The sequence below is a fragment of the Mustela lutreola genome, chromosome 4, assembly GCF_030435805.1.
Source record: "Mustela lutreola isolate mMusLut2 chromosome 4, mMusLut2.pri, whole genome shotgun sequence".
In the NCBI taxonomy this organism is placed as follows: Eukaryota; Metazoa; Chordata; class Mammalia; order Carnivora; family Mustelidae; genus Mustela; species Mustela lutreola.
In genome coordinates, this window is record NC_081293.1 from 76,216,259 (window position 1) to 76,288,347 (window position 72,089).

General features: G+C 46.0%; 1 long non-coding RNA gene across 1 annotated transcript; it reads right to left on the bottom strand.

Annotated features, from left to right (window-relative positions):
* Positions 1-42,390: 42,390 nt before the first annotated feature.
* Positions 42,391-47,747, bottom strand: LOC131828998 (uncharacterized). Its single transcript, XR_009352658.1, has 3 exons — positions 47,318-47,747; positions 46,760-46,820; positions 42,391-46,526 (listed from the first exon to the last, which is right to left on the bottom strand). It is a non-coding gene; the product is annotated as an uncharacterized LOC131828998 (long non-coding RNA).
* Positions 47,748-72,089: the final 24,342 nt, after the last annotated feature.

The window sequence follows — 72,089 nt, forward strand, 5'->3', positions numbered from 1 at the left end:
AGCTGCAGAGTCTTTAGGGACACACACAAACATACTAAGAGGAGTGTTTTGTGCAGAAGGGAACAGAAACATGAGGATAAGGGTGGGGAACACTGTGAGGACGGTGTTTGCGGATCCCTGGTTCTATTAACCTCTGTGCAGAGGAAGGTGACTAATTTACTCCAAGTAATGGAATTTTTTTTAATTAGGAAGCAATAATTTGGACATGTCCTACGGCCCAGAAGAGACTGGTGCATAAGTGGAATGAGGTAAAAATACGAGCTCCCGTTCAGGATACAGATAAACAAAAATGTGGTCTATCCACACAACAGACTACTATTTGGCTGTAAAAAAAAAAAAAAAAAAAAAAAGTAAAATAAGTGCTCCGGTGTGGATGGCTCTCAAACATGTGATCAGCACAAGAAGGCAGACACAAAGGGTCACATATTATTTCATTCTATTTATAAGAAATAGTTAAAACTGTGAATCCACAGAGACATGAAGCAGGTCCATGCTTTCCAGGGGAGATGGGGGTGAGGGAAAAGGGAGTAACTGCCTAAGGGTTTGGGATCTCCTTTGGGGGCAACAAAATTATTTTGGCTCCACACAAAGATAACTGTTGCACAAGATTGTGGCTAAACTAAATCCCAGTAAATTGTAGACTTTAAAATAGTAAGTTCTATGTTATCTGAACTCTACTTCAATGGAAGTGTGATCTCCATGGTTACCATGGAGAAGAGCAGATGAATTCTCTCTGAAGGGACACAGTCTTGTCATAAATCCCAGTTTACTAAATAATTTGTCTCAATCCCAAAAACTGAGGGAAGCACACCTCTCAGACCAATCATTTGGAGCAGAAGCAGAGTATATCTCAAGTCTTTATAATCCATAGTTTGGCCAGGAACCAAATAATGTATTTTAATAATGCCTTAGACATGCATTACTACATTAATAATTAACAATGTTTAATATTTCTTTGTGGTATAGGTATATGTGGTTATTATGCATTATATATATGTATATTTGCATTAAACATATATTATACATATAATCATTAAATTATAATATCATATATTTATGTAATCATATATTACCCATGTGAGTGTATATAAGCTTACATGATGTAGATAATTATATGCATTATACATCCTGTATCAAGTGTATTCTAGTTCTGTGTTTGTGGGGTGTGTGTGTGTGTAGAGAGAGAGATGTGCACACACTTGTGCATGTTAGGGAATGTTGCCAGAAGTGAAGTTCGGTATCTTATCCTCAAGACTTTCTAAGGTTTCATTAAGGGTCTTTCTCCTTAGCACAGGAATTTTAATGGATAGCCATTAAAATGTATTAAGAAGGGCACTGGGATGGCTCATTGGTTAAGTATCTGCCTTCTGTTCAGGTCATGATCCTGGAGTCCTGGGATCCAGCCATGAGTTGGGCTCCCTGCTCAGTGGGGAGTTTGCTTCTCCTTCTGACCCCCCCCCTTTCATGCTATCTCTCTCTCATACACACAAATAAATAAATAAAATCTTTTAAAAATGTATTAAGACAAGAATAGATAACTTTGATAAACATTTTGAAAAGACTATTCTCACTCCATGTGGAGAATAGATAGCATTAGTCTAACGTGGGTGTAGATGGGTCAGGGAGGGGTCTCCTGAGGGTTCATGGAGAATGGGCAATTTGGATCTGGCCGATATCCAGGGAGAAAGACTTTTATGGCTTGATTTGAACCACCCTCAGGATAAGACCAGAATGACTGGTATCAGGAAACAAAGATGTCAGGGATTCTGCTGGGCTTCCGGCTGGCTTCACAATCAGACAGGAATGCCAGGAGTGAGACCCTGGCTGTGTTTCGAACGGGATGGGATTGAGGTGTGTCTGATGGCTCCTGGCAGGGCTGCCACGTAATCCATGCTCCCAAACAGAGGCCGCTTATGGGAGAGGTGTTCCCCTCCTAGGGGATAAGCAAAGCCAGAGGCGTGGAGCAGATGGTTTATTGGATTTAAAGTGAAACCAGCATCCATTTCTGGTTACCGATTTAGGGGGATTGGTATTTAGGGGAATTCAAAGGGGAATTTAAAGCCTGACACCAATATTTGAGTTAAAGGGCAATTAGTATTAACATTTCATCCAAACTCAAAGCTGTATTTGAACATAACCCAACCTACTCAAGGCATTTGGCATATGCTAATTAGCGATGTACTAATCTCACTGAGTACTGATCTCACTAGCAAACAGCCAGACTCCTCTGAACCCAGCTGAATCCACAGATCACCTCCTATGTTAAGTCCCATTAAAAAGTAACATGACAGAAAGCCAACTTTCCTCCAAAAGTTCGAGCCTGAAGGAGGCAATCCCAAATGCCTTGGGGCTGGATGTTGAGGATAGAAGGAACAGAAAGGCAGATCAGACACATTTGCCAAGATGGACCCACTAAGCAGAGAGTCTGCATCTAATGTGGCGGCTTTGGGTCAGTTTGTCCAATCGGTTGCTTGGCAGAAACATAACCCAAAAGGTGGCTTTTGCTCAGTAAAGCTAAAGCATCAGGCCAGCCTTCGTGTACTACAAAGGTGGAGATTCAAAGCTCAGGAGATTTGGTAGGCAGTTTGGGCTGGTGGACAAAGCAGCATGGTTGGGGACCATAATCACAGCAGGCTTATTTATTTCTCACAGTCACTGGGTCTGGAGGCCTGAGGTCAGGACACCAGCGTGGTCAGCTTCTGGCGAGAGCCCAGGTTGCAGACTGCCAGTTTTCTCCCAAGGTTTCTGGAATGTTTTTCCAAAGGGCCTTAATCCCATCCATGATGGTTGCCCCCTCCTGATTTAATCATCTCACCAAGGACCTCCTACCAAGACCATCACACCAGGGGACTGGAATTATGGCATAGGGATTTTGGCAGAGAGAAAGACTTCATCTGTTGCTGCAGGCTGGGGAAGTGAGAGTGTAGTTGTCATGAAGACATTCTGACCCACCCTGGGAAGGACCTGGGAAGGACCAGACCCCAGATCTTCCACCAGGACTGTGAGAAATCACCAGTGAGTGGAGGCTGCACCTTTGAGGGTTTGTTCTTCACCATGAGCCAGACCCTCCAGCGGGAATTGTGGCTATAACAGGGAAACTGGCATGCATTAGAATTGGTTGGATCAGGGGTGGCATGGTCCAGGGGTAGCACCCCACAACCAAAGCCACATGGACCTGCAGCCATCGTGGACAGCAGAGCCAACACAGTAATTGGCACTTTATCCCTGCATTCTAGAAAGGAAAGAATGGTATGTCCAATACTCGACCTGTGTGAGCAATGTCAGTCGAGTGAACAGACCTTAACTTGAGGCCTGGAAACAGAGAGCTATGGCTCCTCAGTCTTGAGCCAGTTTGCAGACCCAAAACACCTTGAGTGGATGGAAGGCCAAGAGGGGTGACTCTGCTACAATTCCAAAAATTTTTACTATTAATGCTTTACCCAGACTTCCCCAAAGGAACCTCTGGCCCTCTGCAGGGTTACTGTGCATTGCAAAAAAGAAAATAATCAGGCTTTTCAGAGACTATGAACACAGGCTCCAAATTGACAGAATTTCAGGAGACCTGAAACGTCCCTGTTGTCCACCACTCATAGTAGGAGCTTATGGAAATCAGACAGTCGAAGGCTGATCTCATATTTGACCCAGTGGATCCCTAAGTTTATCCTGTGGTTATTTTGCAGGTCTGGACTGCATAGTTGGGAAGACCTTCCCGGCAGCCAGCAGCATCCCTGTGTTGATTCTATGGCCTATTAATAAGTGCTATTATGGTGAGAAAGCCAAGTGGAAGCCACTAGAACTGTCTCTAGTGGAAAACTGTAAGTTATGGCACATTTCTAGAGGGACTGCAGAGATGAACACCACCACCAAGGACTTGAGGGGTGCAGAGTGGTGACGGCCAACCCCTCCCCATCTGGCTTGCCTATTAAGTCTGTGCAGAAAACAGATGGATCCTGAATAATGACTATGGGTTCTCATAAATTTACCCAGATGGTGACTGCGCTCCTGCACCAGATGTAGCCTCATTGCTTGGATAAATTAACACATCTCCCACAATCGAGTCTACAGCTATCAACCTAAAAAACGCTCTCTCTTCCAACCTGTTGGTAAAAACCACCGGAAGCAGTTTCCTTTCAGCTGGCCAGGCCAAAAATACCTTGTCCTGTCCTATTGGGGTGTATCAACTCTCCAGCCCTGTGCCATGGTTTAGTTCACAGTGATCTTGACTGTTTTTCCCTTCCACACAAGAGACCATGCTTAAACGAGCCCATGGCATTGATGAATGGACCTCATGAACAAGAAGCTGCAACCACTGTAGAGTTATTGGGAAGATGTTAGTACAACAGAGGATGGGAAGTACATCAGACAAATTCAGAGGCCTTGACCTCGGTGAAATTTCTAGGGTCCCACCCTGTGGAGCACAATGAGATGTCCCTTCTAATTTGTCACTTGTTGTATCTGACCTCTCCAACAGCCACAAATGAGGCATGATGCCCACGACCTCCTTGATTTTTGGAGACAAAACAGTCCTCATTTAGATGTTGGACTCCAGTTCACTTATTGAGTGACCCAAAAAACTGCTGATTTTGAGTGAAACCCAGAATGACAGAAGGCTCTGCAGCAGGTCCAGGCTGCTGTGCAAGCTGCTCGGCCACTCGGTCCGAGTGCAGATAGGATTGCTATTTGAAGCTTTGGCCGATTCTCATAGGTGACCTGCAGTGCAGGACCTTAAAGTTTGGGGACCAAGCCCCACCATCCTCTTTGGATAATTGTTTCTTTTGAGAAACAGCTCAAGACCCATTAGAGGGCCTTAGGAGAATTACTTAATCTTGGGCTACTGACTTAACAGGTGACCTGAACATGACACACGGTGACATTCAACCATCAGGTGGGTGTCATCTGACCCACCACGCCACAAAGTAAAACATTTCAAGCAGCGTTCCATTGTGCAGCAGGACTGCTATACACATGGCTGGGCCCAGGCAGTCCTGGGCATGTAATTTACACAAATAAGCTGTCCAAGGGTGCGTGGTTCCCCACTCCTGACCCGCTGCCTTCCTTCCCATTATGTGCCTATGGCCTCCTCATGGGGAGTTACCTGTGGTCAGGTGGCATAAGAAGATAAAAATCGTACCTGGTTCAGAGATGCTCCTGGCAGGTACTCAGGCACCACCTGGAAGTGGATGGTCGCCTCCCTGCAGCCCCTGTCCAGGACTTCCATGAAGGAAAATACTCCCAGGGCACAGAACGTCAAGCAGCATGCCTAGGAATTCCCTTTCCTGAAAGGGAAAGCATCAAGACAGGGAATTCTATACCAGTTCAGGGGCTGCTGTCCACGTTTTGGCTGGATGGTCAAGGACTTGAGCACAATTGGAAAAATTGGTGGCAAGGGAAACTGGGGAAAGTTCTATGAATGGAATTCTCTGGATGGTTAAAAATTGTGGAGACATTTATGTCCATGAGAATGCTCAGCACAGGAGCCATTAAATCAGCGAGTACATAGGATGACTTGTTCTGTGGACCCCAGCCACCACTGCCATTGCTCAAAGGGTTCATGAGGAAAGGGCTGTGGTGGGAGAGAGTATATGTATGGGCTCAGCAACACATCTTCCCACTTAGTACTGCTGATCACCTGATCTGCCAGCAGCAGAGTCTGACATGGCACCAACTCTGTATTTTTAAAAGGACATGGATGGCCATGTGTCGCTCCAGGGGAAAAGAAACAGGAGAGAGTGAAGTCTGAAATCCATGTCCTCAGGAGTAGAGGAGGCAACTAAGGTGATCAAGGGGAGGGATGAAACCTGTGTGTCTTATGGGAAATAAACAAACGTTACTCAGAGACTCCGGTCCAGAACAGAGAGAGCCGGGGCTCACAAAGAGTGGGGTTTACCTCTTTAATGCTCCCATGAGTCCCTTTCTGCAGGTCGGGGCAGCTACTGGGGAGGACACTGGCTACAGACTCCTCTAATGCAGGAAAAGGTATATGGGGATACAGGAGGAGAGAAGGAGCATGGCTTGAGGCAACTTTAGCCAAAGGTCATGTGACAACCAAATTTTATAGACCAGGTACCAGAAGCCCGGGGAACAAATGAACCACACAGCTGATGGGTGCCTGGACTTCTCTGACATCCCCCAAACCCATGACAGGGCTCTGTGTCTGTGAGAGCCAGTGTGCCCAAGCATCACCAACCTCATCCCAAGAGCCTTGATTTCCAGACGCAACTTTGTCTTCTCTCAAATGGGTGGCTTTTAGGAAGCATTTTTGTTGCCATTCCATAAATGTCTCTGCTGACAAACGGCGTCATTCCTCGTTCTGTGTGACAGCTCCATGCTTTTAAGTTTGCGAGCTCTGGCAAATCCCGTAATCCCAGAAGTCTCATCCGTTCACACTAACTGAAACTCCTCTATAAGATTTACCATTTTCTGGGGGGTTTCCCATGAAATACCCTGTTCCCTGGACTTGAGGCACTTGTCTCCATTCTGAACTCTTTGTTCACACTGAAAAGTAGATTTCCTGTTTTCAGCTGTGGAGGCCATCTCCAAAAGAACTCTTTTTCCAAACTGATTTTCTCCAGAAGATAGTAATCCCTCCAACAACCCATGTGAGTGGCCAGAACAGGACATGAGCACAGTGGAGATTCGGGTCTTCTCATACAAGGAAGAAAATGTGCCTAAAAGCGGAAGTACACTTTATCATAAAATCCTGCATCCTTAATCCTCCTTAACAGTGTAAAGTATACATAGAAAAAAGTTAGAAGTAATTTTCATAGAAATGAAAAACCACAAAAAAATAACTGAGATAAGGGCTTTCTTTGTCTTACATTTGAAGGGAAGGATCTGTATAGAATGCAACAGTAGAAAATGAGAGAATAACGGACAATGACTTGAAGAGTGAATTCCTGAAAATCATGGAAACATTCTTACAGGATGTGCTTCTTACTGTCTCCTTGACATTTATGCATTTTTCTTTACCCGAGGGTGATTAGTCATTTGCACTTACCTGTCCACCCGGGAGGAGGAACTTAAGGTACGCTCTTTAAGGTAGGATGGGCAGGACCAGTGCCCATGTGGTCTACTTCTAGTTGTTTCTGAGCCTTTCTGGAAGGAGAATTCCTTAGATGCTTAATTAAGGAAGGTTCAAATGAAAAAAGCAGGTCTTCACGCCCCCCATCTGGGTCCTGAGGCAGGAAGACCCTCAGCCTCACCCCAGATCTCGGAGTGGGTTACCAGGTAGACAGCCACAGCTCTGCAATATGGCTCCTGGTATCTGGAAAGAGGGGATGGGACCATTTGGAAGCTCCCCAAATACATTTTAATAAGGACAAATCCAAATTCTCAAGATGGCATCATTTGGGCCTTGATCTATAATTTTTTGGTTTTTTTTTTTTTTTTCTTTAATCACTCGCCAATGATTTAAGATCTCAGGTAGGGTGAGCTCAACTTGTCACCGTTATAATGTGCAGCACGAGGACACCCCCCCCCCCGCTTTCTGGCATCTCTTATTATGGTGTCTTTACCTGGATGTGTGGGGATATTTAGCTGCTATGTATCCCTCTCCCCATGCTGTAATGTGTCAGCTTCTGATAGGTGTCCAGATCTGAATCTAGACAAGGGTTATCATAAGTGAAAAGGGGAGGAGGGATGGCCAGATATCAGAGTCAGAGAGACGCTATCAGAAAACACTTGACACAGATTTCTCAATGTAGTTTTATTTTGAATTTCCCTGATGGCTAGTGATGATAAACATATTTTCACGTGTCTGATAGCCATCTGTATGTCTTCATTGGAGAAGATTTCTCTTAATGAGTAAATGAACATGGGAGGAAATGAGTGCTTTCCAAGCCACTCACTTATTACCCAAACTCGCTTGGCCAGAACATACTTCTCTTAAAAACACAGGAATTTAAAAGGAATAAAACCATAGGTAAAGATTCCCAGAAGAAAGAAATTAAGTATAATTTTCTAGTATGATCTTCAGCAAACACTCTACAGTTCTGCTCAAAGATGAGCAAAATCATGACAGAACCATCAACAGATCTGTGCCTTTGTTTGAATATGGTAATGAAGAGAAAGGAATGTGTCCTCACCGCCAAGGGTCCTTACAAGCCGATGCTTCGAACATCTAGTGATGAGTCCCTCCAGTTTCACATCTCTGTTAGGAGGGATTATACTTAACCTCTATCAGAGCCAAGAGACGGGCAGATGATTCCACAGCAAAATGCTAAAATCACAAAAGAGGAGCCAGGATAGTGCAAGGAGAAACTGTCTTCCTCAAGCACCTTCCAGAACAATTTTCACTGGTCAAAACAACCCTCCCTTCCATTAACCATTTAAATGCTCTGTCCATGTAAATCACACACACCAGATTTTTATTTTTATTTTTATTTTTTTTTTAGAGAGGACAAACGGGCAAAGTGTAAGGTAGAGGCAGAGAGAGAAGCAGGCTCCCCCCTGAGCGAGGACCCCAATGCAGGACTCAATCCCAGGACCCTGGCATCATGACCTGAGCTGAGGGCAGCAGTTTAACTGACTGAGCCACCCAGGTGTCCCACACACCAGATTTTAAAGATTAAAATTTTTTAATCTTTAAAAGTTTTGACCACAAAGAAAAGGTAAAATATCTCCTTTACATTCAACACACGTCATTGACATATTTGGGTATATGGGATTAAATAAAACATATTGTTAAAATTAATTTCACCCATTTCCTTTTTTTTTTTTTTTTTGATTCAACTACTAGGAAGTCCTTAAACTATGTAAGTGCCCACCTCTGAGGCCAGTGCTTGTGCTCTTCTTGCATAGTTCTGGTCTAAACAGAGCTTGAGTTCCCTCTAAGCTCTGTAGCCTGGTTCCACCACCCAGTCATAATAGGAACGGCCTGGGTCTGCTCCAGTCGGCCATGACAACAAAGCAACACCAACTGGGAGGTTTCAGTAGAAGCCAGAAGTCTAAAATCCAGGTGAGACAGATTTGATTCCTTCCAGGGGCCATGACGGAAGGATCTGTTCCAGTCTTGTCTCTGGCCTGTAGATGGCTGTCTTTTCTCTGTGTGTCTTTATGTGTCTTCCCTCCTTGGGTCTGTGTCCAAATCTCATCCTCTCTAAGGACACCAGTCCTACTGGATTACAGCCCAGCTCAATGCCCTCAAAACAACTGGTTCCCTGTGTCAAGACCCTCTCTCTCTAAATTAGGCCACCCTCTGAGTTACAGGGAGTTAGGACTCCAGCACATGAATTTGATGGCAGGCACATGATGCAGCCTGAAACAGGACGTGAGTCTGGAGAAATCCCCCCCGGATGAACAGGGCAATTTGTCAAATCAAAGGAAACCATCTCTGCATGGAGGGCTCTCTTGTTTCCTTTTCCATTTGGTGGCAAGTTCTGACCATGCTACTGGCCCATTCCATGCTGTTTTGTTTTACAGTGAGAAACATCCACTCAGAGCAATTTAATTCTAATCCGGACAGATTATTCTAATGGTGTGGAAGCTTCTGGAAGAGCTCCAGATCAGATTCAGTCCCTCCTTTTCTGGGGGACAGGGAGGAGTCTGCAGCAACACCAACTGAACAATATGGGGAGTTCTTACCTCTCGGACAGAAGGAAGGAAAATTCACCATCACGTCACATCTGTGGGGCTCAGAGCCCTTCCCGTGTTACCTAGAAAGATCATCCTTTTTATGAACTTGATAATTTAAATAAACAAACAAAAGTGTCTTGGGTTGCGGTACAAACCACAGGTGATGCAAGGACCAGATCAGGGGGTGGGGCATGGCTGGGCCAGGATGGCCCCTCTCCCTTCACAGTGCACTCAGCTGGCCAAGCCCCCTGGTTTTTTGAAGGTAAAACTTCACCATTCTCTTTTCCACATTGGTCTTCTCTTTGACCTAATTCAGTGAAGATTTTGCCCAGATAGGTTTCCAAAAATTAGTGAAAAAAGAAAAAAGAATAAAATTTAAAGCCCAGATAGAAACTTCATCTTTTGAAATTCAGCACCAGATCCAAATTTACAACCTACATCCATCAGATGATTTATGCGTGGACAGTGAGCCATAAGATTGTTATTCTCATAAGGGAAAGGTAGCATCATTTTAAGGGAAGTTAAATAAATGAATGTGGGCTGCTCTGAAAGATAAAGGAGAGGCCTCCTCATATGGTAGCTCCCCAGAGGCTTTCTGCTCTCTTCCTGAACCCTGTGGGGTTTGGAATCTCAGAGCTAACGATGGAAAATATAATAAACCAGGAATACAGAGTTGACGTCAGATACAAAGTCCTTAGAAGATCTGACATTTCGTGTCCACAGAGACAAGGGAAGACAGTTCTCAGACCACTTTCCTCATTCGGAACAGCCCTACAACATTATCTGAGGCATAAAAAAATGGAAATGGAAGAAAGGCAGCTTTTGCATGCAAAGTGTTAAGAGCCATACAGGCAAAGTGCAACAATACAGACTGAAACAGGAAACCGTTTATTAATGGGTGAAGTTTTAAGGAAAAGTGAAACAGAGGATAATTAATTAATCCAGATGACATGAGCAGACTTACAGTGGATTTCTTTGGAGAGGATTATGAGTACCTACAGGTCATCATTGATGCTAAGAACTTATTAAATGGCCCATAAAGCAAAGACTGAAGACTCTGACACTGTCATATACTTAATTTACTCTTTTGCCTAGTTGTCTCATTTCTTTGTGTTGCAAAGAATTTCCAGGAGAAATAATGGCATCATAGTAATGTTTGTTTTTCCTGCAATTGATATATGCTTACCCTAAAAATGTCCCCGAATTTTCCAAGAATAGATACATTAGTGAACACAGTCAAGGCCCTCTTGTATGTGGATGATGGGTACAATTCAGACATGCTATAGCAAGAGAGGCATCTTGGCTTGTGTAATCCAAATGTTCAAGATGAGGCTTCAGGTACAGCTGTATCCAGTACACCCACAATCGTTTGGATCAGGTCTGACTATCTCCACCCTTGCCTTCTTCGGATTAGCATCATTTTCTTCTGTTTTCTGCAGTGACTCCTCTCTGGCTTTCTTCATGTGTTGATATCTCTTAGTTACCTGCTCATGTTTGTGGAGTGGAACCATGACTGCTGGAGAGCTGGTGTCTATCGCCTGAGCCCAGATGAAAACCCTCTTCTCTGGATATGGATGTGATTTGGATAAGAGGAGGCTAGCTCTGGGTGATATATGGAGGGTGCAGGCTTTCCTCCAGAGTGTGGGCATCTCTGATTCAGGTACTTTCCTGCTCTAACCCGCATTACCCTCCTGTGGCATTGCCCATCTCTCTCCCACACTCAAAGGCAAAGGGGCATGGATTCTTCATTTCCCCATCTTCCACTCACCCTATTGGACTTCTGGGCCCCTCATGCCACCAAACAGCCCTCCTGATGACGCCCCCCATCTTGTCATTGTCTTTTCCAGTAGATCTCAGGAACCACTGTACCAACTCTCAGCACCAGGGGACAATTGTGACAGCTCACATCTTAAAGCTCTCTCTGTGCCACAAACCCTCCTGGTTTACTTCTTGCCTCCCAGAATGTCACAACTCCCTCCAACTCCTGAGCATGGGCTTCCTACCACACTCAGGACTGGGCATTCTCCTTTCCTTGTTCTCTGTCCACACCCTTGCCTGCTCCCCTCATCTATGTACGGAAGACACGATACACACAGGCACTCCTGTGCTGATGAATGAATGAATGAATGAGCTGCCAGGTTGGACTGAGCACTCCAGAACTCTAAATAACTCCTTCCAAGTGTGGGGGGCATTGACATCTGCAGGACCACTCAGAACACCCCCACTAGGAGATCCCCAGGGCATGACTCTTCCCCGCATGAGTTGAAATGGCCCCAGACACGTGTCAAAGCAATGATGCTAGTGGTCCCCACAGTTCATTCCCTGTTCAGAGAAGGAGCACCTGAGAACCTGATGCTAGTTGACAACTTCAATATATGATAAGTAAAACAATGACATTGAATTCCCACAGGTGTATCACAGACGACAATGCTTTCTTTAAAAATAAACACACCAAAAAATGTGTTTGATTTTCTGCAGTTGTCTTAAAACAGAAGTAACGAGTAAATGGTGACAAGTCAAATCCATTCAGAGCAAAGGCTTTTCGAATTCTGTATCACAGCAAAGCAATATAAACACATCAGAACCTTCAAAAGCCATTCTGACATGCAATGTTATATTTTCTGACAGTCTACATTATCAATTTTGTTAGCAGCCATTATCTAAACATAAAAAAAGAAATTTAAACTATGTGGATACTTTTCTAGTTGCTAAGAAAAAGAGAAATATATGTGGAAAGATCAAAGGTTCTTTCATGACAAAAGAGGTCATTGTCTTCCCCCTTGTAAATACTACAGTAAGAACTATGTATTTATGTGTCTAGGTGTATGCATGTGTGCTCTTTTAGATAGTGATGCATTTTCCTTTTATATACTATACATGGAATTTGAAACTGAAAATATGTGAAAGAAAAATGAATAACCCTCAAAAAAGAGGAAAATGAAGAATAACATTACCAGGATAATTTATCTTCACAATTTTTGTCCTGAATATTTTTATCGTATCCAGTGCTTTTGAAACCTTAATATGGTTATATATTCAAAAATGTCCACTTCCACAGAACTTTTCCATTTGATTTTTTGTATTAAGCAGTAAAAGTCTCTGGGTGCCTGGCTGGCTGAGTCAGATGAGTGTGCGACTCTTGATCTTAGGGCTATGAGTTCAAGCTCCACATTGTGTGTAGAGTTTACTTAAAAAAAAAAAAAAAAAAAAAAAAAAAATCTTTTAAAATAATGAAGTCTCTGCAGAAGGGCAGTGTGTTCTGCGCTGTACAACATCTCCACCTAGTGGCCATGTGGCTTCATTACATAGCAGCCCAAAATGAACTTCACCACCTTAAAGAGAAGAGGTTATTTTTTAAAAAATCATTCACAACCTTCATTGCTTGGGTGGCTCAGTAGCTTAAGTGTCTGACTTGATCTCGGCTCAGGTCTTGATCCCAGAGTTAGGAGTTTGAGCTCTGTGGAGCCTACTTAAAAAAAAAAATGTTATAAATTGTAACAACCATTAAAGCAAACATGTAATTCATAAGCAAAGACTCAGAACCAGGATATTTACATGTGTAGCACACATCAAATACATTTTAACATTTTGTGATGTAAGAATCTTTACATTCCTGAACAGGCTAAAATGTTCCTTTTCCTAAGGTTAAATTCTGACAGGTTTTTAAAAGAGTATTAACTAGATTACACAGAAAAGTATGAAATAGCTCTTAACCACTAACATATAACAAAGCAAAAAGGAAAAGAAATGTAAACTGATTTATCTGTGCAAAGTAATTTCACCCATTAATTTACGATCTTCTACCATTTGGGTGTCTCACCTGCCATGAAGCATGGCAGATGCTGTGCACATCTCTGGCCGTTCCAAATGTGACTTTGCTGAACACACAGTGAATTGCTGCCTGCTCAGGCTGCCCTGTTTCATATTCCTGTGGTGTGGCTGTGTCCCGCCAATTTCAAGAGAGCCGAAGCAGCCACCGCCGCTATTCCTTCAAGTATAGGAAATAAAAACACATTTGGGTGACAGTCAAGAAAACATAGCTAAAAGGAGATCTTAAAAAACTAAAATATTAGGTCCAACATGATGTTATTAGACCTACAATCCTCACTGCCTCCTGTGTCTTCACAGGCAGGGGCTGCCAGCATTCTTCATATGGCTTAGCATTTCAAAAAGCCTGTTTACAAGTACCACCTGCTCCAAGGGAGACCAACTCTCAGAGGCAGTGCACCAGGTTCCCCTCAAGTCCACACTGGCTGCAGAAATGATTTCTGGTTTAGGAATCTCAGAGTCCAGCCACAGGGCCAACCAGGCAAACACACGTTAGATAGTTCATGAAGGTAGTCTTGTCTGTCTTTTTCTTTTTTTAAAAGATTTCATTTACTTAATTGATAGAGAGCTAGAGCAATGACCACCTGGGGGGAGGGAGGCAAAGGGAGGAGAGGCTGGTTCCCTACTGGGTGGAACTCAATCCCGGGACTCCAAGAACATAACTGGAGCCAAAGGCAGGTCTTCGTGGACTGAGCCACCCAGGGGCCCAAGAAAGTGATCTCCTGAGCACGAGCGGAGCTGGAAAGAGAGCAAGGGAGACTCTGTGCCCAGACAACACAGGGAGGTCAAGCACAGAATCCTCTCCAGCACAGAGACGGGGAAGCCAATGCATCAGTAGAGCACAGGGCATGCCAGCGGTCACTTCTACAGAGAAAAGAAAGCCTGGTTCGGGGAGCGCCAGTGTGTCCGGCGTGAGCACTGGGAGTCAGAAGGGGCAGCAACGGGTGCTGAAAAGCCTGCAGCTAGTGCCGCTGTGGGCAATGATCCTCAGCGGGGAAGGAAGGGTGAGTTGGATTTCTGGGGATAGGAGTGCCGCGGAGAGGTCAGGATGGAGACTAACTCTCAGAAGAGGGTTCCTGGGGCAGGAAGCTGGCCCGAGGTTGAGGGCTCCATGGGGCCCGAAAGAGGGTAGGTCAGGTCATGTCTGACATCCTGGATCCCGGCGAGAACGCTGACTTCGGCCGTGGTTTATTTAAACATAACTACACAAAACCAACAAGGCAGTTCACCCATTTCTCTGGTTCCTCCGCCCCTGCCTTGAGGCCCACCCACACCCCACCCGTTCCCTGCCCCAGAGCGGCTCTCGGCTGCTGCGGTGGTGCTGGAGGTCCGGCCAAGCTCGGCGCGCGCGGAAGTCCACTCGGACGGCATCTGCGTCTGTCCCTGGCGGACTGCGGTCACTCGGCGTCATGGCGGCGGCCCCGTCCATGCGGTCACTCCGTCTTCCGCACGGTCGGCTGATACGTCGGTGTCTCCGTGCGGGTGCATGTGTCACATCTCCTCCCATAAGCGCCTGCGGGCGCACACCAAGCTGTCCTGTCCGGGCAGTCCTAAGCAACGACGACAATGGCGCCGTCCACTAGGAGCACAGGGCAGGACCGGACGCGGCCGCTTCTTCACCTCCTGCGGACCCCCAGCGGCGCTCCCTGCCATCCAGCGGCCCGCAGGGCAGCCCTGACCCGCACTCCGACTGCACGTCCGCGATGGGGCACGGCGGCCGGCGTTCTGTCGCGCCCGCAGGCCCGCGTGGCTCCCCGGTGTCCGCTCGCATGTCCACACGGTGTCCCCGGGGGTTCCGGCAGCGGCCGCACCGCGGTGTCCAACGGAGGGACAGATCAGGCCCTAGAGCCGTCCTCCCAGACCCGCGCCAGGTCTGCGCTCCCAGGACACACAGCGCCAGAGCCCGCCAACAGCCGGGCAAGAAGAAAGCGTCTTCTCCACACCGACGCCCGCACGTGTCCACGGCTGGACCCCGCAGGCAGCGCCCTCCGCCAGGCTCCCAACCAGCGGCTGCCCCAGCCACGCCGTCCACAGACGCGCCCCCACCTCCCACTCCTCCTTGGCTGCCAGCAGTCGCCCACGGCCCCTGCGTTCCCCTGAGGTGTCCCCGCTCCCCTGCAGCCCGGCTTCTAGGCCCCGCAGGAGAAGGCACCTGCTCACACCGCACCGCGCTACACCCACCTAGCAAGCTCCCGACGCCCCGCCCTCACCGCCTGAGACAGCTTACGGGGTGGGGCTGCGCCTGCGCCTGCGCACAGGACTCCACGAAGTCTTTCCCAGAGTGCTGTGCGCTGAGCTCCCGTGAGGCTCTGCGCGGCCTCGCTCCGCGCGGCGGCACAGGCGACACGTGAGAGGTACAGTGTCTGTTGCTGCGGTTCCCGACGAGCGTGGGGGGCAGTGGGCCTGGTCCTGCCCCGCGTGGGGCCCTGGCCCAGCCTGCCTTCCGGGAGCCTCTCCACTGGCCCATGGGGCCGACAACCGTCGTCGTCGGGACCGTGAGGAGCGGTAAGCTACGGGCTGCGGGTATGGGCTGTGGGGTCGAGGTGCTGGACGGGCTGCGGGGGTGGAGCACGTGCAGACAGCCTGCTCGGTGGCCAGGGCCGCGGGACTCGTCCCCTGTAAGCGCGGACGTCCTGGGCGGCCTTGGACTGCGCGAGTGCCGGACCTCCCGGTGTCTGCCCCCGAGTCGGTGCCTGGTTCCTTCCGCGTGTCGGGCCCTCCTGCCGTTTCCCCTCCCTGGCGTCCCGGTAACCCCGACATGTGCCTCCTGATGCTCCAGCGCCTTGAGACCCAGTCCCCCCACCGTGAGCGCCTGGCCGCGGCCTCCTGGCCGCTGCCCTTGCGGGCTCCCTGGGTCTCAGACTCAGCCCCTTGCCGGCGTTCCGGACTCACGGAGCTACGGCCTCCCCGGCTGTCAAGGCTAAAACCTGGGCTCATCTTCCCCCCCCAAATCCAGATGGTGGTTTCGTAGTTGGTCTTCTTAAAGCCTTCCTTACCTCATGTGCGCCCCATGCTCCCCCGTCTGGCTCTGACACCACCGCGCAGTCTCTTCACACTGTGTTGTTGGTGACAGTCCTCCGTGAGCGCGCCCCACGCTTTCTGTCCCGCACGGCGAGCTCCAGACCCTGCTGCAGGGCACGTGGGACCCTGGGCTGGTTCCTCACAAACACGGCCCATGTGGTTTCCGCCACACAGACACAGTTTGCAGAACGAGTCATGGTGCCTCACGCACCAGCCTCAGTGTTTCACTCGCCACACGATTCACATCTTGGGCCAGATTCTTTTTCGTTGCAGGGCCCGGACTGGTGCTCTGCAGGGCGTTCGGCAGCCTGCGTGTGCTCTGCCCACTGATGCCAGTACCGCACCTACCCCACCTAGTTTTCACAACAACAAAAAACCCCACAATCCGTGGGATTTTAGCAAATCCGGAGACCTGAAAAATGTTCTCCAGGTGAGAACAACTGGTATTCGCATTTGCAAATGCTGTTCGTTTTGCTTGTGTATAATCCGTACTTGATAGGTAATCCCAATTTGAGACTTGATAGGTAATCCCAATTGGAGATTATTCAATGAAGGAATGAGAGCAATAAAAATAAAACAACTTCACAAACTTGAGTCATTTTGCAAACAACAACTCTCATTTCTTCAAAAATAATGTTTTATCAGGCAGAATGAATCATTAAAAATCATTAAAAATGAAGACTGCCAAAAATGATAAATATGTGGGTAAATATTACATTGTTTTACTTTTTAAAAATAAGTTCTTGGGGGCGCCTGGGTCGCTCAGTGGGTTAAGCTGCTGCCTTCGGCTTGGGTCATGATCTCGGGGTCCTGGGATCCAGTCCCGCATCGGGCTCTCTGCTCAGCGGGGAGCCTGCTTCCCTCTCTCTCTCTGCCTGCCTCTCCGTCTACTTGTGATTTCTCTCTGTCAAATAAATGAATAAAATCTTTAAAAAAAAAAATAAGTTCTTGGTAGTTTACTGTTTAAGCAGAAATAATACACAAGTGTGATAGTGTAATAAAAATAGGACACCAGTACCATGCTGTCTTGGTGATCACAGCTTTGTAGTAAAGCTTGAAATCAGGCAATGGGATGCCCCCAGTTTTGTTTTTTCCTTTTCAACATTTCCTTAGCAATTCGGGGTCTCTTCTGGTTCCATACAAATTTTAGGATTGCTTGCTCCAGCTCTTTAAAAAATGCCGTTGGAATTTTGATCCAGATGACATTGAAATATAGATGGCTCTGGGCATTATAGACATCTTAATAATGTTTATTCTGATCCGTGAGCATGGAATTGTCTTCCATCTTTTTGTGTCTTCTTTGATTTCTCTCATCTCTAGTTCCTTGAGTACAGATCCTTTACCTCTTTGGTTAGGTTGATTCCCAGGTATCTTATGGTTCTGGGTGCTATAGCAAATGGAATCAATTCTCTAATTTCCCTTTCTGTATTTTCATTGTTAGTGTATGAGAAAGCAGCTGACTTCTGTACATTCACTTTGTATCCGGCCACATTGCTGAATTGCTGAATTAGTTCTAGGAGTTTGGGGATGGAGTCTTTTGGGTTTTTCATATAAAGTATCATGTCATCTTTAAAGAGAGAGTTTAACTTCTTTGCCAATTTGAATACCTTTTACTTCTTTTTCTTTTACTCTCTCAGCTCAGCACACTACTCTCTCATCTCACACACTACTCATGTCTCGCTCACTACTCTCTCATGTTTCGCTGTCTCATCTCGCACACTACTCTCTCATGTCTCGCTCATTACTCTCATGTCTCGCTCACTCTTCTCTTATCTCTTGCTCACTACTCTCATGTCTCACACACTACTCTCTCATGTCTCACTCACTACTCTCATGTCTCACACACTACTCTCTCATGTCTCACACACTACTCATATCTCGCACACTACTCTCTCATCTCGCACACTACTCTCTCATGTTTCACTTACTATTCTCTTATCTCACACTCACTACTCTCATGTCTCACACTCTACTCTCTCGTGTCTGACACTACTCTCTCATGTCTCACTCACTACTCTCTCATGTCTCACACACTACTCTCTCGTGTCTCGCTCACTACTTTCTCATATCTCGCTCACTACTTTCTCATATCTCGCTCACTACTCTCATGTCTGACATACTACTCTCTCATGTCTTGCACACTACTCTCATATCTCGCTCACTACTCACTCATGTCTGACACACTACTCTCTCATGGCTCGCTCACTACTCATATCTCGCACACTACTCTCTCATCTCACACACTACTCTCTCATGTCTCACACATTACTCTCTCATGTCTCGCTCACTAATCTCATCTCTCGCTCACTACTCTCTTTCACTCCACTCATTCATCTCATGACTATTTCACATAGGCTCTGGAGTCAGGGTCTCTGGCTTGTTTCTTTGTCTATCCTTTGTACCTACTTCACTAAAAGTAGGATTTTTTTAATTCCTTGAAAGAGCATAAAAATAAAAATTAAAATATCCTTTTTGTGTTAAGCAGGAAAAGTGAACAATGGAAAAATTAAATTCTTACAGAAAAGTTTCTGCAGCAGCACAGTCATTTAAAGGAAACATCATTGAGCTGAGTGAGTCTCAGGGAGGCAGAAGGCAGGGAAGCTCAGGGAATCTCTAGCAGAGTCTCCTGGAGATTCTTCCCAGCCCCTTGCAACTCAGGCAGCTGAACATCAGAGGATGTTGTACCAACACTTGGTCTCAGATGGAGGGCCCACTTTCTACAACTTGCAGATACTGTAAATATACAGAATGCGCAAGTGTGGTGTGTACTTATGTATTCTGTATATGTACAGTATCTCTGCAAGTTGCAGAAATTGTGCCTGCCTGCAGTTAGAACAATTTTCCACCTTTGATGCAGAGCACATTTTATAAATTTGTATAGACAAAGGCAACAATGAAATAAATAATAGTATTTTGTAGAAGAGGATGACAGGTTTTCACTGTTTTTAAAAAAAAATGTTAACATAGCTGGTCTTAAAACTCTGAGATGATGAGAATTTCTGATTAGCAATCCTCAAACTTTCCAGCCAGTACTGTTGGGGCATCAGTTGAGAAGCTGGAGGTCCTCTAAATACGTTCAGATTTCTCACACTGAGAGGACTGCTGGTATGTCCCAGGGGTCTGCTTGCTTGTTCTGTAAAGGGGCAGATAACAAATGTTTTCAGTGTTGTAGACCATACAGTCTCTGTTATAGCGCCTCCCTTGTGTGAAAGCAGCCACAGGCATTGTGTAAGTGGAAGAGTTTGGCTGTATTCTAATAAAACTTTATTTACAAAAACATGCACCAGTTGCATTTGCCTTTGGGCTACAGGTTGCGTGATCCCTGGTTTAGTGCATTTTGTATTTGTCTAAGGCATGAGGTAGGGATCTGTGCTTATGGATTTTTCCAGATTGCTGCTAGTTGCTATGGTATCATTTACTGAGCAGTGTTATGCAGGGAACAGGATTAACAAGGATGAAAAACAGACACCTGCTTGGCAGTCTGAAGGAGACCAGTGTTTTTCAACTTTTTGTGATGAGGTCTTATGGGTGACTTGTGTTAATAATGGGTTGTCTTACACAGGGGAAAAGTAGTCTTTCCCCTTATTGTTTGTTCATCTCCAGATTAAGTTTTAAACTTCTACTTCTGCCTTATTTCAGAATTTGTGTCAGATATAATCAATCTGGGATTTCCTTTACTTTTGAGAATTTGGAGGGCTTTTTAAAAGCACTTATCCCACATGACCTTAAAAGATGAACATGGTAAGCCCTCCTTTCTAAGCCTCTAACCTTACATTCTCAAGTTATGAAGTACATTCAGAAAGAGGAGGAAATAATACAAGAGGCATAAAAATTAGAAATGAAGATAAATTATCATTGTATGTTCTTGGAGAACCATAGAAAATCTCCTGGGAAATAATTTTGAAAAAATAACCAGCAATATACCTTCTTATGAAAATAATTTCCAAAATTAATTAATTTCTCTTTGTATCTATAAGTAATTAGTTAAATGATGAAGGAGCCATGGACTTCATTTATAATAGAATCACAAACAATAAAATTGACAAGAAATGCTCAAAAGTACTTAAAACACCGTTAAGGAGCATCAAAGAAAAGTGGGATTAATCCTTGTCCTTGGGTATCAGGACTTGATAGTGTAATGATGTATGATGTATGCTCATCCTTAACTAACCCTGAAATAAAATAAAATGAAGACTCTCTTTTTTCTCCCTCCCTCTCTCTCTCTCTTTCTTCCATTAGTTCAATTTTATTTATTTGACAGAAAGAGAGAGAGAGTCAGCGAGAGAGAAAACACAGGCAGGGGGAGTGGGAGAGGGAGAAGCAGGCTTCCCGCCGAGCAGGGAGCCTGATGTGGGCCTTGATCCCAGGACCCTGGGATCATGACCTGAGCTGAAGGGAGACGCTTAACCACTGAGCCACCCAGACCCCCCTAATATGAAGTCTTTCTAACTTTCATTTTAAAATGTTTGCATGAAGAAGTAGCCACAGCAATTGATAAAAAGAATATTATTAAAGGGAATTATTCCTATTAAGTTAGTAAAATGCCTTACGAAGCTTACACGTAGGTGTTTGAAACTACTTAATATTAATATTGTTTATATTAGCATATTAATGCAAGATTAGTGAAGAAACATAATAGGGTTCATTAAGAAATATATTTACAAAATTAGCAAAAAATAAATGTGGCATTTCAAATTAGTGATGAAAAATTGATTATTCAATAAATGATACTGGGACAACCTGGAAAAAAATTAATAAAGTTGGGTCCCTATTTTATATCTCAAATCGATACAATTTAAAATAAGTCAGTCACAGAGAAAGGACTAGATGCAATTAGAAAATGTTTTGTTTGGCTTATTGGAAAGAGCATGCTAAGGAAAATGGGAAAACCAAATGCTACAAAAAATAAAAAAGATTGATAAATCGGATTAATTTAAAAATTATGTGGGGAAAAAAATTGCTGTGAGAAAACACCAAACATAAATTGAGGAAAATTTAAATATATATGACAAAGAAAGTTTCCTTCATTTATAAAGCATTCTTGTAAATAAATGGGTAAGATTTTAAAAATGGGTAAAGATAGGGATGCCTGGGTGGCTCAGTTGTTTAAGCATCTTCCTTCAGCTCAGGTCATGACCCCAGAGTCCTGGGATCAAGTCCCACACTGGGTTCCTTTCTCAGCAGGGAGCCTGCCTCTCCCTTTGCCTGCTCTTCCTATTCTGCCTACTGCTCTCTGTTCTTTGGCACGCTCTCTCTCTCTCTGACAAATAAATAAATATTCTTGAAAAAATTTGGGTAAAGATAGAAATAGGCTGTAAACAAAATGAAAGAGAGAGTTTTATAAATGCATGAAAAGTTAGTTGTTCACTCTCACAAACCCTTGGAGGACAATTTCCATAAAATTAAGTAAAGGGGTTCCCAAACACCTGCTTTGTAGCTCTGAAGATGACAGGCCAGAAGGGGCAGGACCTTAAGTCCCTTGGTACACTGTCTACACCGAGTAGAAACTCCACTCCTAGGAATGAATCCCACAGGGACACGTGAGCTGCACAGAATACTCCTGTGAGGACAGTGCTCACGTCCTCATAGTCACGGTCTAGTGCTCTGCCGCTGGCGAGTGCAGAGATAAAGCATGCTACAGTGCAGTATTGCATAGAATGCCTTCCTTTGAAAAGAGAGAGGTGAATCTATTTATTGATAACGAGCACACTGTGCTCCCATCCGAAGTCCCTGAGATGAACATGCACATATACATGCATGTGTGCACACGCTATAATTCTGGAAGGACACACAACAAATTAGTAATAGCATTTCTCACTCTGTGGAAGGGGCTGGGGGCTAAAAATACACAATAATTGTTATTTTTAAACTACATGTATATATTGCTGTTCGGTTAAATACTGGTTTGAAAGGATTTAAAAAACAAAATACAAAACGGTTAATTTTTATTGTGGTAAAAAGCACATAATGTTAAATTTACTATTTTAATGGGCTTTATGTGTTTAAGTATAATTACTGAAGATAATTATATTAAGTTAATATATTAAGTATATTCATGTTGTTGAGCAACACATCTCTAGAAGTTTTTCATCTTATAAAATGGAAGGAGGTCTGAACACACTGAACACCAAGTTCCCCTTCCTCCTCTCCCCAGCACTCAGAAACCGCATTTCAGTAACTGTGTCTAGGACTTTGACTGCCTCAGGTGCTTTGTGTAAGTGGAATCCTATAGCATGAGTTTAGCTGTGGCTGGCTTGCTTCACTCAGCATAAGGTCTTTGAGGTGCATCCATGTTGTAACATGGGACAGGACCTCTTTCCTTGTAATGGCTGCATAATATTCCATTGTCCTGATACACTATCTTTTCTTTATCTGTTGCAATGATCTGAATGTTTGTGTCCCACCTGAAGTCACTGCTCTAACCCAAACCCCCAATGGTGATGATGGTATTAGCAGGTGGACTTCTGGGAGGTGCTTAGGTCATGGGAGCAGAATCCTCTAGAAACAGACAGTGCCTTATACAAGAGGCTCAGGCACATGCCTACCCTCTTCTGCCCTGTGAGGATGCCGTGAATGTGTGTGGCCCAGAAAAGGGTCCTTGCTGGTCATGTTGGTACACCAGCCCCATACTTCCAGCCTCTAGAACTGTGAGCGGTAATTTTCTGTCATTTAGAAGGCACCCAGTCTACATTGTTTTGTTCTACCCACCTGAATGGATTGAGATATCCCTTCATCCATGAATGGCCCCTTAAGTAGCTTCTACCTCTTGGCTAATATGAATAATACTGCATTGAACATGGATGTGCACCTGTTTTTTGGAGATCCTGCTTTGAAGTTTTTTGGCCGTATCCCTGGAAGTGTAATTGCTGGATATGTTTATTCTATTTTACGTTTTTGAGAAAGCTCCAAACTCTTTTCCTCAAGGGCTGCACCATTTTGCATTCCCACCAACAGCACACAGGGGTTCTAATTTCTCATCTACATAGTGTGTTTCTATGGTTCTCTTACCCTTGAGCTTTGTAAGGACAGGTAATCCCCGGTGGACCCTGAGCAGCCCCACACGTCCTTGCTGGGTATGCCAGGAGCGCAAGACCTTGGAGGCCATTATCAGGGTGTATCAGAATAACAACCCTGAGAGCTGAGGGGCTGCCTCCCCAGTCCAGGTTTGCTTCTGCTCACTCTACATGGATCCCCCCAAGCTCTGTGCTCTTGTCCTCTAAAGCAGTAGGACCCTTTGCATCTCTGTGGTTCTCAAGAAGGCATGATGAGCTGACCCCATATTCATGAAGCCACGTCTTCTCTGTTGGGTGAATGGCTCCCAAAACAATGTCATTCCTGTTTTTATTCCTGGATGATTGTGACTTCCATGATGCCAATATTTCCCTGATGGCATTTGGAAACTTCCAGTTACTGACTTCTCTCTTTCATGGTGCTCTGTGCTGGCCTTTCTCCCTGGATTACACCCTTGACATAAATTGTGTTGATTCTAAGATCTACAGGCTAATGGCTACAAGTCATATCATTCCTGCTGTTTTTATTACACATAAAAAATAAAAATATGTTTGCTAATTATTTGAGATAGTCATCTGAAATGAGGATTTAGGCTTGAGTGTCCTTCATGTAAATAGAATCTTAAGCCATCTGTTACTATATTTCTAATACAGGCTTTTTAATGATACAGATAGGAATAAATACTATTCCAATTTAAGGAAAACTTCTTTAGGTGACTTTCATCTTGCACATAAAAGGGCAAGCTTCCTCTAGAATTATAGTACAGAGGCCTGTGTGTATGGAGATGAGTGTGTCTCTGTCCCATTCCTGTCTGCCAGCTGAGCTCCACACTGGAGACACGAGATCTCCTGCCAGCCATAGTCCCTGTGATGCTGTGCTGTGCTCAGAACTCTTTTTACTTTCTTATTCGCATAATCTTTTTCCGTATGCCCTTGAGGATAAATCAGTTAAAACTATCAAAAGAGTCCAGTTTTGAAAAAGAATCCAAGGTCAGACTCCTTTTCCAGGAGGAGAAAGGCAGGCAGCAGATGCCACCAAACTTTGCCTCGTGTCACATCTGTGACCAAGAGAGAAGTTTAAAATCCTCCCCATTTTATGTGCATTAGGCAAAGGCACTTTATTTGGATTTGATCCCATCTTCTATTGTGTATTTTTTAATGGTTTTAATCATTCAAACCCAAGTGGCTTATCTTCCTTTCGGAGTTTTGATCACTGACCAATTCAGTAGCCGCCTTTTTTAAAAGAAGAGAAAATTTTCAGGACCACAGAAAGAGATCCCCTCCACACCCACCACCCACTCCCAGAGCGGGACGCATTTTGCAGTAAGAGCTTTATTACTGGAAGTTCCCACTGAAGGAAGATTCAGACCAGGCAAAAGCTCCTATTTCCTGGGAGGAAATTTGAAGGTTAGCAGAAAAATGTCTCAAATGGAAGGCAAAGTTACTGTGGTAGTACTTCTTTCTGTATGCCCCCAAATAATAACAAGTAAAATGCTCAGTGCATTCATCACCTTGTTGAAGATTTTCTACCCTTAAATTCAATAAATTCATTAATTGATTATTAAGGAGGCACACAGTGAGCTTCTGGCTCTCTTGGAAAACCTGCCTCTCAGACACTCCTGGGCACCTTGAGGTGGGAAGGAATTAAGTCTATCCCTATAAGATATTCCTAGGTACTGTTACTAAGTACCTCAGGCTTAACACAACAGAAATTTATTCTTGCATGAGTCTGGAGGCTAGAAATACAAACTCAAATCTGTTGTCAGGGACATACTCCACCCAGAGGGTCTAGGGGAGAACCTTCCATGTCCTTCTTTTTTTTTTTTTAATTTATTTTTTTATTTATTTTCAGCATAACAGTATTCATTATTTTTGCACCACACCCAGTACTTCCATGTCCTTCTAATAGTTTGATGTTGGTGATTCTTGGGGCCCCTGGCTTGTCGATGGATCACTGGGATGTCTGTGTCTGTCATCAGAAGGCATCTTCCATGTATCTTCTTGTTGTCTCCCCTCTACTCGCATCTGTCTTATAAACCGCCCACCCAGTCGGACTGGATTAGGGCCCATCCCAGTGACCTTAACTTGACTGTTGCAAAGACCAGATAACAAACAGGGTCACATTCACAGGTCCCAGAGCTGGGATTCCAACACATCCCAACAGTGACAATGGCCAGGAAGGACAAAGGCCGCTATAGTCAAATGATAGTTATGCCCTTCCAGTCCGTGAACAGGAGAAGAATTAGGCACAAACAAGTCAGCTGCAAGAGAAAGGGAGCAGAGGACAACAGTCGAAAAGACTGCTGCACCAAGCAACTCCTCAGTCTCGCTTTTATTAGATAGAAACAATAACCAACAGAGGAGTCTATGAAGGTCAAACATTAGTCACACATCTTGTGGACAAACAAGAAGGAGGGTAAAGTTTATAGTTAAACAAGCCCATTCAAAGGACACATCTAACTAACAACAGGTGCTTTTGGGAGGAGAAAGGAGAGACAATGGAAAAAGAAGGCAGGCAGCCGGTCAGCCCTGAGCAGGCTGGGCATTCCTAGCTGCTTGGCTTCCAGGAAGCTGGTGGCGTTCTGCTCTGAGCTAGCTGGGCATCCCCAGCTGCTCAGCTTCAAGGTCATGTATCGTCCTTTCCCCCAAAGACCTGTTGCCAGTATATGTTTTTCTTAAGGCTGTATCTAAATGTGCTTGATAACTACTAAAATCATTCTCTTGCAGTAATACATTGTTCTGAGGGGCAGTTGCAGAGATAGACTTTCTCATTTTGTCTGTTGTGAGCATTTTTTATAAGGGAGGAAGAGCAATAATCTGGAATTCATAGGGAATTTAAGAAAAAATGCTTTTGAAGAATGTGGGAAGATGAGCAAAGAGCACCACAAGTGCAACGTGCAGTGGGACTCAGAGAGGAAAGCGGGTGTGTGAGCCAAGATGATGCCCGGGGCCTGCCACCCAACATTTAGTGAGCATTTACTATGAGCCAGGCGTGATTTCAAGCATTCCAGGTGCTTTATGTCATTTGGTCTTGTTCAGCAGGTGTCTTCACGTTGCAGAATGAGAAACTGAAGCTCCGAGTTGCACAATGGTCAGTTTCAGTGCTACCCTGGAATAGTGTTAGATAAGATCAACATAGTTGTTTATTTTCCTTTTCGCTCTTGTTCTTGTTACCTGATTTGAGATCCATTCCCGGCACATGCAGAAGAAAGCCTTACAGAACAGGGGGAGGAGGCACGAGAGGAAGGCCATGCCCTGGGGGAGGTAGAGGCAGATCTGGGTCCCCCAAGGCTTGGGTTCTGCAAGTGAAGGTGCACCCAAGGACAGTGGTCAGGAGATGTCTGGGCACTTGCTGACATTGGGATCCTCTGTGGCATTCCAGAATGATGTGTTTTGGCTGCTGTCCCAACTTCTCCTGGGCTCGGTTCCTAGAGCTCTGCCATCTTATTCAGAGTTCCCCCACAGTGCCTCTGCTGATGGTTTCTCTCTGGTGGGAGTGAAATGCAGAGCAGCCAAGGCGGTTTCTTCCAGGTTTGCGTGCCAGCAAAGAGAGCTGCTCAGCATTGGGAAAATGCATCGCCTGCCTCATCCTGGGCTGGGGACTTGCTCAGCATCTCAGGGCATCTTGGTTCAGGTAAATACAAGGCAGTGAAGACGGCCATCCTAAACTTGCATCTGGCCTGGACACGGTATCTCTGAGTTCACTTCCCTCTCTGCCTTTCATATCCTTTCTCTCTGAAGCCACTGTCTTAGGAGATCCTCCTATCCAGCCCTTATACCTCTTGTTCTCTGGATCACTCCAAACCTGGAGCCTGATCCTGAAGAACCACTGTAGGCCAGGAATGAATCAGAAGGATAGGGGACACAGGGGAGAGGCAGATGGAAGTTCCCGGCTCCATCACCCCATGCAGAGCCTCAGACGCCTGCCACTTGACTGCCAGTCTCCCCGCAGCTCCTTGGGCAGGGGGCTGGAGAGCACTCCAGAGCCAGGTCTCTCCATTCAGTTCCGTGTCATTTTCAACTCTCATTTTAAGTTTCTCCTTCACACTTTGCTGCTGAATGTGCTTCGGTTTTGCTTTCTGCTTCTTACTCCTGATTTTAGCATTGTGAATCCCAAGTTATACTTTTTTTTTTATTAGACATTTTATGTTTGCCAAAGACAGATTTTGTTACCTCGATCCTACTTAGCCTATTGGGCAGCCTCTGGAGATGACCCTTTCCTGCTTTGCAGTCCCCAAGAAGCCCAGTGGGGACAGGCTCACAACCTTCTGGGAGAGGCTGCTACCTGTTCTTGGATGGGGGGGGGGGGGGGAGTTTCAGTGAGACCTGACTGCTCAGCTGTACGTCTTGCTCCCATGCAAATCATAAGGGGGTGAGAGGGGAAGCCTCTGCTTTTATCCTAATGGAGTCATGGATTGTTAACTTCTGTGTTTCACTGCTCTGTTTGGATTAATGAGTCAGAGTTCATTACCCTGAAGATAAAAGTTGGTGGTAGCTACATCTAGGATAAGAGACTGGGCATTCTGAGCACCTGGGGGGTTCAGATGGTGAAGCTTCTGCCTTCAGCTCAATAATGATCCTGGGGTCCTGGGATCGAGCCCTGCCTCGGGCTCCCTACTCAGCTTGGCAGCTGCTTCTCACTCTCTCCTGTCCCGGCTCATGTGCTCTCTCTCAGTGGGGGCTGGAGAGCATTCCAGAGCCAGGTCTCTCCATTCAGCAGTTCCGTGTCATTTTCAACTCTCATTTTAAGTTTCTCCATGCATTCTCTCTCTCTCAAATAAATTGGCAGGTGAGTCCCATGTCACTGCCATGATGTTGGGGGTGGGCATGGTGGCTGATGCACAAGGTGACCAGGAGATCTGCACTGGGGGGGTGGGGTTGGGTGGGGTTCCCCATCACCCCAGGAAGTGTATGTGCAGGAATTGGGTTTCTCACTGCATCACAAATCAGGCTGGGTCTCATTCACGTTAATGAAGCGCACTTTTTGTTTAAATATTTCTTATTGTGGTAAAACAGACATAACATAGAAATTAACTTTGTAACTATTTTTAAGTAGATGGGTCAATGGCATTAGCATTTTCACATTGTGGTCTCTCCAGAATCCTTGCCATATTGCCAAACTGAACCTCACTGCCCTCTAGAAATGAATTCCCCATCCCTCCCTTTCTCCAGACCCTGGCAACCACCATTCCACTTTCTGTCTCCATGAATTTGACTCATCCGGGCACCTCACCTAAGTGACGTCATACAATTTTGGTCCTTCCGTGATGGGCGGATCTAATGTAGCATAATGTTCTCTAGGTCGATCAGTCCTGGGGCGTGTGTTGAATTCTGATGAATGTTTTACAGTATATATATGCCAGTTCTGCTCATCTCCTCTCCTGGGGGATCCGTGGACTTTTCCACCTTTTGGCTGTAGTGAATAAAATTTCTGTGAATTTGGGTGAACAAATATCTTCGAGACCTTGCTTTCAGTTCTTTTGGGTGTATTCCAACAAGTGCAATTCCTGGATTCTGTGGCAATTCTATTTTTAAGTTTTTGAGGAAATGTCTGCTTTGCTGTGTTACATTCCCACCAGTGCACTGTGGCTCCAACTCATGCTCATCAACACATCTTATTTCCCATTTAAAAAAAAAAAACAACAAACAGCGAGGGCGCCTGGGTGGCTCAGTGGGTTGGGCCGCTGCCTTCGGCTCAGGTCATGGTCTCGGGGTCCTGGGATCGAGTCCCACATCGGGCTCTCTGCTCAGCAGGGGGCCTGCTTCCCTTCCTCTCTCTCTGCCTGCCTCTCTGCCTGCTTGTGATCTCTGTCAAATAAATAAATAAAATCTTAAAAAAAAAAAAAACAGCGAAAGGGTGGGAAGTGGTGTTTCACTGTAGTTTTGATTTGCATTTCCCTGATGACTTCTGATGTTGAGCATCTTTTCATGTCTTCATTGGGCATCTGTATGTTTTCTTTGGATAAATGTCTATTGAAGTACTTTGTGCATTTTAAAATCAAGGTGTTTGATTTTTTCGTTGCTGGGATGTACAATGTTCTTTATATACTACGGATATGAACCCCTAATCAGATAGAGAATTTTCAGGTATCTTCTGTCATTCATGGGTTGCCATTTTACTCTGCTGATGGCATTCTTTGAAGCACAAAAGTTTTAAATGTTGATGTATTTGAATTTATCTATTTTATCTTATGTTGTCTGTGCTTTTAGTGTCCTATCCAAGAAATCATCATCAAATTTAATGTGATAAAGCTTTTGTCCTGTTTTTCTTTGCTAAGAGTTTTTATAGCCCTAGGTCTTATGCTGAGAACTTTGATTCATTTTGAGTTAATTTTTGTATGCGGTATAAGGTGAAGGTCCATTTTTATTCCTTTGCATACTGTTATCCAATTCTCCTAGCCTCATTTGTTGGAAAACCATCCTCTCCCTGTTGAGTAATCCTGGCACCCATGTTGAAAATTATTTGTAGATCCCTTTGCAAAACATTAACATCTTAAAAATATCAAGGTTTCCAAAACATGAACATGGTATAGCCTTCCAGTTATAAGTGTATTCTTTCATTTCTTTCAGCAGCATTTCATAGTTTCAAGTGTACAACTCTGCTACCTCTTGGTTAAGATTATTCCAATGTATTTTATTCTTTTTGCTGTTGTTACACATGAAATTGTTTTCTTAGTTTCCTTTTTAAATTATTCATTGCTGGGGTATTGAATTGCAACAGATTTCTGTATGTTGATTTTGGTCAGCTATCATTGATTAATTCTAAAAGTGTTGTTGTTTTCCTGGAATCTTCAGGGTTTTCTACGTATAAGATCATGCCATCTGCAAACAGAGATATTTTTACTTATTTCTTTCCAATTTGGATTCCCTTTCATGCCTAATGGTTCTGGCTTGTACTTCCAGTATTATGCTTAGTAGAAATGACAAAATCTGGCATCCCTGAATTGTTCCTGATCTTAGTGGAAAAGCTTGTAACCTTTCCCTGTGGGGTATGATACTCACTGTGTGTTTTTCATATAGCTCTTATTATGTTGACATAGTTTCTTCTATTCATAGTCTGCTGAGTGCTTTTAGCATGAAAACGTGCTGAATGTTGTCAAGTGCTTTTTCTGCATCAGTTGAGATGATCATGTGACTTACCCTTCCTTTTGTAATGTGACCTATGACACTGAATGGTTCTTGTGTATTGACTCATTCTTGCATTCCAGGAATTAATCGCACTTGGTAATGGTGCATAATCCTTTTCATATGCTACCAAATTCAGTTTGCTAGTATTTTGTTGACAATTCTTGCACTGATTTTAATCAGGGATGTTGGTCAGTAGTTTTATTTTCTTGTAGTATCTCTGGATTATGGAGTAATGCTGGCCTCATTGAATGAGTCAGGGAGTTCTCCTCTTCATATTTCTGGAAATGTTTAAGAGCATTGGTGTTGGCTCTTCTTTAAATATTTGGTAGAAATCACCAGTGAAGCCATCAAGTCAGGTATTTTTCTTTGTAAGGAGACCTGATGACTGATTCAGTAGCCTTACTTGTTATGGATCTGTTCATATTTTCTATTTCTTTTTGGGTTAGTCTTGGCAAAATTTCATATTTCTAGGAATTAATCCATTTCATCTCAGTTATTCAATTTGTTACTATACAGTGTTCACAGTATTCTCTTATAACCCTTCCCTGTCTATAAAATCTGTTGTAATGACCAACTTTCATTGTTGCCTTTAGCTGTTTGATTATTCTCTGTTTTTTTAATTAGTCAGTGTCGCTAAGGGCTTGTCAGTTTTTGATTTTTGAAGACTCAACTCTTGATTTTGTGGATTTTCTCTGTTTCTATTTTCTATTTTGCTTATCTTGTTTTGTTTATCTTATTTTATTCTCTATTTTGCTAATTTTTATTATTTTTTTCCCTTCTGCTAGCTTTTGATTTCATTTGTTCTTTTTTTCCTAGTTCCTTACGGTGTAAAGTTAGGTTGCTGACTTTGAGATATTTCTTCTTTTTCAATGTAAGCATTGATAGTTATAAATTTCCCTGTTAGCACTTCTTTTGCTACACCCCATAAATTTTGCTAGGTTGTGTTTTCATTCCCATTTGTCTCAATAAATTTTCACATTTCCTTTGTGATTTATTCCTTGACTTATTTGTTGTTTAAGGTAATGTTCAATTTCCACATATTTGTAGATTTTCCAGTTTTCCTTCTGAAACCTTTCTGGTTTCATTTCATTTTGATCAGAAAAGATATTTTTCACGATCCCCACCTTTCTGAATTTTTTAAGACTTGTTTTATGGGCTAACATCTGGTCTATACTGGAAAATGTTCCATGTCTTTTCGAGAAAAGATGTGTATTCCACTCTTGTTGGATGAAGTATTTTGTAAATCTCTGTTGTGACCAATTGGCTTATAGTCTTGTTGAGGTCCCCTAATTTTTACTGATCTTCTGTCTGATTATTCTGTTTGTTATTGAAAATGTGGTATTGAAGTCTCCTTCTTTTATTCTAGATCAATCTATTTCTCCTTTCAGTTTTGTCAGTTTGATATGTAGGTGCTCTGATGTTGGTTGCACATTTACTTATAATTCTTACATCCTCTTGGTGAATTGACCTCTTATCATTGTATAATGTTCTTCTTCATTGCTTGAAACACTTCTTGCCTTAGTCTGTTTTATCTGATATTAGTATACCCAACCCTGGTCTTTTGGTTACTAATTGCATGGAATATCTTGTTCTACCCTTTTTACTTCCCAATCTATTTAGATGTAAGGACACATCTAAAATGAGAATGTTATAGAGAGAATAAAGTTGGATCCTGGGTTTTTTTGTTTTAGTTTTTTGGTATAATTCCGCCAATACAGGCCTTTTGATTGGGGAACTTAATTCACTTACATTTAAAGTGGTTACAGGTAGAATGGCCTACTATTGGCATTTTGTTATTTGTTGTCTTTAAGTCTTAAAAGTCTTGTTCCTCCTTTATTGTATTCTTTTGAATTTAATTTTTTACTCATTTTGATTTAACTTTCATTTTCTTTTCTGTAAATTCTATGAATATTTTCTTTGTGATTTCTATGGGGATTACATATAATATCTTAAAGTTATAATAACCTGTTTTTACCTGATATTTAACTTTATTGCATACAAAAACCCTTCTTTTAGCTCTTCTACCTACATATTATTTATTTGTTTATTTATTCACACACACTTTACCTTATTTACATATTATATCTTTATATATTTTGTACTTAGTAACATAGATTTATAAGTATTATATATACTTAAATATATACTTATGGCTATTTGTTGCTGATCTTGTAGAAGAATAAAAAGTGGAGTTATAATGGATGTCAGTAATTTCTCAATAAGAGTGGAAAGGAGTAACAATCCAAAAGTATAATAATACTTGGCTAGTTTTTGTATTTGTCCATGTACTTGTCTCTCCTGGAGAGACAAGTTACTCTGTCTATTAATTTTCTGATATTTTCATATGGTTTTGAGTTGCCATCTAGCATCCGTAATTCCAACTTGATAGACTTTCTTTAGCATTTCTTCTATGGCAGGTCTAGTGGTTATGGACATTCTCAGTTTCTGTTGTTGATCTGGGAATGTCTTTCTTTATCACTCATTTTTGCAGGACATTTGCCTAATGTTGAATTCTCCCTGACCTGTCTTTTTGCCTGAGGAACCCACTGATAGTTTTACAGAGGCTGCCCTGTATATGATGAGCCACTCTTCTTTTGGTGTGGGTCTGTTTGTGTTTATCCTACTTGGCATTTGTTAAGCTTGTATTGCTGTATCCTCGACTTTCCTCAGACTTGTGAAATGCATGGCCATTACTTCTCCGCCTTTTTCTCGGTCATTTCTCCCCTGCATGTCCCATAATTTCTATATTGGTCAGCTTGATGTTCTCACATCATAAGTCTCTCAGGCTTTGTTCACTGTCCTTTTTTTCTCCTTTTACTCTTCGGTCTCAATAGTTTCAAGGGACCTGTATTCAAATTTGCTGAGCCTTTCTTTCTGTTTGCCTCTGCTATTTAACCCCTCAAATGATTTTTTTTCAATTCAGTTTTGTATTTTTCATCTCCAAAATTTCCATTTGTTTCTTTTATTTTTTTTAAGGATTTTACTTATTTATTTGACAGACCAAGATCACAGGTAGGCAGAAAGGCAGGCAGAAATGGGGAGGAGGGTAGCAGGCTCCCTGCTGAGCAAAAAGCTGGATGCATGGCTCCATCTCAGGACCCTGGGATCATGACCCAAGCTGAAGGTAGAGGCTTTAACCCACTGAGCCACCTAGGTACCCCTCCATTTGATTGTTTCTAATAATTCTAAATTCTTTGTAAATATTCTCATTTTGCTCATATATTTTCTTGATTTCCTTTATTTCTTTTGTCCACTTTTCCTTTAGCCTTTAGAGCACATTTAAAGCAATTGTTTTAAAGCCATTCTCTAGTAAGTCCAAAGCCAATGTTTCTTTTGGGATGTTTTCTGGAGATGTATTTTGTTCCTTTGAATGAGGCATATTTTACTTCTTCTTTGTATAGCTTGTGATCTCTTATTGAAAACTGGATATTTTAAAAAACAGCCCCCTCTCCCAGGCTTTGCATACTGGCTTCATGCAGGGGAGACCCTTGCTTATCAGCCTGGCATGCACTTTTTCTCATACCTGTGTTATCCCTACATCTGTGCACATGCTCTCTTCCCAGGTCTCCCATTGATATGGCTGCTTTTAATGTCTTCCTCTGTAAGGCTCACACCCTTGCTCATTTTAGGGATGTTAGCTGTTCTATTGTATTTCTCAATCTATAATCACTTGCCCCAGATGTCTGTGTCTGTAATGACCTTTAGGATGGTTTTCACAAGTTGTACCTGCTGCTTCCAGTGTTTTCCCCCCTTCTGAACCATGAGCCACTTTTGGTTGTCTGAACTCTGTGTTGGGTGTCCCAAGACCAGTCCCTCAGGTATCCCCTAGACAGGTTAGAAATCAAAGGGTCCCCGATTAGTCCACTTTGCTCTCTCTGGTTTGCAAAGGGGCCTAGCTTATGGTGACTACTGTACTCAAGGTGTTCTGCCCAGCACGGTCATGGAATTTCCTGCCCTGCCACATGTGGCTCCTTTTTGATCAAGCACTCACTTGGTTGCTGTGACTCTGTGGCCATTCCCATCGTTCCCAAAGGTTATTTTGGTCAGTGTCTAGTTGTTTTTGGTGTTACTGTGGAGGGAACAGGCCTGGAGTTTTCTTGTGTGTCATCTTACTGACATCACTCTCCTGAATTTTTAAGTAAGTTTTTTAAAGTATCCAGTCTATTTCAAAATGTGCTGGTGCATACATGTTCGTGTTCTGTTATTTACATCTCCCAGTTTCCATATTTTTAAAATGAAAACACAGTGTGCGTGGGTTCCCGTCACTGCTGGAAGAAGAAGTCTTTACCCTGTCAGACTGATATGTGTGATGCCTAAGAGGACCTTTAAAACGATTGACCGTGTGTGAGTGGAGAGGCTCCTCCTTGCACATATATGTGCCTCCTGCACTGAGGGCTGGTATCCGTCTCTCCAGTTGCTGCTGGAAACACCATGTGTCTGGACACTCATAGCATGAAAGGGCACTGCCAAGGCTCCCGGGAACCAGGGATCATCACACTGGTGCTCAGGCCGTGATAGTTACTGTAATAACACACTGGCAACCAGAGCAGCCTTCCCTCCTCAGGGGAGGTTTATGGACAGTGTGTGACACTGACGGAGAGCAGGAACCCCACCTGGGACACAGCACTCAGGCTCCTTCCATGTCCCTGCTGACCCCCAGCCATGTCCTGTGTACTTCTATCACTGGCTCTGCAAAGCCCCTCTGCCCTTCCCTCCAGCCCATTTTCAGGCACCCATACTTCCCATTTCCTATGAGATGTTTTCTGAGGGCCAGCTGGATGTGACCGTCACCCAGGGTGGGGGGAAAACAGTGCCATCTTGAGGACTCACTAAATTACTTTTGTGGAGCACATCCTCACAGCCCAGGGACCCCAACAAGTGCAGCAGCGAGGCCACTGGCAAAGAAGGGACAGGTCCACAGGCCCCCTCTCAGGGCCCTCTCCAGGGCACCTCCTCCAGAGGAAGGAAGGACAGTCTTCTCTCTGACTTCAGGCTGTGGAGGGTCAAGGACTCGGGATCCACGTGAGTCTCTCAGGGTGCAGGCCCACCCCCTGGGATCCCTGGGTGAGCTGCATCCACATGAGAAGATGGGGACCCTGCTTCACGTGGCCCCCACCCATGCCCAGCTAGTCACTGGAGCTCTGCCAGATGTTGACTTCACAGCAGCTAGTTGGAAAAGAAGGGAAACTCAACAATGACAAAAGCCAGGCTGGACACCAGGAGGCACACCACCTTGCAACTTTCCAAAAACTGGTCTCACTCCATTTCACTCAGTCCTGATCACTAATTAGCTCCATTTCAGATACAGTCTGTAAAGATAGATTCCCAGCCCAGGTTCACAGCAGCCCCATTCCCCTCCCTCAACCAGGCCCTGCTGGGTCATCCCACTGGAGCAGGTGCTGGTCTGCACCCTGAAGCCTCCCTGGGTTCTCCTTGTCTGGGGACTGCGTCGCCCTTCTGGCTCGGACACTCAGTACCCCTCACAGTGCGACATCCTGACCCGGTTTGCAGGTTCGTCCCCTGGCCAGCCCATGTCCTAAACATCCTCCCGTGTCCTGGGGGCAGCCTGCCAGCCCCCTGTGTCCTCCTTCCAGCTCGGTTTCTTCCCTGCAGATGTGCCCTGCCCATGTCATCCCTGCTCTGGTGGCCTCGGTCTAAACTCTGTGCTGTGGAAACCCTGCATACACTGCCTCCTCCTCCAGGGAGTACTCCCTGACTTCGGACCAATGCACCTACTGTATTTCGCTGTGGACCCCAGGCTCTGGGGCTCCCAATCTGTTGTGCTGGCTCCTGGCCCACAGCCCTGAGAGTCTGGCCCCGGCCTCTTGCACTTGGTGTCCGGTATGTTTTCTCACCCATCAGTCATTGGAATCTTGTAAGGAACGTATTTATTGCATTTTCAGGTATCCTAAAGTTTCGAAGGTATCGAAGTTTCTTGGTGTTTTAAGAGACTGTGGCAGAAGTATGACTTCTTCTGTCTCAATCATTTGCAAGGTCCTCCTTTTAGTGTATTTTACACAATCGGAATTGACTAGTCACAAGCCCCGGCTGATGGTCATGAGAACAGGGTCAGTCATGAGCAGGGAAGCAAAGAATTGGGGCAGAGAGGAAATGAGCTGTTGTGATCCACTGTGCAGGAAACGGGCTCTCTGAGTTCATCAGGCATCTAGGCTGCAGGACACCTTCTAGAATTCTGGTTTAGTGAGTCGCTTAGCTTTCCCAGACCACATGTATTTGTAATGAAGATTCTGTTTTCTGCCAATACCACTGTGTTGTGAGTGGTGGAGGTTAGTCCTTCTTGTGGGGTGTTTAATGTTTAAGGTGTTTGTGTTTAATGTTTAAGGAACATTCCATCATGGTTGTGGAAGTCACGCACAGGAAAGCTAAGAAATGACTGGACTTGTTACTCAGGTGCTAGGGCAGGAGGCACAACAGGCACTCCTTGCTGGTGGCCACATGGCATGCGGGCCCAGGAGGTGACTGTATCCAGCAAGTGCAGACCTGGACCACTGAGAACCCCTGGGAAGCTCCCTGTATTTCAGGTTGGGATGGCCACAAAGACTTGAGGGGATTTCACTGTTACATTTGGAGTCCCTGGGTTACAGACCGGGGAAGGTGAGATGGGGACCTTGTGACAGAAGCCAGCCTGACCATCCTGGTGGGCCCAGGAGGGGGCTCACAGCCTCTGCCTGGCGATGTTGAGTCATCAGGGAGAGAGGAAATGCTAACAATTTATGATCAGTCTTCACCCTGTATTCTCATTTTCAACCTTACTTTCCTTCTCAGGTAAGAGAACCAAGACTCTGGTACTGCCCTGGACAGTTCCAAAATATATAAACAGTCTTTCATCACCTGAATCTGACAGAGAGGATACATTTCAGTTCATTAATGGTGATGTGGGACTGAGATTTGTGCATTCTGCTGAGGCTCAGGGGTCTGTGGTGTCCACAGGGCCCTGGATCCCAGCTCCTGACCACCTTTCAGACTCTGTGCATCTGTTACTCTCCGAAAGAAAAGGACACTGCATCTTTCTGTTTTTGTTCCTTCCTTTACTTCTTCCTACCTGGCCTGGTTCCACAAATCATTGCCCATGGGATTCCTGTGCTTTCCTCTTAGTCTATAAATCACAAGCACCCCTTCCCTCCTCCATGGTGGGGGCTAGCCAGGGCATCACTGTCCCTTCGATTTTGCATGGAAAGAGTGGAAGTCCATGAAAAGTCAAAGATGTAGGCATGGACACTGCAGGACAGTTGAACTCTGCATTAGAGCTAATTAACAGATACTGTTTTCTTCCCTGGTTCGCCACTGCCTCACTAAGATGACATGTATGTCACATGTGGGCAGAAGGCTCTTACAACCCTAGTTTGTAGCAGCCACCACTGTGTCCTGGGAGTGGGTGGCCCAGAGCTGAGGTGGGGTGCTGCCCTGGCAAGAGGGTGGGGGCATGGAACCCAGGGAAGCAGTGCTGAGCATTCTCTCGGCCATTGATCTTCCCTGTTACTACTCTGTGGGCAGATCATGTGGTCTCCAGGTCTCTCCAAGTAGGTCCAGCTGAGAAGCCAGAATCCCAGAACACAGACCCCCAGGAGTCCGGTAAACTGTTGGCGACACAGAGCAGGGCAAGTAAGCCCAGTGATGGGACAGGCAGAGCCCCCACAGAAGCATCTGTGGTATTATGGTCATTCACCAATGCCCAGGAGTTTAAAGGACAGCAGAGAGAGCCAAGATTCCACATCAGAAGAAGCCAGGGACATCTGGAGGAGAAAGGTACAGCTACAAACTAGGGGGTTGTAAGTTTTGAATGAAGGAAGGACGGTCTTTCAATGCTCATGGGAAGGAGTGCCAGAATTTTCTGCCTTTCTTTCCATGCAAAGCAGGCCTGATGAAGAATCTTGAAGGCTTAAGTGAGCCTTCAAGAAACAGGCATTGAATGGAAAACACCACCCTTGTATCAGGACACCCAAGCACACTTACATCACTTTCAGTGCACAGCGTTCTCAAAAACACAAACTAAAAGTCTTTGAGACATGAGAATGGAATGAGAGAATTATATCTTTTAATATTTCCACAATATTTGAAGTGGGTTTGTAGAGTGAAAAAAGGTAGTGAAATTAGAAGTAAAACAACCCAGGACAGAAATCTGATAGAGACTGCACACATTCATGAATCTGTCTGACCCCTAACAAGCTTAGCTTGGGAGGTATGGAGCGTTTCCTACATTAGAATCATAATTATAATTCTTTAAATTGCCCACTTGATCACAGTACAGAACATTTTTATGGCTTCACTTGAATGCTCACTTAAGAATTTTCTCTGAAATGTATTCAGAGCAGAGACAGTTAAACATAAAAGTGAGGTGTTGCAAGACCATAATACTGACTCAGGAATAGTTGGGGTAGAAACCACTGCCACTGGCTCAGCCTTTCTGCATGTTACATTTCTTTGTTTGTTCATTTGTTTTTTGGGGAGTTGTAAGTTTTGAATGAAGGAAGGATGGTCTTTCAATGCTCACGGGAAGGAGTGCCAGAATTTTCTGCCTTTCTTTCCATGCAAAGCAGGCCTGTGAGGGACTAAGCTGTATCTTTCTCCTCCAGATGTCCCTGGCTTCTTCTGATGTGGAATCTTGGCTCTCTCTGCTGTCCTTTAAACTCCTGGGCATTGGTCAACTCTTGTCATGGGTTCTGTCTTTTAGTCAGAGTTTGTAGGGCTTTTAAGCCCATCTGTCCGAACCCTCCACATGCTGACATGGGTAGTTGTGGCATGAGACAAAGGGTAGTTTGAAGGCATGAGACAGATGAAGGATTGACCTAAGACATACAGTCACTCAGCACCCTAGTCTCAATGTCTCTTTTTTGGCGTTTCCCCTGAGAATTCCTACTTAGTGTTTCCATGACTCAGCAGTCCTATTTGGTAGGAAAAGCAAGGAGCATGTGTAGATAAAACCTCCTGTCAGTAAGTCCATTCCTCCCAGCAAGTGCCCTAGTATGGGGGACATTGTTCCAGAAACCTTCCACCCTTGGTCTCAGGGGCAGGCCTCTCCGTGATGACACCTTGGCCAAGAAACTTTCCAGACCTCAACCTGTTTTTCTTTCTTTCCATAAAAAACAGCCTGATTAACCTTAACACACAGTGTCATGGCATGAATTTCTTGAGATCCTGCTTAAAAGGAAAAAAAAATCACATTTAGTGTCCTGGAAACAGTCAGATCTCAACACAGGTGGGCCCTTTTCTTTAGTTCTCTGTGTGCTTCAAGCCCCACATCATAGTTTACCCCATGATTGCAAAGTCGACGTTGCTTACGTGTATCATCCTTCTCTGTAGCTGATCACTGCTGTCTTGCTTTCTTAGCATTTACATGAATGAGATAAATCTTTTATTCATGTGTAGAAAATATTATGTATTATATTGGCATTTCTGAAATGTTTGTAGGAAATTTCTGAAATGTTTGTAGGAAAGTTTTGTGATAAAACGTGGGAAGATCCACTCTTAGATGAGGGAGAACTTTCTTCTAAAGCTTTGTCTAATGTCTGTGAAATAATCCAGAAGAGAGGTGACAAGAAGCAATCTTGTTTTACAAAGCAGACAACAGCAAGAAACTTTCCTGCTCTTCATCAGTCACATGGATTGATTCCTTTGAAGGTGGGAGTGGTTAGGGGCGTGGCTAAAGGAGGGGTTAGAGAAGTCGTTGGAGGAGGGGTTGGGGAGGGGTTAGGGGAAGTGGTTAGAGGAGCAGTTAGGGGGGAGGGTTAAAGAAGGGAGTTAGGGTTGTGAGCGAGGTGCTCTAAGCCAAGGTCCTGACTCAGGGCTTCATGAGGAGGAAACCCTCCACAAGCACAGAACATCACCATCATTACTATTTTGTGAATACTTTGGAATGTATTTTCTCCTCTCTTGCGTACTTCAAAAGTTAGTTCAAAAATCTCGGGAGCACCCAGCTGGCTCAGTCAAGTAAGGCACCAACTCTCGGTTTCAACTCAGGTCCTGATCTCAGTTCCTGAGAACTGGTGGTCCCAGGCTCACTGCTCAGTGAGGAATCTGCTTGTCCTTCTCCCTCCCTCTTTTGCTCCTTCCCCATGCCCCTTCCCCCCAATAGATAGAGTCTAGAAAACAAAATTTTCAGTTAATGTAAATTTCACAAAATTTTGGAAACCGATGGTCTTTCATTACATAAGTGGCCAAACACCATCCGAAATGGACTGCGAGGATGTATAGCAAAACTCTGTCACGGGGGGAGGTGTGGTCCGTAGTGGTGTGCACACAAGCTTCCAGGGGAGATTCCCATCATAGGAGTCAGTTTGCTGGATGCCTGCCCTCAGGACGCCCTCCCCACTCCCCTGTTCACACCGGGGCTTTCATGGCCCCTGCCATGGTGTTTGTCACAGCCCAACAGCAATAGCTGCCAGGTATCTCTTAGTATGGGATGGGCTTGGTCTCTGGGTGTTTCTGAGAAGGCCTTGCTGTCTACAACGTGGATGATCATAAGTAATGGTATCATGATAAGCAGAAATTTAGCCCCTGCCCCTGTGAGTCTCTGGCAGAGATCTCGTGTAGGGTCGTGCTGAGGTGTCTCTGTGGAGTCTCTGTGTGGGTATCTGTCAGAGGTCTCTGTTAGAGTTCTCTGTGCACTGTCTCTGTGTTGGATCTCTGTATGGGTCTCCATCAGAGCGGTGTGTGGGGGACCCTGGACGACAGTGTTGGGTAGGGAGCAGACACGCGGGGGGTGCGGGGCTCTCCTAGACTCCACCTTCCTTCTGGACACATCCCTTCCATCTGAGGGCCTCCTGCCCCTCCGGGCTCTAGGGTAACCAAGACCAGGAGCCAGGCTACTCCCTTGGCCTGAGTACCCACCAGTCCCCTGGGAGCCATCCTTGGGTCACACGTGTACATAAAGGTCACAGACCACAAGTCTGTCTGGAGCCCCCAGTCCTACAAGCTTATCAAATTATGCAGAAATTAACTTCTCTGCCTGAAGGCCTTGCTGCCTCTGGGCACCTGGCAGTCTGTGTGGTAGCTCAGGTGGCTTCTGTACAACCCCCACACCACTCCCTCAACCCCCCCCACCCCGGAATTGGCAGCTGCAGTGGGGCGCAGACCCTGCAGGGACAGCCGCAGGACCTCTAACTTCTCCCCTCTGGGCCCATAGGTGGCAGTGGGACACCAAGGGTCTTCAGTCCTCATATCAGGCATGGGCACACTCTGTCACTTGACCTCATTCCTGGCATCCCACCCTAAGTATATGGACCCCTGCCCACAGCCACACTCCCTCAATCCCCCAAGAGGGGAAGGGGGTGCTGGTGGGCAGGCCCCTTCAGTGGCCTGGGTCTGGGAATACGGGTCCCTGGGGATTTCTGTGGCAGGCCCCACACACCCTCAACACTGGTTCAAGTTTGTGCCTTGCGGCTCTGTGTGAGAAGAAGGGCTGAGGGAGCTAAGATGGGATTCCCTGGGGTGAGAAGGCTCCTGGGGTGGCCCTCCTCTACTCGCTGCAGGAGACTGCGGGGGGGGTGGGGCAGGATTTCTCACCTCTGCCCTCAAGGCCAGCCTTGTGTCTCCCAACTGCAGGCCCAACTCTGACCTAGGATTCCATCTTCCTAAAGCCTACGCAGGATTTCTGCCTTGGCAAACCCTCCCTAAAGCCACACAAGCTCCAGGTGGAGGGAAAGCAGGATGGGCAGAGCAAGGTCCCTGTCTGGGTCTTGTTCACCTTGTCATGGAAACTGAAGGAGAGGGAGGAAGGGAGCAGGGTGGACCCCCGAGATAAACCGTCCTCCAAGGCCCCATTCATTCTGGAAGCCAAAACAGGTCCTCAGGGAGAGCAGACCCTGATCCTTCCCTCCCAACGCAGCAGGGCACACACAGAGGCCAGCGCCACTCATGAGGGAAAAAAAAATAAAATTATTTTGGGGAAGCTAAGTAACTGTGGTATGAAGAAGCCATTAGCCCATAGATGATGTACTAACATGAGGAAAAAAAAGTTTTTATCTGCACCGTTTGTGTTTTTTCTTGGAGGAAAGTTGTCCTGCTGGGAAAGGCATGAGAAGCATACACTGGTTGGCCAGGTGAACTGTCTTTTTTAAGGAGGCAGCGCCTGGGTCAATGGGCCTGCAGGGTGGGGCCTGAAGGGCCCGGCACCAGGGACCTCATTCTGGCAGGGTCTGCTCGGGCACTCTGGCACCCTGGTGGGGAAGGGCCACCAGGTATAGTTGTGGCCCCTGGGGGTGCCCTGTGGACTTGCTGTCTCCCTCATGACTCTCCTCTGCTCTTGGTAGGAGAGAACCCTGTGATAGCAGACATTGGGGTCTGCTGAAGCCTGGAGATCCTTTTTGCACCAGCCGACCTCCAGGACCCTGAGTCCCTGGTAAGGCAACATTTTCTCCTCTACGATATGCCCAACAGCCCTCACGACCACCTGAGCCTCCGCAGAAGCACTGTCCATGGCTGACCTGCCCATGACTTGTCCCTGGCCCTGGGATGATGAAGCCTTGCCCTTTTGAAGGGAATCTTTCCCTCTGCCTCTACTGGGAAAGAACCACTGGAGCAAGTGCATTATCCTTCTCCTGAATAGTTTTCCGGAGGCGCCTTCTCCTTCTTCAGCAAGCTCTCACAGGCCTTGCTTCCCGAGGCCTCTCCTGACTCCTTGCTCTGGACTGGACGTCTCACTTCAGTGATCTGGAGGAGCTTCATTTCTGAAAACTCTTTGGCAGGCTCTCTCGAGGGGGACCTCCAGGAGCTCGCTCTCCTCTCACAGGGGACACATGACCTGCTCAGGCTCTTACACTGGTGCTGCAGTCCCAGGGGTCCTAGCTGCCTGTGGGGGCTCTGGTCACGGGATCTTTTGCCATGCAGCACCTCGGAAGTAAATGTGTCTTCACTGGACCTGCTCTGGAAGCTAGACAGAGATCCCTGAGAAGCCAAAATGTCAGCAGCGAGGAACATGTTGGACTGACTCTTGAAGGAGACTCTCCATCGCACAGTCTTGAAGGAGGACCCCGGCTTCACGAGGCCGGTTCTCTGACTCCAACTTCTGGGACTCCAATCCCCTGCACCGTACCTCAAGGTGTAGCTCTTCGAGGTCTCAGGTGACCAACTTTGTACATTGCAAGGGACTGTCACTTTTCCCTGAAGACCCTGAACTTCTCAGCTTGCCACGGAGGCCTTGGTTGTTGGCCAGCACACAGGATTCTAAGGTGACTCCCCAGGCAGGGGCCTCCTTGAACTCCCCCACCTCCCCAGGATCGTTGGCACTCAAATTCTGGGGCTTTAAGTTGAGCTCTAGCATGGTCATGTCCCGTGAGGCCAGACCCCCATTCACCCTCCTTAGCTCCTTTGTGGCCATTGCTGGACTTGGACTTGACTCCAAGTTGCTGTTCATAAGTGTTTTAGAGGCAGTCTCATTGTGCCAGATTCTTCCCACAAAGCTGTATGTGAAGGTCCGAGAAGGTGGCCTGGGCCCCTGTACAGCTAGAGGGCCACCCCCAGGTGAGGTCCCTTCCAGAGCCTGCTGGATTTCCTCACACGTAGGCTGGGGAGCACCAAGGGGACCCCCCCCAGGTGGGGTAAGACTCTTTCATCACCTCTCCTTGATAGGGCTGAGAAGGATTTCCCACGAACTTGGTGCCTAAGCCAGCCTTGGATATGCAGGTGGCTGAGCGGGAAGGGAAGGACTGGAAGAGGAGGAAGCCCTTCTTCAACTTGAAGAGGTTTATAGTGTTGAGAACCTTGAGGGGGAGGCCCCAACGGTGCTACACCCTGAGCCTTTTGATATGTGCTTCTAGCATCCGCTGAGCATATGGACTGAGGATGGAGAAGTCGTGGGAGGGCTCCCAGCACTTGGAAAGCGCTGGCTTTCCAGGTTTCCCATGAGGGCTTGGCTTTCCGGGAAGGTCCGAGGCGTGGTGGGCAGCAAGCCTGGAAGGATGAACATCCAAAGGCATCTGACCCTCTCTGAACTGCCCCAACTTTCTGAAATGGGCTCTCAGGTCTTTCTCTACGTGCTTCTCATCTGTACTGCTTGTGGAGGGCTTCATGTCTGTGTCTGACTCCTCAAGATTTCTTCCTGGAGCCTTCTCTGGAGAGCTCTCTGAGCCCTTGTGTAGATCTTTCCGGATCCTCCCTGCACTGGACCTTGAATCCATGCCCAGTCTTTTTCCTGGCACGGTCCTTCCTGGGTACCTGGACCCAGTCTTCTGTGTGGCCTGGCAGCTTCCACTCGTAGACTCAGACTCAGCCTTGGGACTGTGCCAGCTGTGTGCCTGGGGAACCTTCTGGAACTCTTGGTGAGGCTGTATCTCTAGGGATAGCTGGATCCTGCAGGGTGGGCCCCTTCCTTGCTTCATGAGCCTCTTCCAAAGGTGTCAATCCGGTTGCTCCCAGAGCTCAGAGTCGATCAATTCTCCAGGAAGGACAGAGACTGACCCATGGCCCTCGGGGGCCTGGCCACCCTGCAGAAGGTCAGGAGGACCTTGGGTAAAGACTTGCTGAGATCTTTTCATCATAGGGGGTACCTTGCCCCTTTCTAGTTGCCTCTCCAGAAAGTGACATTCCAGGTTTTGAAAAGTAGTTGGCATGTAAGACAGTGTCTTCTGGGCTACAGGGCAAGACACCTCATACCTCCCCATCTCGGGTGGCAGAGAGGAGCTTCCAACTGGGACAGAGGGTATAGGGCCTGCCTGCATCTGGGGCTCAGTTAGGGGTGGGAGCTGGACTGATCCAGAGGGAGGGGCTTGGGATGAGTCAGAGGGAGGGGTTGGGGCTGAGATGGAAGAAGGGGCAGGGTATGGGACAATCTCAGGGTCAAGGGTTGGGGCTGGGCCAAAGGGTCATTTAAGTCGTGGGTCAGGGAGAGGCGTGGAGCCATGTTGCCCTGAATCTGGAGTGGCAAGGCATGAGAGAGCTCATTGAATATGACAGACGGGAACTCCAGTGGGGGATCAGTCACCCTGACAGTGGCCACCAGGGACTCGCTGTGCAGAAAGGGGAGACCCCAGAAGAGCTAGAGGCATTTCTTCTCTAAATTGTCCCTTGGAATCTTGGGACATGGGGGCTTCTCAGGACCAAGCAGCTGTTTTGCTTTGCCCCTCATGATCCAGAAGGACAGGTGGCCCATGGTGTCCTGCCCATCACCTGGGGACTTGAACATTCTCCCGGAAGAGGTCAACTGGTATTTTGACCTTTCTTTCTTGTCCTTCTCCCTCCAAGACCTCAGTTCTTTTCTCTTGGCAATGAGTATTTCCAGAAGCTTCTGGACATCCAGGTTGATGGAAGAGGGGGATCCTAGTCTCTTCCTGTCTGTGTGTGGAGTCTCCCCAGAACAAGGCTACTGGTGGGCCATGGGACAGAGGCGCTTGACAGGACTCCAAGCGTGTTGAAGTGGACAGGTTCCAGGCATTGTCAGCTGCCTGCCACCAGGACAGGGCCAAAATGGGGCAGTGTGAGCGGCCCAGGCCCGAGATGGCTGGGACAGGAGAAGTTGACCTGTCAGCTGACCAAGGCATGTGTAGAGCCGAGCTCTGTGGGATGAGGCACGGCAGGGGTGCCCTTGAGTCACACTGAGGAAGAGTCAAAGGAGAGTCTGGCCAATCTGGGGCCAAGGAGGCTATCAGAGGCCCAGGGGAGGTCTCTGAAAGAGAGAGACATGGTGGGGAAGGGGGAAGAGCAAGTGGCTGGTGTGGAAAGCCATCCCGGGGGAGGAAAGGCTCTCCTAGCCAGGAAGTAGTCAGGAAGGAGTGTGAAGCAATGGAAATTGAGGAGGTCATTGGTCCTGCTAACAGGGTAGAGGCCAGAGGCCGAGGGGACACCATCACTGGAGTTAGGGCAGGTGATGGGGCCAGAGCGGGAGAGGCATCTTGCAGAGGCTCCCTGCATGGCTGATGGGCTCCAGCTGGCACCCCTTGGCGCACCTACCCAGGGGCTGCTTGTCGTAAGAACTGGTGAAAGCCCCTCTGGTCAGAGAGCCTCTCCAGGTGGCTGTGGGAGACAGGAGGCATGAGCTGCCAATGTAGCAGTTGGGCCCAGGAGCGGACCCCACAGCCCTACACGCACACCCCCACATCACAATGTTCCTGCTTTCCCTCAGCCCGGGGCTTTGGTCACAATCAGTCCCCACGGGTCCTCCCAGTCCCCGCAAACAGCCCCAGAAGCTGTTCCCTGCAGCCTGGGGATCACACTGTAGACTCAGAAGAAGAGGGCATATTCTTTACCTTTCCAGAAGGGAGAACAGGTCCTGAACCTCTTCCAGATTGTTCAGAAATTCTCTGAAACCTGGAAACAGGAGATTGGGTCACTGCAGAAGACAGGGTCCAGGGATCTTATGGTAGGCTGGGTACAATGTCCCATTAGGGGAGACCTTTGGGGGATTGGACTCGGGAGCCCCAAACAGCACTGTCCAAGGCCGCATGCCCGCATGGTGACTACAGGATTCATGATGGGGATCGCTTTGTCTTTTCCAAAGTGCTTCCTCATCCATGACCTTGCTGGGGGAGGAAGGACTACTGTAGCCTCCAGAGGAATCTAAGCAGAGTTGAACAGCTTGTCCACAGTGGGAGTGGTAGGTCCTGACCCCAGTCCCGGCCCTGGGGCGCCTGGTGAGGGATACCGGTTCCAGCCCCTCAGGGCTTCGTTCTGGTGCAGAATCTGGGAAGCCTCCGGGTTCACTCTCCCAGCTCAGGCCCTAGTGTCCTGGAGACAGTGGGACTGGGCCTTCAGAGCGGGGGGCACAGTGTAACTGGGGCACGCAGTGGTAAATGGCGGACACTCACCTTTCACGGTCTGATTTTTCTTGCTTGTGTTGCTTCTTCTTTGTGGCTCCACTTGGTACTGAGATAGGAGAACACAGGGAGGCTGGGGCCCCCACCCCAGCAGCAGATGACCCAGCGCTCAGGGGCCTGACTTCCACTAGAGAGGCAGCTCTTAACCTCCGGTCCTTGGCCACCCGTCACTGTGTTTGGGATGCTGCCCTAGACCCCACCACCACCACACCTGGACTCCGGCCCGAGATCTTCAGGGAGAAATCCTCATGTCCCTCTAACCCTTGCCTGGTCTGGCTTGTCTTGGATGGATGGTGGTCTGCTCTCTCCTGAGAATACCCATTCTATTCTTTCTCATTTCGCGAGTCTCTCCAGTGACTCGGAAAAGTGGAAAGAATAATAGAAAAGAAGATAGAATCACACTCTACTGGGTCTGGGCCGAGGGTTTCTTACCTTCCGCTCTTCCTTTGTTTCTTGCCTCGTGGTGAGGATGGATCAGGCTGGAAATAGGAGTTTAAGAAAACAAAAAGCCCTAGTCCACACACAAAGGCAAAGGTGGCATTAACTGCCCAGAGAGTGGGACTGGGGCTCAGCCAACCATCAGTAAGGAATTCCTGAGGGAAGAGATAATTCTCCATCTCTTCCCTCTAAAAAGTATTAATGTCCAATCGCACGGCTGCCCTCAGGTAACTGAGCCCTGAGAGTTAGGGACCGATTGCACGGCTGCCCTCTGGCAACTGATCCCTGGGTGTGTCCATGCAGACACAAGCCCCATGCCCACATCACAGAGCTGTGGTCTGGTCACAAAGGGCCCTTGAGGACAGGTAAGGAGGGACACAAGTAGCCAGACCACATCCCCTCTCCACCGCTAGCCCTGTAGCTCTGTCATCCCTCCGCCCTCCCAGGCCTGACACTGCTACCTGCTCACCGTGCTAGAGACTGACCTTTGTCAATTTGCCTTTTGTCCTGCGTGAAGCTCAGAGAATACCTGTTCCCCTTGAGATCTCTAGGGAAAAAAATAAAGAAAGTAGATAAATCTGGACCTTCCTTGGGATTTTGGTTAATTCCAAGAACTTTTGTCTCCTCTGTGCATCTCCAGTCTCCCCACATAATATGTTCTTTGCTTGCATCACCCTAGTACAAAAAAACCTCAAATTTCTTTTGTGCCTCTTTAGCCATGTCCATTTTGAAAACAACTTAAGATGTTTTATTTCAATTATTCTTCACTAACTTCAGCTAGAGGGACTATAAAATTAATGATTATTCAAAATTTACAAAGATTGAGGAAGTAGGTAAGGACTTCCAAATGAGTTCACATTTCTCCCAGGCTTGCAGTGAACTGCTACCCAGCAGCCCAAGTTTCTCACCATTCAAGGTGTTGTCTAGAAAGTAGCTTCAGTTCTGAGAATGTCTTGGGTATGGAGTGTTTTGCTGACACCACGGAAAGTTGCCTGTGTGGTGATGTCATGCCCCTGCCCATGGGTTCTGACTGTGGTAGGGCTGTGAGTTAGAGCCATCGCTTTTGAAAATGCTTCACCAGGACCTGGGCCAGACTGAAGAGAGCAGGCCTTTTGAAAGAGTGATTCTGCTGATAGAGCTAGAGAAAACCTACCATTTTGTAGTAATAAAGAATGGGGACCAACCCAGTCCTGTCGAGTGGAAGGTATGTGCTCTGCAGTATCATGCTCAAGTTACAGTGAACTACAGTGAAACATTGTAAGTTTACATTACTTAGACATGCTACTGAGGAAGAGATAAAAGCGACTAGCAGAAAAATTGTGAAGAATGGTTGCATTTGTTCTAGTTTCGAAACTATACAAAATAAAATATGATTTAGCGATGCTTTTACTTTGGTAAAAATATAAAGTAAAAACAGAGAATAGAGAACAGGACTAATAGACCGGAGAAGAGAAGTACAGACGACTCCAAAGATGTGGATGATACTGCATTTCTTAGAATGGTTGGGATGTGTACGGGTTTCTTTTCCTTATTCCTTACATCTTCTATATAATTTATAAATGTCACCTTGTAGCTTTTAAACACTAAGATACACTATAATGTAAACAACCCCTTTGGAAATAAAATCAGACATAGCAAAAATGAAATGGCCAATAGGAAGGGAGGAGAAAAACTGATTGTAAGATGTTTTGTCCCCTGCAGGGGTCTTTGTTGCCAAGACCTTAAAGATCCCAGTGTGACTTTTAGTTTTGAAACCTCCCCACTGCCCTGTTTATGACAAGCTGAATCCAACTAAGATCACTTTCTGATGGTTCCCAAACCTAAAAGAATAAAATGCAGGCTTTTGATTCTTAGTGGATGGTACTTGCTTTCTCCTGGCTGGAGATTTTTAGCAGTAAATGAAGGTATTGGGCTGTGGCTGTTAGCAGGCTGCATTCTGACTGTGCCAGGCAGCAGGGCCTGGTTCTGGCTGGCCCACCACCAGGGCTCGTGGAACAAGGTGACCGTGACGCAACAGAAAACAGATCAGACCAGGCCTCACATTTGGGGATGGATTTTATTAAATCAAAGAAAAGGAGGTGAAAATGTATTTGAATTTAAGCCAGGGATTTTCAGACTAACAAGCCCTGAGCTTGCCAAGTGATGGAGAAAAAGGAGCTTTTCATAAATAAAACTTGGAGAAAAGTAAACATTTGAGATATATAGCAGCTTTTGGAGAAATTTAGATGGGGCTTTCATGTTTGGAGCATTTTGCTTGTTCACGTTATAAACACTGATCTCCAAATTTAGGTATAATGTGTATCTTTTTGTAAGAAAAGCACAATGTTTCCAGGTATTTACGCTGGGCAGACATCTGAAGTGCACTATTACATGCCTCGTAATGGCACGGATGCTCACAGAGATGGATTCCACTCCTGTTTTCTTCTTCCGTGTGCTTCATCTGGTACATAATAAAATCTCCAATGATAGAATACAGGGTGTACCACCCTGCCTTTTCTAAGATGAATGCCAAGGTTTGAGAAATGTTTTACCTGGGAGTGCTCACTCAACAGCCCAGGTTGTAGCACTGAGCACACCTGTGCCTCTGTGTCATCTATTCAAATCTGGGAAGGTCAGTTGAGGTCCTGCCCAAACTCTGGGCCGGAGAGACACAAGCCCCAGATTCTAAAACATTCCCTGAAATAGACAAGAACTCCCAAATGGTTCTGCATTTCTCCCGGGCTTACAATGGAACCTTCTTAATATTCATGTTAGTATCTAGAGAAGGAGTTTAGCTTCCAGTATAAATATTTTTTTGTAAATCCAGTTTGGTGAGACCTGGAGGATTTTTGTGGTCCCTTTCACTACATAGAGGATGCTTCTGCTTCATATCCTCTCTTGCCTTTTAGCTTTCTAGGATTAGTGAAGTTGCAACTACTTTGCCTCCTACCTGAGTCTTCCATCGACAGAGCAACTGCACACATTGGAGGATGTGATAATGTGTTTCAATTCATCAGATTGGCTAAGCTAAAAAATGCTGGGGAAGGAGCAGGATCACAGGTGCTTTCATATGTCCTGGTGAGGCGTGAGTCGTGGTCATCCACTCCAGAATATTCCAGGAGGAGCTATTGAATTTTAAAAATGGGCTTACGTGCATGTTCTCAGAGCACTGAAAAATATGGCACACAGAAAAGGAAACCATCAACATGATGAAGACAACCTACCAAATTTTCCCAGGATCAGAGCAGGATATGCAGAAAAGTTTCAACAATTTGGGTTATTGTCATCTTTAATTGACAAGGAAATGACAGTCCCTCCCTAGATATGATGTTGGGAGATTTTTTTTTTAAAGATTTTATTCAATTGAGAGAGTACAAACAGGGCAGACAGGCAGAGGGGGAGGGAGAAGCAGACTTCCCACTGAGCTGGAATGCCTACATAGGGCTGTGTCCCAGGATCTAAAGATCAGATAGAGGCAGACACTTAACCATCTGGCCCTGAACCCCCATTAGGAAATTTTTATGAAATGGCACTAATTAGCTCCTTGGATCCTCAGATGTCCAAGCAAGTTGAAGTGAATCTGAAGCACGCTGTATTAGGACATTGGATCGTGCTGAATGTCAAGTTGATAAGACCTGGTCTATTACATCAAGGCATTTGTAGATTCTGATTTTGCCACTTAAAAGAAAGCAAATGATGCATGGCTCCTCCTTGACAGTGAGATAGTCAGAGGTATTTGTAGGGGGCAGGAGCAGGAAGTTGCCAGGACTCCTCTCTCTGCCAATGTTTACACACCATTAGAGTAAGTTTCCTTTAAAATGCACTTCCGTGGTCCGACTTGACTCGGACTAACTCCCTGGCCCCAGCGACCCCAGCTACAGTCACTTGCCCAACTGGCTGGTCACATGTGTTTCCACCTGCGCCATTGGTTACATGAAATTATGGGAATGCTGTGTGGTCACGCTTTGTGGATCACAGTGGTGCTCGTCCTTCTCTGGAGAACACAGAACGCAGAGTGTGGGTTTCCCCAGGCCTGGTGTGGAAATGGATAAATCCGTGCCGTGGCTACATTCCCTCTACCCCTGAAGGGGTGGGGGGGTGGGAGGTGGCGGTACCAGGTGGTGGGTATTATAGAGGACACGGATTGCATGGAGCACTGGTGCAGTGCAAAAATAATGAATACTGTTATGCTGGAAATAAAAAATAAATTAAAAAGAAAAAAGAAAGGGACTGAAACTAGTTCCTAATATAGTCTCACTTAAAAAATTATTTTGAGCAAATGTGTGCTTTTCTGAAGCTCCTAGAGGTTCTTGCAGCTTTATTCAACAGCATAAACCCATGTGTAACCCCCAGTTTTTCCATGATGCTAAGTGCTGACTGTCCCTTCAGGTGGTACATAACATCCGAAATGAAAAATAGTACTTAAACTCTTCAAAGATTATTGCTTTAATAAAAATGTGCAATTTACTTAACAGTACTGAGCTCTAGCCCTCTCTCTAAACAGACCTGGGAAGATAAGCCATAGCCCACAGCTTGGCCCCTGAGCCATAACCATAAGTATACAGCACCCCACAGATACCATTACAGTCATAGCCAAATTGACAAGAAATCCTGAAGCACCAGAAATTGCCTTAGCAATGCCTTCTCTGATGCCAGGTTCATGGCTTCTGCCTGTTTTCATGTTCATGCTCTATGTAACAGCATTCATTCCATACCTGTGCCAAAAACATTAATAAGAAGCCCAATGAGTGAGTAACGGAAGATGTCCTTGGAAATATTTTCCAAGGGCACATTTTTTTTTTTAGATTTTTTAATTTATTTATTTGACAGACAGAGATCACAAGTAGGCAGAGAAGCAGGCAGAGAGAGAGGAGGAAGCAGACTCCCTGCCGAGCAGAGAGCCCGACGCGGGGCTCGATCCCAGGACCCCGGGACCACGACCTGAGCCGAAGGCAGAGGCCTTAACCCACTGAGCCACCCAGGCGCCCCCAAGGGCACATTTTTTTAAAGGCAACAGATTTTTTTCCCCCCGGAGTTTGGCATGTTTTGGAGGATGAGTTGTTCTCCACTTTCTTCATTATCATTTTGAAATCTGAGATGTCATGATGACTCACTGCCTCTCACTTTGTTGAGCCCTGCAGCCTTTCTTATCCTTCTTTAAAAAAAAAAAAAAGATTTATATATTTATTGGGGAGAGAGTGATAGAAAGTACAACAAGGAGGAGGAGCAGAAAGAGAGAGAGAGAGAGAGAAAATCTCCAGCCGACTCCCTGCTAAGTGCTGGTTAGCCCAGCTGACACTGAGATCCTGATGTGAGCTGAAATCAGGAGTCAGGCCCTTAACCCACTGAGCCATCCAGGTTGAGTATCAGTCATCCAGGTTTAGTATCAGCCAGCCACGGGTGTCCACGTTTATTTCTTTGTTACACATCTCCACCCTGCTCAATCTGACACACTTCTTACGCTGATCAGGGAGCTAGTCAGATCTCCCAATCCATCCTGGGAATAGCTGACCCCAGAGCCATGTGCCTGGCCCAGTGTTAATTCCAATGTGAGTCGCCTGGCTTCCAAGCTTCCTAACCAGGCTCTTCTCCGTGAGGATACTGCACTAGGTTGGGGGGTGAGAGTCATTCTTAAGAATCACAATTGTGGCTGACACTGCTATTCTTCATGCTAAGGCTCAGGCTGGGTGGGTGACAGATGGTCTGTCAGCAATTCTTTGAAGGAAAGAAAACCATGCCTGGGTTCTTCAGTGGGTAGCTCTCTGCCAGAGGATCAAACCCAGACTGGCCTGCTCAGAGTTTGGGGAAACCCAGCATCCTGGCTCCATTGCCTCCAGGAGAAGCAAATCCCATGCTCATGTTTTGCTGATGTCTGGCTATATGTCCCTTCTTAGTTGCAGTTGTGTATGTTTCTTATTTGATTAATTTTATTCTTACGATCACTTTGCCTACTACTTTATGCAGTTACTGGATTTTCATTTTGGTTTTTTTTTTTTTTTTCTGGGTTTTGGTATATAGCCTAGTCCTTTTCTATACTTTCTTTGATGGTGCTTGTTGAGAATTTACTAGAAACTTCTGTTAGAATTTTTATAATTAATAGCCAAGGCACATGCCAGTAATTCCCAAGTAAATATGATGCCCATCTTCCATTCCTTATTCATCATTTTCTTAATTACAAATGTGAAGTACTTTCTGTAGTAGGGTTCTAGAATGTGTATATGTGTTTACTGAGAGAGAAAAAGAGAAAGAGACAGAGAGATTTAAAGAATTTGCTGACTGTGAAAGCTGGCATGTTTGAACTCTGCTGATTGGCGGCAGACCAAGCTGATGTGGCAGTTTGAGTCTGATCCCTTCCTGGAGGCAGAACTCCTTCATACTTGGGGACCTCAATCTTTTCTTTTAAGACCTTCAACTGAAGCAAGAAAACAGATGGATCAACACAAAAATACTCATAACAAAATAAGGAAGAAATACTCATAAGAATTAGAGTCCTGGAATGCCGGGGTGGTTGAGTTTGTTAAGCCTCCAACTCTTGGTTTTGGCCCAGGTCATGATGTCAGTGTCGTGAGATTGAGCATGTGAGATTGTCAGTGTCGTGAGATTGAGCACATGGGACTCTGTGCTCAGCATGGAATAGCTGGAGATTCTCTTTCCCTCTGCCTCTGTCCCGCCCACCACTTGCACTCTGAACAAAGGAACAAATGAACAAAATCTTATGAAAAAAATAATTAGAGTCCTTATTTCTGTAACTGGTCACATGGTCATAGCTGGTATTCTACCTGCTACTTTGGCTACTTGTTCTACATTACATTCACTGTGAACAAGCACCTCAGCTGGTCATGATTCTTTATCTGGTGGAGTGACCCAACCCTTCATTCCTGACTTTTGTAGACTACCAGTAGTTCTGCCTCAATTGGGCAGCTGTCATTTATCACTGACTTTCATACCAGGGCTTGCTGGTTCAAAGGAATCTCTTATACTACAGACATGCCTTCCATTTCCTCCATGGTGGATTAGCAGTCTCATTTTTCTGCGTAGTCAGGATCATTAAACACCTTACCTCTCATCATGTCATCTGTGAAGAGATAAGGATTTGGGCAGAAAGCTCCTGTGAATTGGCCAGAAAACATCCAGCAAACACGCTTCATGTGCTACAAGTCTGCAGTGCTGCCCCCTGGGCGTGGCCTGGGATCCCGAGTTCCACCAGCTTGAACCCTGTGAGAAAGCCCTCAGTGAGTCAGGAGCTGGTGAGGCCACCACCTCCTGCTACTCAGCCTCCTGGGGTACCCTCCCTGGAGCAGGCAGATGGGACCTGGGCCCTCACCCTCACTTAGATTTTCAGCCTTCCTTTTCCAGGTTCCTGTCCATCGAGCCCTCCAATTGAGGAACCCTGAGTCACACCCCATGGGTCCACATGTCAACCAGGAGGAAATGGTTCCTTTCAGAGCTGTGGAATACCCTCAGAAACTTTCATGTCCCCACTGAGGCCATCCCCAACCATTGGTGCCACACTGGGCTGAAGAGTCGGAGGCTGACGCCCGGCCATACTCCGTCCCTCAACTGTGCTCCCGGAAAGCTCCCCTGCGCAGGAGCCCTTGGGTGGGCAGCATGTTCTCGGCATGTTTTCCAGATGGCTGCGACATGCACTGAGCGAGAAAGCACTCTAGGCCATGAGAGACAGTGCGGTTTGAATAGTCACCCAACACCTGCCAATTCTCACAAGCTCTCTGCCTAAATCGATATCGATATCGATTTGGGCAGAAAGCTCATGAGAATTGGCTGGAAAACCTGTGGCAAATTCACTTCATGTGCCACATGTCTGCAGGGCTACCCCCTTAGGTGGGTGGCCCCTTAGATTTTCAGCATGTCAAGGATCCTGGGCCTTGCACAGGATCCTGAGTTGTCCCGGCTCGAACCCTGCCAGTAAGCCCACAGTGTGTCCACCGCCTCCTGCTACTCAGCCTCCTGAGGTACTCTTGGTGGCACCAGTAGATGGGACCTGCCATGCCCCTAGGCCAGGGCCCTGACACTCACGTTGTTTATCAGTCTTCCTTCTCCAGGGTCCTGTTCCCAATGAATCCACCTGCCACGAAAAGGAAATGCTGCCTTTCAGAGCTGTGCAAAAACCCTCAGAGCAAGAGAAAACTTCATGCCCCCACTGTCAACTTCATCCCCAACAGTCAACACCAAACTGGAAGGAAAAGTTGGAGCCTTATGCCTGGCCCCAAACCCTCCCTTAACTCTGCTCTTAGAAAGCTCCCCTGGGCAGGGGCCTTTGGGTGGGCAGGGTCATCTCAGTGCATTTTCTGGATGGCTGCGACAGGCACTGAGCAAGAAATCGCTCTAGGCCACAGGGGACATTGCAGTCCCAATTGCTGCCCAACGCCGGCCAATTCTCATGAGCTTTCTACCCAAATCAATGGGGGACAGGGCGGCCCTTGGGACCGCCCTGTCCCCCGTGGCCTAGAGTGCTTTCTCGCTCGGTGCATGTCTCGGCCATTGGGAAAATGCACTGAGACAACGTGGCCCACCTGGGAGCCCTGGCACAGTGTCCCAGAGCAGAGTTGTTGGAGGGGTTTTGGCCGGGTGTCAGCCTCCAACTTTTCAGCTTGCTATGGCACCGTAGTTTGGGGATGGCCTCAGTGGGGGCACGAAGGTTTCTCTCACACTGAGGGTTTTCTGAGCTCTGAAAGGCACCATTTCTGGCTCGGTGACAGGTGGACTCGTGGCGTGGGACTCAGGGTTCCCCAGTTGGAGGGCTTGAGGGACAGGACCCTGGAAAAGGAAGACTGAAAAACCAGGTGAGGATTCAGGCCCGGGACTAGGGGCATCTGCCAGCACCAGGGAGGGGACCCCTGGAGGCTGAGGAGCAGGAGGCATTGGCCTCGCCTGCACCTGACTCACAGAGGGCTTTTTGGCAGGGTTCGAACTGGGACAACTCGGGATCCCAGGCCAGGCAGACATGCGTTGCATGAACCAAGTTTGCTGGGGGGGTTTCTGGCCAATTCTCATGAGCTTTCTGCCCAAATTGATAAATATTTGGGCAGAAAACTCATGAGAATTGGTCGGTATTGGGCAGCCCTTTGGACTGCCCTGTCCCCTGTGGCTTAGAGCGCTTTCTTGCCTAGGGCATGTCTCTGCCATCTGGAAAACGTGTGGAGACGATGGGGCCCACCCGGGGGTCCCAGCGCAGGGGAGCTTTCCTGGAGCAGAGTTGAGGGAGGGGTTGTGGCCAGGCGTGGTGCCAGAGCTTGGATATGGCCCTGTTGGGTCACAAAGGTTTCTCTCACTCTGAGGCTTTTCCACAGTTCTGAAAGGCATCGTTTCTGCCTGGGTGGCAGGTGGACTTGTGGGGTGTGACTCAGGGATCCCCAATTGGAGAGCTTAAGGGACAGGAACCTGGAAAATGATCCCCCTTTCTCCATATCTTCTCCAACACTTGTTGTTTCCTGTGCTGTTAATTTTGGCCATTCTAACTGGTGTAAGGTGGTATCTCAAAGTGGTTTTGATTTGAATCTCCCTGATTATATGATGATGACCATTTTTTCATGTGTCTGTTAGCCATTTGTATGTCTTCTTTGGAGAATGTCTGTTCCTGTCTACTCATTTTTTGACGAGATTATCTGCTTTTTTTGCCTGTTGAGTGTTGAGTTTGAGGAGTTCTTTATAGATCTTGGATAACAGCCCTTTGTCTGTACTGTCATTTGCAAATATCTTCTCCCATTCTGTGGGTTACTTCTTTGTTTTATTGACTGTTTCCTTTGCTGTGCAGAAGTTTTTGATCTTGATGAAGTCCCAAAAGTTCATTTTTGCTTTCGTTTCCTTTGCATTTTGAGATATGTCTTGAAAGAAGTTGCTGTGGATGATGTCCAATGAAGAGCTTACTGCCTATGTTCTCCTCTAGGATTTTGATAGATTCCTGCCTCACATTGAAGTCTCTTATTCATTTTGAGTTTATCTTTGTGTATGGTGTAAGAGGATGGTCAAGCTTCATTCTTGTATATATAGCTGTGCATTTTTCCCAGTACCATTTATTGAAGAGACTGTCTTTTTTCCACTGGATATTTTTTCCTGTTTCGTCAAAGATTATTTGACGATAGAGTTTTGCATCCATATCTGGGCTCTCTCCTGTTTTCCACTGGTCTATATGTCTGTTTTTGTGCCAGTACCATGCTGTCTTGGTGATCACAGCTTTGTAATAAAGCTTGAAATAAGGCAACGTAATGCCACTTGTTTTGTTTTTCTTTTTGAACATTTCCTTAGCAATTTGGGATCTTTTCTGGTTCCATACAAATTTTGGGATTGCTTGTTCCAGCACTTTGAAAAATGCTGGTGGAATTTTAACTGGGATGGAATTGAAAGTTCCATGGAACCAGGATGGAATTGAAAGCTCTGTGCAGTACAGACATTTTAACAATGTTTATTCTTCCGTTCCATGAGCATAGAATACTTTTCCAACTTTTTGTGTCTTTTTCATTTTCTTTCATGAGTATTCTTTAGTTCCTCAAGTACAGATGCTTTACCTCTTTGGTTAGGTTAATTCCAAGGTATTTTGTGGCTCTTGGTGCTATAGTAAAGGGAATCAATTCTCTAATTTCACTTTCTGTATTTTCATGGTTAGTGAATAAGAAAGCAAGTTATTTCTGTGCATTGATTTTGTATCTTGCCACATTATTGAATTGTTATATGAGTTCTGGTAGTTTGGGGGTGGAGTCTTTTGGGTATAAAGTATCACAACATCTGCAGAGAGAGAGAGTTTGACTTCTTTCCCAAATTGAGTACGTTTTATTTCTTTTTGCTGTCTCTTGTTTCTAGTACTATGTTGAACAGGAGTGGTGAGAGTGAACATCCTTGTCGTGTTCCTGATCTCAAAGGGAAGGCTGTCAGGTTTTTCCCATTGAGGATGATATTTGCTGTGGGTTTTGCATAGCTAGATTTGATGAAGTTGAGGAATGTTCCCTCTGTCCCTATACTTTGAAGCATTTTAATCAGGAACAGATGCTGTATTTTGTCAAATTCTTTTTCTTCATCAATTGAGAGGACCATGTGGTTCTCTTCTCTTATTGATTTGTTCTGTCACATTGATTGATTTGTGGATATTGAACCACCCTTGCATCCCAGAGATCAAACTTACCTGGTCATGGCGGATAATCCTTTTAATATACTGTTGGATCCTATTAGCTAGGATCTTGTTGAGAATCTTGGTGTCCATACTCATTGGGATATTGGTCTGAAATTCTTCTTTTTCATGGGATCTTTGCTTAGTTTGAGGACCAGGTTAATTCTGGCTTCATAGACAGAGATGAGAAGTTTTCATTCTCTATTTGTCTCTTTTTCTATTTATTTTCTTTCTGTTTTCTGTTTATCTAAAGAACCACTTAAGCATTGGCATGGGATCATCATGTGAAAGGTCCTACAAATGCTGGTATGGCAAGTTTTTAACTCATGTTGACTGTACTTCCCCAATGGCCAGTCTTACAGGTAATGCCCAGAAGTCAAGAAAAAGATTGTGAGCAATGAGCATCCACTTGGACCCTGTGCCTTCTCTTGAGGAAAGCCTGGTGATGCTTGGGTCTCAGTTTATTGTATACCAAGTAGCACCTCAATAAACCTGGGGATAAATGTCATCACCACTGGAAAACATGTTCACAGGGTGGTAAATGAACAAAAACCACACTTCAGAATCTCTTTTAATGAGTCAGTAATAACTTCATCTAACAGTAAACCTCACCTCTGAGCAGGCTTTAGATTTCCCTCATGGCATTTGATCAAGCATGAGAAAAGAAAAGGCACCATCATGGTCTTTGTGTGCTGTGTGAGGGAACAGACCTGAGGACTACTATATGATATGAGAAACTGGGCACTGAAGTTTTGGTTCCTTGTTTCCAAAGCCCAAGCACTTTCTCTCACATCTTCACTGCCTGGAAGAGACTATAAATTTCTACTGAGTTTGGCATCAACTATGGCTTTAGTCCTTGCTTGAGAGAGCCTCCTGTGGGGACACATGCCAGGTGCAAGACATCAGACCCAGTCCTTGCTCAGCATTCAAATACTTTGGGCATCCAGTGGGTATTTTCCACACTGATGCTTCACTGTTTCTCCTTCCCTCACTCACAAACTCTTTTTTGATTACAGGCAGTTTCAGAGTTAATCCTCCCATAGTCTTCATAGTCTGGAGTTCTGGAGCAGTGTTCCTTGCTGTAGCAGTCAGGCCCTGGGGCAGTCACATCCCACATTCACCTCTGGAAGGAGTTGAGGAAAATTCGCTCCAAATTTCCCCAATTGGGATCTAACATTTCACCTCAGATAATGTTGCCAAAAGTGGAAATGCAGTTCCCCTGTGGGTAATCTGTCTTCTTTAACTGGGCCAGCCATTGTTTCTGTGTGATTATCAGAAGACCCTATTCTTCAGGGATTGAGCATTAAGGTGGGCACCTGGCTTCCTTCCAAAGAGGAAGAAAGAATAGGTTATGTGTTGCAAGTTGGAGGAAGAAAAGGTAAGTGATGGGAGAGGAAAAACACCACCTAGATTTCTGCCAAAATGACCACTTAAAATAGGCTCTTGCTTGCTTATGTGGACCTTTTGAAGAAAACAAACTTAGGTCATCATTTTGAATAAATATAAAGTGAGACAAATTATGATTTAAATTTTCCTTTTTGATCATGTATATGTATGAAATATCTTACATTTGAATGGACTTTGTTTGCCCTGTCAGCGTCAATGTTTCCCTCCACAAAACAAAATCTGAGACAGCTAGACTGATATATATCACTTATTCACTCCAGAAACTCCTAGAAATCCATAAACTCCAGATTATTGTTCCCAAGCTATCAACAGGGAGACTCTAAGGATCATGAGGGTTACCTGGTGGACTCCATGGGTTAATGCAGCACTCAGAGCCAAGGACTGGACCTTATGAAGAAAAAGATTCCTGAGAGCAGAAGGAAGACACCAGGCACATCAGACCATGAGATAGATGAAGGGTCTAAGGTTTCAAGATCAGAAGACTCAGTAGAGTTTCCTCACTTCCAGATACTGTTGAGGTAAGAAGGAAATAGCTGCACGAGTAGCAGAAGACTTAAAGCCAGAAACATTTTGGTGATCATGTGCATCTGACTTGGCTGCTTGAGGGACAAGTGTGGAAGGAATTCGCACAGATCACCTTATGGCTCATTGGATACAGTGACACAGCAATAGCCAGGACATGCTCCCTGATCAGCAAGTATACAGGTTGGGAACCTGTGCTTGTGAGAGCATTCTGCTAAGTAGTTAGTAAGTTCCTGTGACCCAGGCATGTTTATAGGGGGCAGCTCAGGACATAGCTTTGGGGCCGTGCTGACTCATCAAGTCCTGGGTCATTCAAACCACAAACCATCCCAGAGGATGGTGGGCTGGGTCTTGAAAGACTGGGGAGGCAGAGCTGTGGGTACAAGGGGAATAGACTGAGAGCTAACTTGTCAGAATCTGAGTAGAGCTCTGGAGGAAAGTTTACCTGAGCCTTGGTGGCCAGGGCCCTTCACAGTCTACTTCAAAGGAACAGAGACTCTCAGTGCTGGAATGAAACAGCAGAACACATAAAACTATATGCTTTCATTTTGTTTTATTTTTTAAAAGATTTTATTTATATATTTGACAGAGAGAGAGAGACATCGAGCGAGAGAGAGAGAGCACAAGCAGGGGGAGTGGGAGAGGGAGAAGCAGACTCTCCACTGAGCAGGGAGCCCAATGTTGGACTCGATCCTGGGACCCTATGATTATGATTTGAACTGAGGGCAGACGTTTAACGACTGAGCCACACACGCACCCATATACACCTTCATTTTAGAAGAGAGAAGAGAGACTGAGCCACACACGCACCCATATACACCTTCATTTTAGAAGAGAGACTTGGATTCATTCTAATATGTAAGGGAATTGCTGGATGATATGGTTGTTCTATAACCATTTTTAAAGTACTCTCTACCCCCAACGTGGGGCTCAACCTCATGACCCTGACATCAAGTGTCTCACTCTTCTGACTGTGTCAGCCAGGTGCCCCTATTTTGAATTTTTTTTTTTTTTTTAGAAAAATTGATAATGTTTTCCATAGTGGCTGCACCCACTTACAGTCCTACCAGCAGAGCCTGTTTACAGTCCCACCAAAAGAGCATAGTTCCCTTTCCTCTAGATCTTGGCAAACCTTCTTGTTCGGTCTACTGGATACTAGTCATTCTGACAGGTGACAGTTGACATCATTTTGGGCTTTGATTTGCATTTCCCTGATGATATGAGTTCTTCAGTATTTTGGATATGAGACATTTAACAATTAGGTAGTTTGCAAATATTTTCTTCTCTTCAGTATGTTGTCTTTTCAGTGTGTTGATGACTGGAGATTTCCTTTGCTGTACAGAGGCTTTTAGTTTGATGCAGTCCCATTTTATTTTTCATTGTAGCTTTTGCTTCTGATGTCAAATCCAAAAATCAGTGTCAAGAGGGAAGTCAAGAAACATTCTTCTAAAAAAATGTGTTAAGGGGGATAAATAAATGGATCTCTGCTGATGCCTCTGTGCCCCATTGTTTTAATAGATTCTTGGCTGGCTTAGTTAGCACAGCATCTGACTCTTGATCTCAGAATCTGGAGTTCAAATTTTGTTCATGGAATTTATTATAAAAAATCAGGGGTGCTAATAACATTCTGCCCAATTTTCAGCTACGTATTTCATGGCTGTAGCTGTTTTGTGGAAGTCCTTGACACATTGTGACTTTGTTGTTGTGGATCGGGTGGGATAGACATTCAGTTGCATTGCTTTACTTCAGGCTGCCCAGTGTTTCCAAAGCCACTTTTGGTGGAGACTGTTGCTTCCTTATTTTATATTCTTGGAGATTTTGTTCTAAATTAATTGACTACATATGTGTGGGTTTTTTGCTGGATTTTCTGCTCTGAAAGCATGATGCCTCCAGTTTTGTACTTTCCCCAGATGGCTTTGTCTATTCAGGGCCTTCTGTAGTATCATTCACTTTGTAGGATTATTGGTTTTATTTCTGAAAATGGCATTAGATCTTGATGGGGTTTTCACCAAATATTTAGATTACTTTACACAGTGTGGACCTTTGGATTACATATATTCTAGGGATCCATTAGAATGGGGTGTCTTCAGACTTAATTCTGGCTTTTTCAAATTCTTTCATTAATGATTTAAGTTTTCAGTATGCAGGTCTTTCACCTCTGGATGAAAATAATTCCTATGTATCTTATTCTATTTGAGTGATTATCAATTACAAACTATTATCTTAATTTCTGTTCTTGACAGCACATTATCCGTGTATAGAGATGAAACTCATTTTTGTATATTAAATCTGTGTCAATAAGTTTAGGACTTGGGACGCCTGGGTGGCTCAGTTGGTTGGACAACTGCCTTTAGCTCAGGTCATGATCCCAGAGTCCCGGGATCGAGTCCCGCATTGGGCTCCCAGCTCCATCTGGAGTCTGCTTCTCCCTCTCACCTTCTCCTCACTCATGCTCTCTCTCACTGTCTCTCTCTCTCAAAATAAATAAAATCTTTAAAAAAATCTTAAAAAAATAAGTTTAGGACTTAATCCATCTGTTAGTTCTGCAAGGATTTTTGTAAAGTCATTAAGGGTTCAATATATGACATCATCTTCTCCTAATAAGTAAAAAATAAGCTGGGAATATAAGTTGATGTCATCTAACTGGGAAAAGAGGATACAGATATGCTGAGTGATAGTTTTTAATTTTTCTAAATGATTTATGGTTAATGTAAGCACAGGAATCCATAAATATGGCTTTTTTTCTTTCAACTGGATATACAGAGCTTCAGTGTAGACCAGTTATCTTCCCCACTACCCCACCGTACACCCTGTGCCTCTTGGGAAGCATCCACCATTCTCCCTACTTTCTATCCTGAACTCAGGGCCTGACTAGGCTTCTCAGAAAATGTTTCTCGAAATAGTGCACTTTTTTCATAGATTTCCTAGAAGACACCCTCCAAAACATTGAATTTTACAAAAATGTTTGGATCTCTCTGAATCCTTGAAGATGCCCAACATTGACTGTGGCTTGCTTTGCAGACACATCAGGGAACTCCTGCAATGTCTCCTGTGGCCACCAGAGGGGGGAGTGTGCTCTTAACGAGGACACTGCTCCACCTCCACACAAGATACAAATTAACCTCCTTTTCACAATCTCAGCGAATTTCTTTAAAGATAGAATAAATATTATTCTACAAATTCTTGCGGATCTATTGACCAGTCCCTTCTTACACATACAAATACATAAAATTATAAATGACTGAAGGAAGGACCCTGCCCTCAGAGGAGACACAAAATGAACCCCATATGGGTCACAATTTTAATTTAAGAGCTAAAGCTATAAACCTCAGAGAAGAATGCCTAAGAAGAAATATTCCTGACCTTATCTTTGGCATCTGTTTCTTAAGGACGACACCAGAATCAACAAGTGGAAGGACAGGTGCATGGGTAAATTGGTCACTGACAAGAATGCCTTCCCTCTGGGCTCCACACGTGCTCCCAGGCACCAGGCAAGAACTGTAGGAGTCATTTCTTTCTACATCCCACTTAGCAGTACCCATTACATTCTCCAATCTAGGGAAGAGGTATGTAGCTTCAGAGCCCTGCTTGGGGTCACCCAGCGACAAAGAGGCTGAGTGGGGGCTAGAACTGCTGTCTCTCTGCCATTGGACTCTGTGTTCCATCCACAACTCACTCCTGGAACTCAGAGTGCAGAAAGATCCACAGGCCTGGAGACCTCACTGAATCCAAGGGGCAGCGGTGCCACCTCTGACTGGGGCTTGTCCCGCATCTGTTGTCTGATGATGCTCTGCCTTGGCACTAAGGATTCTCACAGTACCAGCCAGCTTTTGTCTGGGTTGGAGGAGGTTTCTCCCTGGGTACAAAGGCTCATGTAACCTCAGAGTTGAGAAGTCTCTTCTGAAGCATCTGGATGCAACTTTCTCGTGAGGTCAGGCCCATAATGCTGGAAGCCCTGGGTTCAAATCCTGCCTGGGACTCAATGTGGAGCATGGAAAGGGGCAGTTCCTTAAAACCTTCATTTCCTTCTTCATCAAATAGAGACAGTATTTCTACCTTCCTCATGGAAATGTTAGGGGGATTGACTGACATGATTCATTCTCTCAAAAGATACTGAGTAATCCTTAGCTTTGCCTGTTAAAATTAGCCCACTGGGAGCACATTGCTGTCATGGGCTCTGGGCTTCTGCCTTACTGTGTCCCTTCAGCCTGCCAATCCAGGCTCCCCTGACTCAGTTGTCCTTCCAGAAAGCCTTCATCCCCTCCAGTATGGGATCTCACAACACTGGGGCTCATCCATCAGACCCAGGCCAGCCCTGGGACCAGATGTCACCCAGAGCTTGTGTCAGGAACATGGAAAATCCTCATTGTGGAGACTGGCAGGCAGGAGCCCCCTCAGCTGTCACCTGTTTTTGGAACAAATATTGGGGTGCCTTATGATGGGGCTCTTTCTCCCCAAAGCAGGGAAATGAGCTGCCCTCAATTCCATCACGACTGTCCCGCTTTTCCCCCACCGTGTAATCATTGGTACATAGCGTCTTGGGCCTCCTTGGCTGCCTGGGTCCTGCGTCCCAGAGCCTTTTTGTAGTTGGAGTTGAAAGAATTTTATGAGCATCATTTTGGTTTTTGTTGGACCTATTAGTAGGATGAAGCCTGGCCACTCCTTACAAGCCAACACAAAGCCTGTGCCATGGACCAATATGGCAGTGCCCAGCCCATGGCAGCCCTTCCCTTAGTGCTCAGAGTTCTCCTTTCTCACTGAGTCCCACTCACTGGTGTTTCTCTCTTCCCGCAGAGAGAGCCCCAAATGTCCTCTCTCTGAATATGTACCTTCTGTGCCTGGTTAGTTCTGTGTTATGGCAGAGAAGACAGGAATTACTGACGATGACCTCTATTACAGCATCAGATCAAGTGGACTCTCCTTTACCTGACTTTGTGGGAGAAAAGGGGTCTCAGCAGGAAGCACAGCCCCCTCTCTCAGACAGGCTTAACTTGAGGGATGCCAAGTTTGGGGTTGGAAAGGTCAGAAGGTAACAGCTAGAGGATCCTGAGGGGTGTTGACGAGCTGTGTCCAGTGCCAAAGCCCCTGGTTGAGGCTCTGTCCATCCTGCAGCTTCCATGAGCAGCCAATGTGTTTTGTAAAGGCCTCTCTTGCTCACACAAGTTCAAGTGGTTCTTGCTGTTGCCACTAAAACTACTGGATGAACACTTGTCTGTAACCCACTGACATGCACTGTCCTTAGAGGTTCCTCCCTGAGAGGATGGGGTTCAGCCAGGAAGGACAGGGATCAAGCTGAGAAGAGTGGCCTGGCCTGAACCCCTCTGCTGGCCTGGAGCAGGGTGTGGTTGCTCTAGTTAGAATCTCAGTTACAAAGCACGGGGGGCTGGAGGGGCTGGAGTGTGTCACCAGACAGGGCATGGGTGAGGTGTGTTCCAGGACACAAGGCAAGGAATCTTGTGGGAGAGGACATATGCGGGGCATTGTGCGCAGGCTCTCCATGCTCTATGGTCACTACCAATACCCCGATGGCATCACTGGTGGCTTGTCCTCCTCATGTTTCAGTTCTCATCTATAGAACCCGGGATCCTTCCTTACCAAAGCAATTCTTCTCCTTAATAAAGAGGGCATAGAGGAGCCAGCAGCCAGTCCCCCCAAAATGTGGTTAAAGTGTGTTTCAGTATTTGTGTTTATAGGAATCATTCCTAAAGAAACAGAGATTTATAGCACAGACATGCTTATCACTTACATTATGAGAGTCAAATAATTGGAAATGACTTGGTTATTCAATGATAGGGTCTGCTGAGTGCTGTCACTGAGAATGCCCAAGGGGACAGCAGTGACAGTGCCTGTCCACTGTGGGGACATAGGGTAGAACAAGAGCTCAGTCCTGGAAGCTTCCCTGACCCACTGTGACACACACACACACACACACACACACACACTACACTTACAGGGAAAGGCAGGAAAGAAGGACACTGTGTCTTATGGGCAATTATTTCTTGGTAGAAGGAACGTGCCTTTTTTCATATTTAAATCATTATTTACTAAATAAACATAGTCTGGATAAAACCTAAAGAACCATTTACCTTATTACCTAACTTATTAGCAATAAATGAGAATATTTAAGATATAATTTTAATATTTTATAATATGCCCATTAGAATACTTTAAATGTAGACTATCCAGGAAAATGAAAGAATTGAAAGGTGTCTCATGGACCCAGACATTTCTCTTGTGCTTTCTGCTTTTCAAAGCATCCTTGTAAAAGGGAACCCTATCACAGATAATGAAAATAGTTCATTTGGGGGCTTCCTGTGATCTTTGTTCTTTCAGGAACATTCCTATGTAATAAAATGTTATTTGTATAAAAGAATTAGAAAATGTGAATCACTCTTATGATCTGCAGACAGACACAGATGCCTATATTACAGGCACATGAAAAACCAAGACGAGGTAAAGTACCAGAGACAGAGAGAAGAGCAGTGGTTTCAGGGACTGGGGTGACTGAATGAGCAGTGAGTGATTAGTAGCACAGGTGTCTCTGATAGAAATGTTGTAGAAGTAAGTGGTTGTGCCAAACTCTGAAAGTATCTAATGAGACCTCGATATACCATTGAAAAATATGTGAGTAAAACTTTATGTAAACTCAAATTCTACTTATTTAATGAACAAAATCTATTACAGCATTACACAGTTGTATACAAAACACAAATATTATAAAGAAGGCAATGACAGGGGAGGGGAAGGCATTGTTTGGGGCCACAGCGCGCACCAGCTAATGCTCAGGGTCTAAGGCTGGTTGCTTCACTGAGGCAGGTGGTGGTTTATGCTCTTTAGGAACCCCAGGAGCAGGGGCAGGACCCTGCTGGACCTCCAGTTCAGGCAAAGGGGTTGATGGCTCTTCCATCTCAGGAGAGTGAATTAGAGCCCTGACTACCACCTGCGCTGGTCCCAACAGGGCAAGTGCTGTCTCTGCTTTTCCTGATGGGTGAGCCACAGCAGCTAGGATGGTGAGGGCCAGCTCAGGCTCCGAAGACGCAGCAGGTGGCAGAGCAGGTTCTGAGACGACCTCCTGAGGTGGAGCTGGGGCTCTGGGGCTGGTGCTGTAGCTCCAAGAAGAGAAAGTATCAGCATGACCGACTTCCCTTTTGTCTTATAATAAAAGAAACTTTTCCCACCACTCAATGTGGTCTGTGTTCAAGACCCAATTTCTGGAAGGTCTCCCCAACTGAAGCCCATGGGGACAGGGATCTGAGACTACTCACTCCACTCGGCCCAACCTGTAGCCCACACTGTCTCCTTCTCAGGCTCACATGAGCCACCCCCAGACCTCCTCACCCCGAGGCTCTGGCTCTGTGGGCTCAAGCTGCTGCAGCTGTGAGAGCACAAGGTGGACACGGCACTCCAGGTCTGAGCCTGGCATATTAAGCCCCAGGTATGCTAGCAGCATATTCAGGCTGTGTAATTCTGGAGGCTGGAAAAGATCCCCAAGATATTGTTCTAGCCATGTGCTCAAGATGGAATAGAGTGCCCTAGGGACAGACAGGTAGGCAGAGAAGTCAGAGGACAGGGCACCCATCCTAACCAATATCCCAGGGAACCCCTGTGGGAAACTGGGCCCCTGGGTTTCCAGCTCCTGTCAGAGTCCAGTCCTAGTCCTGGTCCACCTGTGATCTGGCAGTCCTGCCTGAGACAGGCCTGGTCACAGACAGCAGGCTGGCAAAAAGGCACTGTGAGTGGGAGTCCTTGATTAACGGTGTGACCATTTCTGTCCTTAGACCGAGGAGTGTGTCCAGCTCCCCTGATGTCTCCTTGCCCACTTGCCACTTGAATTCAACTGCCGGTGCCGAGGAGGGGTGGTGTCTGGCCTCCTAATTACCCTCACTGCACACGCCACTGCTCTGTGAAGATCCAAACAAGGAGGGAACTAAGGGACTTTGTCTCTAGCCAGGCCTTCCCAGGACCCTCCCAATGCCTCAAACGTTACCTCCTGTACGCATGTGCTGCCTTATTCACTAGGTGCCATGAGCGGGTCTCCTTCCACTGACACTAATATCCCACAGAGTGTGGGATGTCTGCTCCCTTAGCTCTCACTGGGTCTCCTGAAAATCATCTGAGAACCCAGTGTCCAGGTTCCAACAGAATGCTTTGTGATGGTTCCTAAATCCTCAGTTCAGGGTCCCAGAATTGGGGTAGAGAGAGGGCCAGGAGAGGGCAGGGATGAATGACCCTCGGGGTTCAAGATGTCCTCCATTCCCCTATGCTCTCCCACAGTGCCCACATACCAACCACATCTCCCCAGGACAACTTCCCATTTTCCAGAAGAACCTCTCAGACCTTTACCCTAAAGCACGAATAACAGATGTGTGGTTGAAGGTCCAGCAGCCCCTCTAATTTACAGTGCCTTGCTTGCCCGGTGGAGAGGGAAGGCCCTCCTTTATTAGTTAAAGCTCACTCACATGTTCCGCTTCTCCGGAGCTCTGCCAACCTCATCATAGCTGGAGAAAATGCACCCATATCTAGAGGAGGCCAGGGGACACAACATGAAATGTCCTGTGGATGCTACATCTCATCATCTGACCCCCTACCACTCTGTAGCCCTGGGGTGCTGCCTGTTCTCTGTAGGGATCCCATTCAGCTCCTAGATAAATGCTTCTACTGAGTGGAGCTTCCTGAATGCTTGATGAATGAAGTGGCCCCAACCAGCCATCACAGATATGTGAGTGGGCCTGGCCCTTTACTCACACCCACGATCCCCAGATGGAGTCTCAGATCTCCCTTTAAATGGCAAGACAGCCCAGCACAAGACCATAGTGATAGTGAAGGATGAGGCAGAGGCTTCATCGTGAGTAGCAGGATAATGCTGAAATTTCCTGACCACAGGCCCTCTAGGAGACTTTTCCACAGGAGCAGACACCCAGGTGTACTTTCCCTACAAGACCCCACTGAGTCCCTATAATAACTCTGCCCCAAGTAGAAGCAAATTGAGGCTTTGTGAAGTTTGGGGACATGCCAAAGTCCAATTGGCCCAATCACACTTGGCAGTTAGGGGCAGGGTGCTCATCTTGCAAATAAGAGGTCCAGCACATCTTGGCAAAGGCTCAGTATGTACCACATGTAGACATACTTAAGATCTCTTCTTAGGAAGGCAGGCACCAGGTGTTTTACTTCTGTCTCCAGCATATTGGTCCATAGCATGGAGGTCTCATTTCCCTTCCTGTTTGATCCATTTTTACCATGAAGTGAATCAGAGGAGACATGAGTCAGTCAGTGCTATAGCCACCAGGAGAGCTGGGGATTGGAGGGCAGACTGAACCCCCAGATCTCAGTGACTGTGGCAAGAGGTGGGACAAGAGGGCCCACAGTCCTAAAAAGAATAAGGTGACTCAGTGTTTCATTGGGTTAAATGTAAGGCTCTTGGTTTTGGTCCAAGAGGTCTCCATGTCCTGAGACTGAGCTCCTCATAGGGCTGTGTACATGGGGCAGTGTCTGCTTGAGGATTCTCTCTCTCCCTCTGCTTCTCCCCACTCTCCCCCTGCCTCTCTCTCAAATCCATCAATCGACCAATCAATTAGTAAACCTTTAAGGAAAAAGAAAAAAATGTTCTTGGCATCTATTAAAGGAACTGAAGGAAATGATGTCTGAACTTAATAGTATCTCAGGTCACTTTGTGAGCTGAGTATTGATAGCACCTCTCTGCATGAATAGCATGGGTCCTATGATTTCTGATAAAATATCCCATTCTTGAGACAAGAACACAGAGATGTTTTAGGTGAGAGAGCTTAGAATATTAGGGCATGGAGGATGTAGAATGCAGTACTGTGTGTTGGTGACAGAAGGGGATCACATCAAAGTCCTGCATCAGTAAAGGGCTCAATGGCTGTGATAAATGACTGGCCTTCAAGAATAGGGTGCAGTGCAGTGAGGTCCCTCTTCCTGAACCTGGAGGGGGGTCAAAGATGTGTTCCATCAAAATAAAAGGGCAGAGCAAGAGACATAGTACCATGGGCCAGAGGTCCCTTTGGATAAAAGTCTCCCAACTCACCATGATCATTTGAAAGATTTGCAGAATTTGGGGAAGGACTGTTGGGCCAATGGGGACACCTGGGAGCACGATTTAGGAAAATTCATAGCACAGTGCAAAAGGAGTCTAGATAAATGGGATGGGACATGGTTGAAAGTCTCTTTAATAAGTCTCTATTCCTATAAATATGTGGACAGTGACTCTGCTTCTATCCAAGGCATGGGCAGGACCATGAGGGCAAGTTTGGGGAAGAGATGGGATGCATATTCATGGGAGTACAGGGCTCGAGGAGCTCAGGCTGGCTTCTAGGAAGTGGGGCCTTTTGTGCTGCATCAGTGCCCTGGGGGTCAGTTCTCCCTAGCACCTGCACTCAGGTGCACTCACCCTGAGCCAGCACTGGATTCTGTTGGCAGTGTGGGGCACCTTCTTGTCCTTCAAGGAGGTAGAGCAGGGGATCTCATCATTCAGCTTCTGCCTCATCTCCTTTGTAGACCTCTACAGAGGCAGTGCCTGGCAGCCAGGCAGGAGGCCTCAGAGCCCTGTCCAGATGGCTTTGTTGGTCTTCAGATCTCGGGAACTCTATTCCAGACACACCACACCCCAGTACGCACACACCTCCACCAAGGAGAGAGAAACGTGGCACAGCTTCAGGGCCTTGGATGTGCTCTGGCACAGGTAACAGTCACCTCAGGAATCCTCTTTCCACCCTGCCCACCATGACATTGGTGTGAACAAGAAGGGATCACCAGGGCATCCACTGTGCTCAACCTCCCCCAGGCCATGGGCGGGAAACCACACATAGCCCTCTTTCCCTAAAACTTAAGAAGAAGTAATGGGGCTGCCCTTGGATGGTTCAGAGAGGTGGGCATCGCCTAGTCTGCTCAGTATTAAGTGCCTTATAGCCCCTCCTGCCAAATTCCCTGAGGCATTGGGGTTGAGGTTTGAGCCAAAGCCCCCAGCATGTAAGATGCCATTCCCCTGGGGTTTCTGGGAGCCAGAGCCCCGGGAAGTAGGCAAGAAGCAAGAGAACATCTTTCCATATCAGATGTCTCCAGCCAAGTAACTCTGATACTGGATTACACTAGAATGTGGTTGCCTGGTTGCAGGGGTACCAAGTTCTGTTGGGGTCTCTGGTCAAGGAAGTGACATCTGCCTGGGATCCCCTACTGGAGTCCACTCTTTGTTTGGCACCTACAGAAACGGTGCTCTGGTCTGCCATCTCCTCATACCCTTTCTGCATGCAAGGCCACATCTGTAAACAGCGACAACATCAC